We start from the raw sequence: 72,089 nt of genomic DNA, 5'->3' as shown, positions 1-72,089 counted from the left end.
CGGAGGAAGGTAATCCACTTTACCACCAAGAACCCGAGCTTTCGTATCTGGGAAAAACTCAGTTCCAGGCAGTTCGGTCACATTACCTTCACTAGCAACCCCAATGGGGTAACGAAGCAAGTGACCGGGCAGGTCTTGTTCAAGATTCTCACTAGCATAAAGATCCCAGTAACGTTCAGCAATTTGGTTGACTTTTTTCACACACTCGGTGCTTTCCGGGAGTTGGAAAGAGTCGTCTAGCATGCCTAGGTGTTCATACCATAGAGCCATACGGAACCCGTGAACCTGACCCCGTGCAGGCTCGGTTCGGGTTGATAGGTGGTATGGCTGGTATGCACCCATGGCTATTTCAGAGTCACGTGCACCGTCCATGGACCGTTGGTTTATGTTTGCAGATCCGATTATTATGTATTCATCGTCAACTGTGTTTAGTAACTTCTGATTAGTAAGTTATACAAAAAACCATCAAAAAGTAAAAAAAAAATTATGTAATAAATATGTCAAAACGGGTTAGGGTCAAATCAGGTAACTTCTAAGAATCTAAGTATGGATCAAAAAGGGTAGTTGGGACTGAATTGAACTAACACTATTATGAAAGTGTTAATCTAATTCTTTAGATTAAAACGATTCAAGAGGTTGAAAGCATTTAAATACATTTTGGCCCGTTCCAACCATCTGGCATGCTTTTATGGTTGTCGATCTGGTCAGGTTGAAGGGTCGCGGTTGGCGAGTTGAGCTGTTCAACCTGAACACGACTCGTATTTGTCAAAAACATTCAACGATAACCCGAACATGGCCAATTTAACCCACTTATCTAAACGTGTCTTAACGGTTAGCGGGTGATAACCAAGTTGTAAACGTGTTAATCGAGTTTGTGGGTTATAAAAAATGGGTAACAGGTCATAAAGCGGTTTAACCTGTTTAAACAAACGTGTTAAAACAGGTCAATCCAAACCAACCATTTAACCCATTTATCTAAACGTGTCAAACAGGTTGGCACATGATAACCAAAATGTAAACGTGTTAATCGCTTTTTTGAATTGTAATAATTATGTGCTAAACGGGCCATAATCAGGTTACTAGGCAGATATGCCTAACTAAACGGGTTAAGCAAGTCAACCTAAAAACGACCTATTTAATCATCAACAGGAATCAATATGCTTACCAATCATCATTTTGGCATGTACATATATCATGAACCTTCGAGCTTCTTGTGCTTTCAAATAATCAGAATCCGCATCAGGCTGTTCAGACGGTTCATACTCCCCACTCCTCTTCACCTCACGGTTCCCGAGGCAAAAAAACGTTAGATAATCTCTCGGGTCATCTTGAAGCCCCTCGGCTTCAAGAGCCCGAACAATATCTTTATACATCATCTCCATAGTCCGCCTTTGCCAATCCAATATCGCTTGAACTGAAGCACTCTCGGGTATCCCTTCGGGCCACATCGGGACCACAACATAAACCGTGAACTTTTCGTGCGCTTTAATCTTACTAGCAATCTTTAACGAAAGCTCTTTCGGTATAAGATGCAGTGCGCCCACATCTTCGCCTTTAACGTCATCAAACTCCCATGCATACGAGCTTCCAAGAAAATACTGGTTTTCAATATAGATAAAACGTTTCGCTCGTCGTATTGCGTGAATATATGCGTCTTGTATGCTTCGATCGATTATATTATCCTTCCCACTCACTAGACCCGACTTAGCCGCATCCTCAGGCGCATCTGGGAAACCGAACGCGGCCCCACCGTCGATCGATCGGAACACTTGCACGTTCCACGTTTCTTGATCATCCGGAAACATAACGGGAGACGGTGGTAAAACGTCATCAAGTTCTCTCAAATTAACAAGAATATCTTTCCCGCCTTGTTTTCTCCACCGTTGTTCAAAATTAAACAAAACATCCCACGCGACGGGTCCTTCGAGTCGGCTATGAATATCATGCCACGGTTCCCGAGGCCCACCTTTGGTAATCGAGGCACCCGTGAAGTTCGGTTGGTGGAAATCGTCATGGTGGGCAGTATCGAGTGTTCTGAAAACCGAATGAAACTGGGTGTCGTACCGCCCGTCACAGAGATCAATGCCGCCAACAAAACTAACCACGCGGCGGCTTGTAGAGTCGCCGCCTGGCGTTGCAGCATCCACCACCACAATTTTCTGGTGGTGTGTGAACATGGTGGAAATTTGAAGGTCCTGAATGAAACTCCCACCATCATCGGGGTTTCGTGGGCATAAAACACAATGAACCTCAGTATCTTTGAAATAGTTTTCAGTATCTTCATCGTGTGTTGCCATTAACCCGTCTCGCTTAAGTATATCGACAGACGTTCGATCGTCCCACACAAGCATAAGAACGCGAACTCCCTCATTTGCTTTCTTTATCAAAAGCTCACCGAGTGTGGCATCACCTCCCGGTTTTTGTCGCCTCGAATCACGTATCAAAGTTATCTCGGTGTAAACCGACCACCCGGTGATGTAAATGAAATGCTTCGCGTTAGTTATCGCATCAAACACATCCTCCCAACATCGATGTGGCTCGTAATATTCTCCATTAGCGAGGGGTATTTTGGGAATGAAATTATCAGGGACGTGTGCATCTTGATATAAAGAAACTCGACATCCATGTCTCTGAGCGAAGAACGTGTACGGAACACCGGGATATTTAGCACTTCGAACGCCACGGTTCCAGCTACGGTCTTGTGTGACATCAAAATATTGTAGTTTTACATGGATTCTAGAACCAGCTTTTATGGGATTTTTGTCTTCATCTAGAATCTCAACCCATCTGTCTAATTCTTCACCGTCTAAGAGTTCTTCGACGGGGACATAAGCGCGACCGATTAGTGTTGCACCAATGGGATTATCATCTTTGACTGTGAATATGACATTAGAAGCCGAGTGAGCACAGTAAATGTGGAAAGACTCGTTCCACTTCGGGTGTACAGGCTCGTCTCCGATCATTCTTGTTCGCCCAACTCGCGCTTTTTCAAGATCGACAGTTGCATAGATTTTGGGTGTTCCTTTTCCGAATCCAACAGTTTCCTCTATATTAGCCACAATCTGCATAAAAAATGATGATAATGAAAAAACTGGGGTTTAAAAATACTATATATTATTAGAAGAATTAAAAAATAAATTATCTAACTTTTAAAAATTTTCTATCATGGAATCATACTTTAAAAATTTTTATATATTTTACATATAAACGTGTAGATTATGTACATGTAAAACCATCAAACTAGTATGTTCAAAATGTTTTTAAATTTTCTATTGTTTACCTACACAAACAAACAATCAAACTAATTTCTTCATTTTTTTTTCAGGAGATGATAAACATAACCATTTTCTTTTATTTCTAGATTTTAGATTAATTAAACAAATAATTCATTTGTTCAGTCAATATATATAATATATAGTGTTCGACGGTTCGGAATATATCACTCACACAACATGGTTGCAAGTTATTGGCTTTGACATAATCAAGTTAGGATTATTACATGACACTAAATCATCGAAGGCAAAAACGAACAAATCTAACCTTTCAATTCTTTTTATCATTGATTTGTATCTTTTAAATTTTGTAGTATTACATATAAACGCATACGGCGTATTAGTATCTCAATTTGAATTCAAACATGAGTTTGATTCACACTCCACACATCAAACTGCTTTATTCATATGCTTTTTTTTTCTCAATTTTGTATGATTACGCATATACATAACCTACACAAACGAACAATCAAACTAATCTCTTCATATTTTTTTTTTCATTTCAAGAGAGACGAGAGAGAAACAATAAAATAACCAATTCTTTTTGTTTCTATGTTTATTAAAATAAAAAATGAAGTAGTCAATATAAAACGTGTAAATAGCAGATCCGTTTATAATATTATATAGCATGTACAATTATTATTAGGTCAAAATCATGAATCACCAAAACAATGAAATTGAAAGTTAATGTAAGTAAAAAAAACAAATGGTATACCTTGGAGAATATGTTGCCTCCACCTGCAGTCTTAATTTCATCAACTTCATAGATAGTCACATGAAGAGTGCCATGAAGTAGAGTCTCAGCCATTATCTACTCTGCAACATAAGTTAAAAGAACTAATCACATTACTCATTCATCAAATTCATCATAAAAAAACCTAACCGTATTTACACGAATCTCATATCAAATCATGAACTAATTTCCTAATTATTGAATCGAAAACCTCACCATCCGTAACTTCAAAACTACTCATTTGCATGAATTCAAGGCTTTCGGTAACTTAAAAACAACCAAATTGTGTTACAAAACCTACCGTAACTTGAAAATTTTCAGATTTACATATGAAAAACACCAAAATAGAGGAAATCGAAACCTGCTTACTACAATAATACGTTAAACAAAGAAACTGAGCTGAATTAGGTCAAATAACTTAACAACAGCTCTATCCAGATCGAAAACCTGCTCATCAACAACATTTAATAGCAAAGTCAGTACAGAATCACAGATAAAGTAATCACGTGGCTCAAATCTAACATCTATTCACAAATACTTAAACAACTGCGTAAATACTTGCTTAAAGTATCTGATCGAAAACCTCTTCGTTAATCAGCAAAAATCTATAGCAAAATCGGTACAGAATTACTGTGGTAACTCAAATCAAGCAATTAATTCACAAATACTTATACAAATGCGTAAAAATTTGCTTAAAGTATTCAATCAAAAACCTGTTGTTCTATCAACAAAATTTTATAGCAAAATCAGTACAGAAGTACAGATAAAGTGACACAGTAACTCAAATCTAACAATTAATTTACAAACACTTAAACAAATGCATAAAAACTTGCTTAAAGTATCCGATCAAAAACCTATTCGTTCATAAACAAAATTTAATAGCAAAATCGGTACAGAGTTACAGATAAAGTGACACACTAGCTCAAATCTAAAAATTAATTAACGAACACTTAAAAAAATGCTTTAAAACTTGCTTAAAGTAACCGATCGATAAACCTGATGTCCATAAGCAAAAAAACTACAGCAAAATCAGTACAGAAGTACAGATAAAGTGACACAGTAGCTCAAATCTAACAACTACTTAACAAATAGTTACAAAAATACATAAAACTTACTTAAAGTAACGATCCAAAACCTATATATTCATTAATCAACAAATATCTATAGCAGAATCAGTACAGAGTTACAGATAGATAAAGTGATGCGTTGGATGAAATCTAAGAATTAGTTTAGATATTTATGAATAAAAGCATAAAAAACTTGCTGAATGTAGTACGGAAATACAGGAAGGCGTAGGAGATGTGGTCTGAAATGAATGAAGAAATAATGTATGTACCGTGAGAAAGGAGACGGCAATCAGAGGAAAATGAGTGACAGAGTGATGGATAGATAAATTTAAATGGCCCCAACCAAAGCAATAAAGATTATTGCATCAATTATTTATGGTGACGAGGCGTGTTGCCCCATATCCGTCTAAACATACGTTCGTGGATGATTTTTTTATTTTTTTGAACACCACCTTCCTTTTCTTATATATTTAGGCTATCGTACTCTCATCAGACTTTAGCATTCAGAGTTTTATTTGGATGTTTTCCTTGAGAAGCCATATTGACGGCTGTCATTTGACAGTTATTGTGTCACTGTAAAAGCAGAACTCTCTGATGTTACAAACATAGAAACAAAATCCTTGGTGAGCTTGAGGTTCGAACTGACAACCTTTGTGCAAGAATTAGCTCAAATATTTCATTGTCGATATCTACCCAAAGTGACACAAATGATAATCGAATTTGAGTATTCAATGTAGAATCCAAGTCTTTTACCACTAGGCCACATGTAAGAATATAGTGTGAATGATCTAAGTATTATTAATTATTATTATATTATTATATTTTCATTATAATATACATCGAGTGGAATGAATTGACTTTATTCTACTCAAGTGTTGATTGTTTTAATAATGACTCATATATATATGTTTAGATTTAAAACGTGTTTTATTGGGGAATAATTTAAATTTATACTATATATAGAGTATGAGTGAGAGACCTTTTAAATTTTAAGAGGTATCAAACTCAATGATTTATGTACAACACATAATGCATCAAAAATATAAAAGTTAAGGATAGTTAAGTCTTTTCATTTCTTTGAAATATACTATAACTTTGTTCCCTCAACTTTACTACTTTTTTTGTAAATTTAGATAATAGTTACACATATGCCCCCTAATTCAAAACCAACTACCCCTCGACTTTTTAACGGACATATCTTTTCACACGTTAATATTTTTCTTAAAATAACTACATCATAAAAACAAGTATTTTAGTCTCTTTAATTTGAGTATGGTATTGCTATAGTTTTTTAGTTTTAAAAAGTTAACATGTTACGCGATTACCATGTAGAACTGGTAACAGGTCGAGTCGGGTGAGCTTGGGTCATTTGTAAAAGTGGATTAGGGTCAGAACAAGTCGATATAAGAAAAATGGTTAATTTGGTTTGGGTTCGAGTAGACAGGGGCCAGGTCAGACCGATGTCGAGTCGGAATGGGTTTAGGGCCAAAACGGGTTGGTTTACAAAAATGATTTATTTGAAATTAATGTATATTTCGGGTTTGCTTCTTGATTTTCGTCACTGGTTACGGAGATGTCGTTGTTCACATGTACCGGGGCCGATAAACGTGTGTTCAGCACCACGTAACGCACATAACCAAATCTTGGTAAGCGCTCAACATAGCGCCCAGCACCGGTAATCGTTATGAATTACACGCGTGTTGTTGGTTAAGCATGTTTTAATGTCAGTAACGTGCATTCCAGGTCGGTTACGTGTGTTCAATATTCGATTACACGCAACAGGATTTGCACGAGTTACGTGTTAAATTTCGGGCTACGTACACACTGTCATCAGATGACATATGTACTGACACATACTATACGTTCAATGTCGAGTTGCATGCTCACCCCGCTGCATTGCGCGGGCACTCAGCTAGTAATTAAATAAAGATACCTAACATGAACAGTTTAAGGCTATTCATAGTGGGGCGATTTTAAGGGACGAGAAAGATGATTTCTGAAGGAACCACCCCCCCCCCCCACACCACAAAAACAACAACAATAGGGGCGATAAGAGGGGGGATTGAGTTTTTGTCACTGATGTTTATTATTATAATATTTTGTGTGTGTGTGTGTGTTTTTGATATATGGTTCTACAACATCATTACACCCTTAAAACAAAAAACTATCATTTACTGACTTAGCATCACATGACACAAGTCGCCTCATATTATAGACTAGACATAGTCTAATAAACTAGTGGGAGGTGGTTAGCCTACGGTAGCACGATATTAAACATCAAAACGTTGATATAAAAAGATGAAGCGACGATATATCTAAAATTCATGAAAAGTTAAGTTGTTATAATAATGAATGTTAAAAGATATGAAACAAATTATAAAAAAAATGTTAAGCTGGAAGATAAAATTCTAAAACCGCACCTACCAAATTTAGGGTTTAAAAATTAGTTGGTTAAATATTATAGTTAATAAAAATAAAAAAAAAACCGATGCAATAAAATTAAGAGAGAAAAAAGGGGGAAAATGTAAAAGAAAAGCAAAAAAAACACGTAACAGTCACACTTTAAAGTTTGAATTAGGGATGAGCGTGGGACAATACCCGTATTCGTACCCGTATTTTTACCCGTTTGTATTCGTACCAAAAATCAATAAAAACGTGTATCAATATTCGTATCAAATTTTTCGGTATGGTACCAGTACGGGTACAGGTATTTTGGTACAATACCCGTTTTTGTACCACTTTGCTTTTTTATTTCCAAATTTTTGACGATCTTGAAACCGGTACCGGTACAAGTAACAAACAACCTGAAATAGTCCCGAAATCAGTACTTGCATAGGTATGTGGCGGGTACCAAATTAGTACAGGTACCAAATTGGGCATTGATTTAATGATGAGATAGTATTGAAGAACCCTAACTCAGTCGCCGATTTTAAGTGATTTGTTTGTTGGTTCGTGTATAAGATGCTATATTATTTAATTTTGAATAAACGTTTGGTACTTGTTCAATAATAACATGGTTGGAGAATTTATTTTGGGAAAATTCCCAAAATAGCCCTTTTAGGAAAGAGAAAGTGCAAAATAGCCCTAAATTTTAACATATTCCCAAAATAGCCCTTCTAATTTGGACTGAGCAGACGAGATCTGAAAAAATCCTCCGGCCAATAAAATTTAGACAAGTGTCAAAATCCGACGAGATTTTTAAAAATATTCGGGGACAAGTCCATATTTCCTATTAAAAGTTCTTGAAATTAAACAGTCTTGCCAGACGGTCTTTTAATGTTTCCTAACGTGTCCCCACAACTTCCACAAACATAGGAAAATGTGCCTTTAAATTTAGTCTTTCAAGACGCATTTAGGGTGAATTTGTACCAAGAAGACGAGTTTGTAGTTTATTTCTTATGTGTTTAAATTTAGTCTAGACCTTCAAAATTTATTTATATTCCGTCTATACCGACAATATAGTATGAGATTCCGTCTTTTCCGACATGATCATCCAAAGAATATACATGAGTTATCTTCATCATCTTCCACTTCATACCACCCTAAACCATCCTCTCATACCACTCTAAACCTTATCTTCCATGGATTTTGATAATGTTGTTGTTTGTTATGGTGGTAATTAGCAAACCATTAACGGAAGCTATGATTATGTTCCAATAAACTGTAAACGGGGAGGTATTAGTCTTGCTTCAAACATTAATCATTCCAAGCTAATTGATTTACTTGAAGCTCGGTTTAAGGTAACACACATTTCCCGATTATCATACAAGTTCTCATCGTACTCGTATTTTTCAACAATATACTAAATACCCGTCTCCTTCGTACAAATTTCAAAGATTTGTGTCTTAAAAGACAAATTTTTTGATGCACATTTTTCCATGTTTCAAAATATACAGGGTCGAGATAAGAAACTTAAAAATCCCGTCTGGCAAGACAACTTTTTAATATAAAGATTTTGTGAAGAAATGGACGGGTACCACAATATTTTCAAAAATACAATCCCCTTAGTTCAAAATTTTCAAGTAAGTGTCTTGAAAGACAAAGTTGAATTGCACATTTTTCTACGAGTTTAAAATATATAAGGTCGAGATAAGAAACTTATATAACCCATCTGGCCAGAATGATTTGGAATATAAATTTTAGTTCATAAATATGGAGGGATCTCTCAATATTTATAAATTTATGATCTTATTGGTACAAATTCACCATAAATCGTCTTGAAAGACTAAATTTAAAAGCACATTTTCCTATGTTTGTGGAAGTTGTGGGGACATGTTAGAAAACATTAAAAGACCGTCTGGCTAGACTGTATAATTTCAAGAACTTTTAATAGGAAATATGGATTGGTCCCCCAATTTTTTTAAAAATCTCGTCGGATTTTGACACTTGCCTAAATTTTATTGGCCGGAGGATTTTTTCAGATCTCGTCTGCTCAGTCCAAATTATATGGGCTATTTTGGGAATATGTTGAAATTTAAGGCTATTTTGCACTTTCTCTCTCTAAAAAGGGTTATTTTGGGAATTTTCCCATTTATTTTATATATTAAATATATGAAGAACCTCAATTAAACCCTTATATAATCCAAACAGGTACAAAATACCAAATGTACCCGTACCGTACCCGTACCTGTACCCGTATCAAAATTCAAAAAAATGAGTACCAATACCCGTACCGAATAGACTAAATCGGTATGGGTACGGGTACGTATAGGGGTACGGTACGAGTACAAGTACGGGTATTTGGGACAGAATGTTCATCCCTAGTTTGAACAACTAAAAACAAGTTTACAAGTTTTCCTCATGTTTTAACAATATAGACTAAGATTTATGAACATTTATGAAATATTTGCTTCTTAAATCAAAAACAAAACTCAACAAAACAACCCCACAAGTTGGTATTTTTAACTTATAAAAATCCTAACACAAAAGTATGTATTTGTTATAGACCTAAATAAGTATAACTATCTTTAATAATATTATTAATTATTTATTTTTATGGTATTCTAGTAGGTATTCTAAAACTAGAATAAAAAAAACTTGTTTGGTGATGTAATTTTGCTTTTGTATCCTCTTTAGCTACTTGCTAATGTGGGTTTTACATAGTTAACTCTTTCAAAAAAGATAAAAATACAACCAAAACGCGACACAACAAAAAGAAAGAAAACACATCAGGCGTAGAGTGTGTCTGACTGAGCGTAGCCTATCCCCCTTTAGCATAATTTTAACACTTATATCCTATTGATGCTCTTCCCCTGCCGTATGTCGCGGTTCAATACCCCGTTCCACCACTCGTGTACCCTGCCTCGTCCACTTCGCCTTGGCATCTACTTTCCTTTGTTTCAATTGGTAAAGTAAGCCAATTTGATTATCTAATTCTATTTAGTGTAAATTTAACATTTAAAGATATTTCGGTGATTGGACGATCAATTAGATTTTCAAGAAACAACATCCTTATTGTTATGCATTTCATATAAATCTTTTCTTTTTGTTTGCCAATTTCATGGTTATTAGTTGGGATTTGATGGTTATGCCCATCAATTTTATGATTGCCGGTCGTCTCATCTGATTTGGTTTCATATTGAATAGACGGCGAGTGTGTGAATACGTAAGTTTTACAAACACGTTGCCATACACGAGTACTCACAACTAGTTATTAAAAAAGTTATTCATCTAATTTATATAATTATTATTCTTCTAAATCTTTCACTTGTACACGAGAAATTAACCTTTCAATATTTATAATGTTCTTAGTATGAACAAGTTATATACTTCCTATTACATAATTTTGAATTAACATTATTTTAATATTTTACTTTTTATATCAACCTTTAATATTTTATTTGATTAAGGGCATGTTATCATACAATTATACAATTTCGCTAGAATTTCTTTAACATTGTTGCTTGGTAGACCCAAATAATTCCATAAAATGTTGTGTCTAAATCGATCATCGTTAAAGTGTTTTTATTCACTAAGGAAACCTCTAAACCAATCATAGAGCCTTCTATCTGGCAAGATTTATAAACATGTTAAATTCTTAATCGGTGATATGTTCCAAACATTCAATTAAATGATAATATTATTATGACCCAGTTAAATTTACTGTTTACCCTAATTAAAATGGGTGGGGAGACGAGTCCTACTAAATAGATGTTTACCCTAATTAAAATGGGTGGGGAGACGAGTCCTACTAAATAGATAATATGTGTATGGAGTAGATTTTAGGTGTATGTATTGTTGGAAGAAAATAAATCTATTAAATGTATTAAATGGTAATAACTAATAATTGTGTTACACTGAAGATTTTCTTTCAAATCCATCTCTACTTGAAATTTAGTTCAATTTTAATTAAAAGAACATTTACGTAAGGAGTTAACTTCTCTTTAAACTCTTTTAAACAGAATTATAAAAAGTTGTCGGTGTCATATAAGCATCTTAACGTCTTTTTCATTTAATCATTGCTATATTAAAAATTCTGGTGTCTATAATGAAATAATAAACCACTTTGTTTTATATTTTCATTTTAAAGTAAGATAAAATATATCTGGTATTGGCTTTCACAGCGTTCTGATTGTATAATATAACATTATTAAAGTGTTCTAAGTGGACGATAATGATATACATGTGTCTACATATAAAGTGTTACGAGAGAATCAGTTTGGAATAATAACATTTATCACAACAATTCAATCTCTCTCAAGACTGGTAATACATGTCTTAACAGGTTTAACATGTTAAAAATAACGTGCTTAACACAAGTATCAAACTTGAATACGACTCGTTTATATACTTTATGTCATGAGTATAGGACAATTTTAAGTTTCATGTACTAGTAAGGGCCTAAGGGGAACATGATGGAGTCTAACTTACAAATTTCAGTTGTTTAAGAAAATAAACAAATTACATACCGTACTTTTTTATTAACATGTCTTATCGTATCTTAAACAGGCAATTCGGATAACTTTTAGTGATAGCCAATCTCGTCTATAAATAATCGGTGAAGGTGGAAGCCGTCAAAGAGGGTCTGTAGATAACAAGACATGGGGAACGACTTAAGCTAAAAATCATACCGGCCAATTCATTTATGTATCAATGAGATGTAACCAATGACATTTCATAGCGGACAACCGGCAATTTTTCATAATTTATCTATCAGTCGGTAATCAACAATGAATATTAAAATAGTATTTATTTTTCCTTTTTAACATACCACTTTTAGCTTCGTTTGATAATTAATTAACATTAGTTTTAGTTTTCCCCATTTATCATGTAAAAGTTTTTAAATAACTTAGCAAAATAACAACAGTTGTGTGCTTGTATTCGAAAGAAACAAAAATCGAAGAAACGTGTGACACAAAGTAATATTTTAAGATTTCTTCAATATTTAAGGTGGCAACGCATGTGCCCACATCCGTCCAAAAAAACGTGAAACATCATTTTTATAAAAAATTAACTATACAACAGTTGTTTAATGTCTTTTGAGATTTGAGGGGATTTGTCCATTTCTTCTATGTAACGTTATCTTAAAAAATGCACGTGGTTATGGTACATCTTAAATAATATCTATGATTTTGCCTTTCGGGCTTTGGCACCATAATTTTTCACTTGTTCACCTTTTGGCAATCCAGTTTTCACGATTTTGCCTCTTGGCAACTCAATATTGATGGTTTCAGTCGTGTAACGTTGACGTGTGACGTGACGGGTTGAAGTTTTCAACACAAATGCGACCAATATTTTTGTGTGTGTAAAAAACACAACTTTAACCTGCACATATTTAAAATCGTGTAGTCTAAACACGGCCCATTGAACTATTTATCTAAACGCATCAGAGATGTTGATGGCTTGACGGATAATAATTATCAAATTGCGAAAGGTGTTAATCGCTTGATCGGGTTAGTGGATCAACCTATTTATTTGGCTCAATATGTTTATTTAAACTGGTTAAGCATATCAACCTAAACACGATTTGTTTATGAGACAAATTAACTCAAGCATAAGTGAAGAAACACTAAGTGACCCGGTACAGATTATAGATAATCTGGGGGTTAAGTAATGTTTCCCACGGATGAGGTCTAGCTGAGAAGGCTGTTCTTCAGGAGACCTGCAAAACAAACACCGTAAGCTCGTCACTGAGAAGGGGGGAGTTCCTCCTTGTGACCACCCTCCGGCGTGAGAATCAGACTAGGTTGCTCTGAATATAAGTGTATATTAAGAGATTGCTAGATAACTGGATAGCAGATGATCTTACCATTCCAAGATATTGGAGTATTTATAGCCGAAGGTAGGTTTTCAAGAAGGTACAGCCGGCTGAATAGTATTCCTGTTCAACCAACAGTGGACTATGCACAGGCCATACTGGTTGGTGGGTAGGTTACGGCCAACAGTAACAAAGTCGGCTGCACTATTCCACCAACTGTAGATTATGCACGTCCCACTTACTGTGGATTGTACGCAGGCCATGCTGGTTGGTGAATAGGTTACGGCCAACAGTAACACTATTCCACCAACTGTAGGCCGCGCATGCTCCTCAGTAAGGGTTGGTGAGTAGGCAGCGGCTAATAGTGACAAACAGTACTAGAGGGTGCTCCTCCTCGCCCTGTTGTCGATGAGCTGTCACCCTGTGATTGGCTCATGGGCTGTTCTGGTCAGATCGTCTGTCCTATCCATACCTTGGTAGGTATGGTACAAAAGATCTTTCAGAATCAGACTGGCTCATTTAGGCGGGATTGTTCCCGCCTTGCTCATTCCTTCATGTGACTACTGAAGTAGCTAGTGTCTTGTGCGTGTAGCCCTGCTGTCTGCGGGTAGCCTTCCCTGATGGCTTGTATCCGCAACTGCGGGAACAGGCCGGGTACTTCACCATTGGGAGGCTTTCCCTGCGTGTTCAGCTTGTGTACTGCGCGTAAGATCCTATGAGCATGGTGGGTCCTGCGGGAGCAGATGGCCTTTGCGCAGACGTCCCTGTTCAAGGTGAGTCTTGCGGGACCAACTGGTCTCTGCTGGGACCTACCTCTTCAATAAGTCATTTTTTAAACAGTAACCAGTTGGATATAATAACCCAAAACCTTATTATATTTGCATCGTGTCATAAATCGTTAGCTCTAATTTTGAACTATTTCATGTTCAAACGTCACAATTTTCACTATATCAAACGCCACAATTTTCACTATATGCCTTTCAATGTTAATTTTCTTTTTCCACTTTTTTGCGATATATATATATATAGGGTAAAGATCCTAAGAGAACCCTTTGCAAATTGAGAACTTTGAGAACCATTTTGGACCACTAAAAACACCTTTAAAATAATATTTAAAAAAATCATAAAACAAAAAATAATAAAAATTTTAAAAAAGTAAAAAAACCAAAATTCTTATATTTCATTCCGGTTTCATTAAAAAAAATAAATAAATAAAAAATAAAAAAACAAAAAAAAACGTCGTATTGTACACATATGTATAATTTTATTTAATCTTTAGTTACGTAATATACACATATGTACAATATCATTTATCTTAAATTATACACATGTGTACAAAAAAAACATGTAAATGTACATATATGTATATATTATACATATGTGTATATAATTTAGCTAAACCGAGTTTTTTTTTTATGAAACCGGGATGATAAAATAAGAATTTTGGTTTTTTTATTTTTTTTGATTTTTGTGTTTTTTTTTATTTTATGATTTTTTTTATTTTTGGGTTTTTTGCAGTACAAAATGGTTCTCATAGTTCTCAATTTCAAAAAGGTTCTCTCATGATCCTGATCCTATATATATATATATATAGAAAAACGTTCAAATAAGAATAAAGAGTTTCCTATGAATGGTAAGAACCAACAAATTTTTGACACTTGGCATTACAAATGATGGTGAAAGAACAATTTTAGGAAACTATGTCGGTTATAATGATGAAAGAGTAATTCTAGGAAACTATGTCGGTTATTAGTAATTTTAAATCTCAATCATTGATTAACATGATCCAATGGCTATGATTTATTGTTAGTCTTCCTAGAAAGCTACTTATTTTTAGGATAACCCTCTCCTATATATATATATATTTTGCACCCTAATTATTCACAATTAAATGGGTTTCGTACCGAAAAGAATTCATGAAACGATTAAGATTACGTGGCGAGGAAGAGAACCACGTCAGGAGAGAATAATGTTTGGAAATGGTTACATGTGTGGCCACTTTTTTTCTAATAGATGAACAAAGAAATAGATAAATAATTAAATATAATATTTAGCATCGTTGACATAATCACACATTGTGTGGGTGAGAGAGACCGGCCAGAAATTAATGATGCGACGATTTCAACTAAAAGAAGGGAACTATGTCGTTAATAGGGTTGGCTGGTTATCAATATCGAAATGTCAATAAAGAAATAGATGTAAAACTCGTGTCTTAGTTATCTCTATTAGTAAGGGCAAACAAGATGTTCTATCCACATGAATCACAGGAAAATGTTCATTAACAAATACCTAAACTAGACAAATTAATGTAAACTTAATGTTTGATTTATTAAGACAAGAGTGATCATTCTAGGTTTCAATTTCAACAATTCAACTATTAACCTAGTTTTATTTAGTGAGAAGTTATTAAGGGTGACTATGTACATGATTAAATCAAACTATGATTAAGGAACAAGTTGTAAAGATTTCTCCTCGTCTAATCACAAATCCAAATATGCAAAACACGATTCAATATCAAATGCTAATGATGTAAAGAAACCCAAGTCTAATGATAATGTTTACAACACAATCAGATTGTTTAAATGTTCAAACCACAAATTAAATCCACCATAACTTAAGATGTTAACGAATTCAATCCCAAAATCAGAATGAAAACTAGAATTAATACTTCTCTTACACGAACCATTCACACCTGGAGGTGATCACAGTGAAAATTAGCCTTGCTTCATCATAACATCTTCAAATTTGGATCTGGAATGGATAAACATTAATCGGGTGATGACTGGAAAACTTCTTTATTTTTTTATGAACATCACTTGAAACCCGTCCAAAAAAAACTAAGGGAAGAGTATTTTCGAAGTACGGTTGCTTCCATTAAATAGGTGACTGAAAAACAAGCTAGCAACCAAAACGCCCCATACATAAGTCACCCTCGTTGCGCCTTGGGGCTAATCAAAATTTCCAAGTTTGGTCTAGGCTACGCCGTTAGCCAAAATTTTACTATATTTCTTCCTTTTATATTCTATCTTAAATCTAAACTCTCTAAATGCTTCCTACGTCTTGGATACTGCTTATTTCTCACTATAAGTGCTCCAAGAAACTCGTTCAAGCTTTCATTAATTACACGTACACAACTCAACTGCACACAGTCATTAAACCATATCCTACAGGAAATTAAAAACAAGCAAAATAAGCTAATTAATAAAAACATAAATACACGAATGCTATAAAACATTCACATCCGTCAAATAAACAAATGTTTCCTTATTAGACCTAGAAGCCTTCTGGGAATGACCTTCTAGAAGATGATAGCTTTAGTCATTGCATGTACATGCTTTTCTAAATTACACAAAAGAAATAACAGGAAGTTAAAAGATCAATGTAAAAGAATAAAATAACTCTAAAATGATGCAAGTTAAAACAGACTTTGTATAGACATGCTCACATGTATGGTACACAGTTAAAAACACTATTAATTCTAACTAGAAAAATATAAAATGACAGAGATAGTCACGGATGAATACATTTTATATACGTGATTGTTTTGGAAAAATTTTATAGATAAAAAAATGGCACTCATAAATAGAGCTGCCAAAACAAGTTGCAACTCAAAGCTCGTTTTGTATAAATTAATTCGTTAAGAAATCAATATGATTTAGCTCAAGCTCGTTAGCTGGCATAAGGACTAGACGTAGTTCAAGCTGAATGTTGCTTGCTCGTATAAAAGCTCAAGCTATATCGTATTTAAGATTGTTAAAAACCTTCTATAAAAAGAAACTTTGGAAAAAGCTATCAAACTCGAGAAAACAAGGCAACTCAAGGTCAAGCTGATTCGGCTCAAGTAATTCATTCACATTTTGATAGTTTGATGCCGTATTAATTAAAGATAAAAGAAATGTAAGATGTTATTTGAAACTTTTATAAAAAGGAACACACGAAATCAACAATACCAAGAAAAACAAGGCAAATTATCAACCCACAGAGCTGACTCGTGTTAAGAGGCAAGCCGAAAACAAGCTAGGCAAGAAATATTAAGTCAAGTCCGTCTTAAGAGTCTTCAAACAATTAACGAAATAAAAACAACCTCAATGCAACCAAACATCTCAAAACAAACCAAATGCTAACATAACCAACTACAACCTATGTTCAGCTTTGTTCTTCCGCATATCCCGATTCCCTCTCCTCTTGTGCAGCAGCCATTAACTCATCAAAATTTTCTGTCTTTCCCAGTACAATTTCAATCTAAGCAAATAAGAAAAACAAGCAAATTACCAATGATTAATGATGGCAAAATATGCAGATCGCGTAACAAAATTTTGGTAAAAACACGTAACATTATAGATCGGGTCAAAAAGTGTCATGTTGAATTAGCCATAGCCACTTGTTTCTTCATTTCACAAATTTGTTTATAATACAGTAAATATTATTACAGGCAAACTAATAAATTACAATATGTGACAGGGTGAAAGATTATATTTCTATACAAAAATACTTACCTTGGCTTTTTGAACTGGTCTTCCCCTAGATTCACCATTCATTTCAACAGTTGACGTCATTATTTCTGCATATTAACATATCGAGAATATTCAAATATAAATCTAAAATAACACATTTCAGTAATTGATTTACATAACAAGCATAACTTACTCTTTTCAACCGCAAAGCCATTGTTCTTCAAGATTTCAGCCACAGTGACAACAGTTGCAATTGCTGCAATTGATATCAATTTCATATGAGTAATCACAACTACAACTATATCACATATTCATATGTTAACAATCTTAGCAACATATATCCAAATTTTCTTGCATAATCTTCAATTAACTACATAATCTAGAAGGTTTTGAACGCCAAACTATGATCTTTCATAGAATTCTCACAACATTACAGAAAACTCGCACATTGGCATAACATTACATATGACTGTAAACAAACAGAACGTTCAGTGAAGAGTTCGTAAACCGTTTGGCGTGAAGTTAGTTTTGTGCATTTAGTTAAACGAGCGAACATAAACACATGTCTCATTGATGTTCGTTTATGTTCAATCATTTAAAGTCGTTTATTTTCATTCATTGGCGTTCACTTATGTTCATTAGTTTACATTGATTTAAGTTCATTCATTTATTACACTCATTTGTTTATGCTCACTTATGTTCGTTAGATTACATAGGCCTTTAAGCAAACCGAAAGTTGATTGAACAGTTCGTGAACCGTTCAGGGGGAAATTCATCTATGTCCATTTGTTTAGCGAACATGAACAAAACAAATTGCTCATTAAGTTAATCGGATGAACATGAGCATATATCTCGTACGTTCATTTATGTTCGTTCATAACTTCATATAAATTTATTTATGCTCGTTAGTTTACAGTTTGTTCTTTTACGTTCATTAATACATTCATTAGGCCATTACAATTTAACATGTTTTTAATAACATTTTAGGCCCAACACATCGTTCTTCACAAATACTTTTAACTAGTTTTAACTCAATTATGCTCTCGTTCATCCATGTTCAGCTATGTCCATCCGTTTACGTTCGCAAACAGTTCGTTTATATTGTTAACAAGCGAACATAAACAAACACGAACACGCTCAATTTCTTAACGAACAAGAAAACCATGTCCACTTAATTATCCGTGTTCAATCGTTTGTTATATAAATCAGTTCGGTTAAAGTCATACGAATCAGTTCAATTACAAGCCTAACATCACATACAATTATCAAAAGCAAACCCGAAAAAGGTGTAATTAATAAATAAATAAAAGAATAATACCCATTCCAAGAGCTGAAAGCTCAACCTCATTGTGCTGCTGCATATACCTCTGCAAAATCAAACCAAATTATATAAAATACACAAAAAACTGTACAGAAACTGGGTATTTAATTGAGATTACCTTAGCGAGATTGACGTAGAAGAAGAGAGGCTTTTTGGTGTTGGATACTTGAATTCGGTTTTTCCGGTTCGAATCAGAGGAGATGTTTACGTTGTTTACTCCCTCTGTTATCTCTTCCATCTTTTCCGATCGATTCCAACTCTGCAAACCCTAGCCTTCAATCTTATTATTATTATTATTATTATTATTATTATTATTATTATATTGTGTGTCAAGATTGAGGTATAGTTATATCTATTGTATTGCTGACTTGTACTGTATAAATTAAATTCAAGTTATCTTTTCTAAAATGACAATTGGTTTTTATTGGTCCCAAGTATTTCATTTTTGCCGGTGCTGGTCCCAACTATCACTTTAACTGCCAACGGTCTCAACTTTCACACATGTGTCTGCCACCAGTCCACGACTAACCGAGTACTAACTCCGTTATGTTTTAGCTGACGTGTCCATCCTACGTGTTAAAAAACGTTGACGTGGCTGCCTGCGTGTATATTAATAACAAAAAGTCCTTCTCCTCCTTCACAAATCCACAAATCTGCAAATTAAAGTCAAAATCAAACTCATACCCACAAACCCTAGACTCCTCCGTACCATCACCTCAACACCGGACCTCCACAAACCCGAATCCGCAGCCGAACCGGATCTCCCGAAGCGGACACCGATTGCCGGAGCCAGGGTTGTCTCGAATTGGGGAAACTGCAGCCGGAGCCTCCGTGGTGCCTTTCCGACTCGAATTAACCGATCCTAAAGCTACCGAACTTGTTCCTAATCCACCGCCATGGTTTCCGGTAACCGAACCTGAGTTATTAACATTCTGAGCTTCAGTGGCGGTGGCGGTGTGTATCGATGTCTGTGAGGAGTTGTACGGTGGTGGATGATTGTTGGATCCGTCAGGAGATGAGGTATCGGATGATGATTGCATGGTGGTGCCGATGTCTGTGAGGAGTTGTACGGTGGTGGCAATTCGAGATTTGGTTGGATTTGATTTGGTTGAAACTGTGGATTCTCGTTCTCTGTGCGACTTGCCGGGATTCGTAACCGCGGTGGTGAGGCCGACGTTCTGGAGCGGCGGCGACGGCGTGGTTATTAAGGTAGGCCGGAAACTGAAGCGACAGAGGGGGGGGGGGGGCTGCTGTGGTTGCAGGTGGCCGGGGAGTGGGTGGCGGCGGCGGAGTGGTGGTGACGGTGAGTAAGAAACAGGAAGAAAGAAGGAAGGAGAAAGTTAGGTTGAATGGATTTGGTTTGGGGGGTACTTGTATATAATAATAATAATAATAATAATAATAATAATAATAATAATAATAATAATATTGTTTTATTAGAAAAAGCCACGTCAGCAACAAAAATGACACGTCAACGTTTTTTAACATGTAGGATGGACACGTCAGCTAAAACATAACGGAGTTAGTACTCGGTTAGTCGTGGACTGGTGGCAGACACATGTGTGAAAGTTGGGACCGTTGGCAGTTAAAGTGATAGTTGGGACCAGCGCCGGCAAAAATAAAATACTTTGGACCAATAAAAACCAATAGTCCTTTCTAAAATGACAACTTTCTTTATGTTTTAAGTCAACCTGGCTATCCCATTCTGGACGGTTTATGTTGTCGATTAGAAACAGGTGCGTGATGCTGGGAATCAAATAAACGAATTGGAAAGGTTGGAAAAAAAATAGGAAACCAACTTGACTGATAACACCTGGTAAAAGACAATCTTTTATATTGTGTTGTTATATGTTTATAAGTACTTATTAAACTAATTATTAGCGTTTTTGTTGCCTTAGGTAAAGCTCAGGAATGGATTTACAATGTTGAAGATCAAGGGCTCGAGACAGAATACCAACATACTAGTTATCAATGTTTTGTATACGCGTGTACATATTGTTTGTCAATTGTTGTTTTTTTATCTAAAAATATGATGTTTTAAGTTGCAATGTATAGAGTTTTGTTAATTAGCCTTGAATAGGTTTTGGATTTTAAGATAATTTTTATGGAACTGTATTTGTTCTAATTAAATATGTTATAAAGTCGGTCCCAAATTTAGGGCGTTACATATATATATATATATATTATATAGTTTAATTTTTGGATGTTAATAACCATCTTAATACGCATACTAGAGATATAATAATGACTAGAACCAAACTACAAATATTAACAATAAATTTATTAAATCATATTTATAATTGATAATAGAAACGACTGAAAAGTTATCACAATACAAAGTTATATGTTGAAATATATGAATTCATAATAAATGCGCAATTTATACATCAAATATTTTCGAAGAACAAATTCAGAAGAAAATCAGTGAGCCAGCTCAGTGTGAGCGATCATCAGATTATTATTTAATATAAATATATTTAGATATCTTAGATTATTATTGTCATGACTCTTTAGACGTGGTTCGTTATATTATTATTTAATGCCAATATATTTAGATATCTTTGTATACGGCACATGTGTAGTATATTTTGTTAAACGCCATTATATAAAGGGTACTAGCATTTCATTTCACATAAAGTTTATGATAAATACGGGTCGTGGAGAAGAATAAATCATGAGGTGGAATTGTGTGCTAGGTGTTTGAGGGTGTGTTGTAGTCATATGTGGAAAACAATTGGAATTTATGATGCCCTTATGCATTCCGGTTTAAGGATCTCGAAAGACGAAAGTCTAGTTCTTTGGTATGCTAAGAAATGGTCACCCAAACCAACTCATTTGTCCTCCAGTGTTCGTCTAGTTCTTTGGTATGCTAAGAAATGGTCACCCAAACCAACTCATTTGTCCTCCCGTGGGGTGAATAACCATCACTCTCGAAGACATGATGGTTTTAGGTGGCTTTTCTATTTTGCGAGTTCCATCCACCTTTTATGTCGAGCGTCTGAAGAGGTATGTCGCTTTACATAAATTAGACAAAACTTACAGAAAAAAGTTAGATCTTCTTTATAAAAATCTCCTTTTGTGCATGGATAGAAAAATTCATGGCTGGATCATTAAAATGCTCATGAATGCCATGCATTATTAGCTTTATAGTTATCAAAGTATCTTTTCGCGTTTGTAAAATTTACAATTTCATCTCTAACTTTTCAATTGTTTATTATTTTGGCCACATGGTGGAGAATTGTTATGGCGTCTGCTGGCCTATCAACTTTGTGTAGGAGTCTCCACATTTTACAAAATGCTATTTTAGATGTTCAATAAGGCGCTAGAGATACGATTGTGCAGGAAGTATTTTCCCCAATGTATTGATCAACCATGATACATGTCGCACAATCGCATCTCTAATGCCTTGTTGGACATCTAAAATAGCATTTTGTGAAAAGTGAAGGTCCTATACAAAGTTGCTATGACACCATGCGCTAAAGCAATTCTTCACCATGTGGCTAACTGAATAGACTTGTAAAAATTCGTAGGTAAAATTGTGCATTTCACATTTCACATACGAGAAAATATATTTTGATAGTCATAAAGCTAAAAATGCCTCGTGCTCATGAGCGTTTTGTCTACCCATATTTTTTTCATCCAAGCACAAAAAAGGATTTCTTTTTAAAGAAGACCTGACTATTTTTTTTGTACGCATTGTCAAATTTATTAATTGCGGCGTAACCCATCAGACCTCAACATAATAGGTGTCCAGACCTCATAAAATAGAAAAACCACCAAAAACCATAAAATCTTTGAGAGGTGGTTATTTCATCCACGGGAGGACAAATGAGTTGATTTTGGGTGACTAATTCTCACCAAATCAAAGAATTGGGCTCTCGTTTTTTTAGATCTATAAAAGAGAATGCATAATGACATCATAATTTCCAGCAATAGTCGTTCAAAAATAAGGCACTCATATTGAACTTTCTCTCTGACTTTCTTTGGTATATGTTTTATTTGAAAATATTTAATGTATTAATTTTTTTTAAATCAAATGGATTTACTATAAAACGATTACAATAAAGTGGCAGGCAAACGGGCAACAAGCTGCGCCGCAACCCCCTTTTGAACAGCAAAGCCAATCCTGCTAAAAACGAAGCTTTGGGACCTAGAAGCTGAAGAGGTTCCGTGTACGACGCGCTGAACCCTACTCAAAAATTTCACAGCCTCTGGAGCCAGAAAACCAAATGTATCAAAGGCAAATGGTAGAAAGACATGTTGATTATCTAAACAAGCTTTCTCGTGTTTAACAACTTTGCCCGATTCAGCCTTCAACGCAGCCTGACCCACAACAAACCCACGGTCCCTGAGCCCAACAAGAGGAGACACTCCTGTAAGATCCACACAGGCGTGTTTCCCCCCTGCCCACCCGAACACAAGAATATCAGCTGGTCGTAAAGTAGACCTCCCTTCAATAGGATCCGTGAGAAAGTTAACAGGGGCCTCCTTTTTAGCAGAAATCCCTGCCCGTTTAAGAACATCACACAGAACATCCCTAACCAGATCATGTCTGTATTTAAAGCCAGGCAATTCTTTGCAATGCACCGCATGGTCACCAAAAGAATCCAAACAGACCTTACGACAAATTGGGCAAGGTTCATCCGTCGGGAACATAGGGATCATTAACCGGTACTTAAGGATAGCCCGATACTCCAAACCCGACATACGTTGGCCTAATCCTTCAATGGGGATGGCCGTTAGAAAATCCTGAGCCCGAGGAGCCCGAAGGCATTCAAACACCGCCTTTTGGCGAGGGGATAGATCAAACTTCACTTCTAAACTCTTGACGATTCCACTAAATAAGACACTCGCCACAACATGTTGGGCTTTAGGGGGGGCGGTGTCCTTATTAGAGAACCCACAACATGTATTAATTGCACATTTATTTTGAGTTAATATGTTTTCAACATATAACTTTGTGTTCTAATAACTTCTAGATAGAAATTATTATCAAATATAAATATTGTTTGAATTATTGTTAAAATTTTAGTTTGTTTTTATCATTATTATATCTCTAGTTTGAGTATTTGGATAGTTATTGACATTTTATCATATCTCATTATCTTGTAATCTGGTTATACCTCTATATATGGAAAACCGGTTCATGGCTGATCAATAAATAGCTATACGTGAAATTGTAGATTTGTTGCATTCAAATATATTGGTATTAAACAACAATAAGATAAAAAGTTGTGAATAGAGAGTAAATACACCTTTTTAACGTTTTACTTTTTCAAATGTTTAGTTAGTTTACTGATAAATTAATATAAATTAAAATGCATGTTATATAAACTAAATAGAAGGACATGTTTTCAACACTTAATTAGCTTGCAAAACAAATCTGATTCATTCACGCGGAATTGGTTTGTTAATAATCGTTCATTGAAATGTATTAATTACAATTTATTTCGAGATTGTATGTTTTCAAACCAAAGACAAACTGGCCTAGCGGTAGCCCCATGACTATCTTAATTGGAGTTCTTGGCTTCGAGTCTAGCCTTGAGCATTTTGTTCTCAGAGTTTTTCCAATTGTGGGTTTTTCCAAGGTGGGTGGGTCGGGTCACCATGTTCTGTTCTTCAGGTGGAAGGGTGATCTATTTGCTCGTGTGAACCCTTCCTGGCCTTTGCTATTAAAAAAATGCGTTCAACATATAAGTTTGCTTTATTATAACTTTTTGTCCGAGAAATCGACCGATATCTGTGAGTTTCATTAAGGTAACAATATTAAACAGAAAAAATAAGTTAGTAATTGCCAATAATAGTATTAACACTTGTATAGTTTATGGGAAAACAAAAAACATATCCAAATCATTTTTTCGGTTGGTAAAATCCCCTCGTTATGTAAGCTAGTTGTCGCGAATTCGGTATGAGTTGTGTTTTTGGTCAAGGCCTAAATACCAAAAACTTACATATTTAAAAAATAAAATTGTCTTTGGTTGGTAAGTTTTTATGATTAAGAAAAAATAAGCGTACACATACATGAGGATATAGCTTCTTCATGATTTAGAAAAATTAAGTTTTTACCTACAAATGGTATAGTAAAAAATAGTGTTTCTTTATAATTAAGAAACATAAGATTTATATATCAAGGTTATAGACAAATGACGTTTATTCTTGAAGAGTAAACATATCATAGACATTTCTTTTTGAAGAATAACATAACACATGATTAGCAAATAAAGAGAAGGAATTCATGTCCAAAATATTTTATTCAAACAAAAGATCAGTCAAGGTTTAAAGCTCTCAAAACCAGACTAATGGTATGTAGTCGGATTAAGAGACGATCCAGATATTTATATAAAATAACCTAATTTATTATATGCTAATCATCAATCATTTATAAAGGTTTTCAAATGAGATCACCACATCATTCATAACAGACAATCACAGGTGAATACGTTAAACCTTTTCAATTAGTCAAGATAAACAATTTGTTTATCTTAAACTCAGACCGAGTACACGTACATGTGTCTGAATCCAAACATAATTTATCTAGTCTTTCAATCAAGGCTACGTGGCCGCAGACTATAGATCATAATAAAAGTTCTCCAGTGGGCATCAGTTACCGGAGAACCGAATTTGTGTGTATAGCAGTGACAAATCCCAGAAATAAGAGACGTTTCTGTTGAGATTATTCAAGAAAACTATGTTGTCAGTCAAAGAAAAGATTTATAAAATGTTTTTAGAGTAAACGATTCACCAGCATATCGTATACTTTTAATTACTTGAACTATTTTATTTGATATATTATAACATTTTTTTTTCTATTTTATAGTCTCAGTTAACATGTTAAATAAAAAACTTGAAAGTTTCTAATTTATTAAAAACCAATAAAAAGTTTTTAAAACTAAATAAAAAAATTAGTTATAAAAAAACTTAAAAATACTTTCTCTAAAAAGTTAAAAATCATTTTGATTATAGTTCTCTAACTAGTTTTTAACTTTTTTTTATAAAGTTTTCTTAAAGAATAATAGTATAATGTTTTTATAGAGATGCGTAAAAAAAATATTGTATATGTTTTCCTATCACATGCCTCTTCCATCACACTAAAAAATAAAAAAAAATCAAAACAAAACAATTTGAATTTTTTTTCTTTAGTTTCATGTAGTTGAGATTAATAACACCTAAGAAAGGAACCAAACTTGCTGATCAAGTCACATGTTTTTTTTAGATTTGTTAAAAATAAGATGACTTTTAATGTAAATTAACACCATAGTTATTTTTAAAAAATATTTTATAAATAAATTAAAAGACAAAAAACGGTTTAATTTTCTGGTTGTTTTAAAATGATAAAAAATGATTTATAATATGTATAAAAAAAACTTTCTTTAAAAAGGTAGTAAAAAGACCCTTTTTTAAACTAATTATTCTTTCATTCAAGTTTAATGTTTTGTTACTATTGAAAATCTTGCAAAATTATAAGAAACTTTCATATTTATAAATTATCTATGATTTCATTTAATTTTTGATGCAGACACCTGGGTGAACAAGATAAATCAATCGTTTCAAACTTAAAAGTAATCAAAATCAAAAGTAATGTTATTAAAAGCCAAAGTGATAAATACAATAACACCGTTAAATCGTTAATGATAGTTCTAACTTCTAATCTAATCCTATCTATTGTAACAAAAAACTAATCAATTGTTAAGGTCACTTAATTCTTTTTTCCTTGATGATCTTCGGCTAAGGTTTCTCCAAGTGTTTGTGATACGATGCACTTTCCCGATGTGTATAATTTCTCTTGTACGGTAGGACACGTGAGCAAAGCTTGAAGTTTCGAACCGAGTCCCTATACAATTACACACATAACCTCGACTTTTTAGAACATGTCCGAGTCAAATAGCAATGAATATGAACTTTGAAGTACTCATCGTATAAAAATGTATAAATTCCATATTTTACCCTTATTGTTTCTTGATTAACAACTTAAGCCCCTTACTTTTGCTCACATATACCAACACAAAGAAACAAATAATTAAGTGGTGACTTAATAAATTGATTACCGGAGATGAGGGCATTTGTTGCAAAACACCAACTTGAGCTTGCAAGAACTTAATATACTTAAAAGCTGCCTGAAACATCTCTGCCGTGGTCATCCCATGACCACCGGGAAAGAGTTTCCCGAGCTCGGATGTCTTCTCACTTATCTTCCTGCGGCGTATCCTCGCCGCCATGCTCTGTGCTGACACCCGCGCACCGTTCCTCTTCATTTCCACACTCCTGTCCTCGCCATGAACATCATTAAACCCTACTCCACCTCCGTATGACGTCAGCATTGCACCAGAAGAGCCACCACCGTCGTAAATTTCCGGCAACGGCGGTAGTTCTGGGCCTTCTGGCTGCATGATCTCCATGGAGCATGCGTCATTAACAACTGGATATGGCGGATATGAATAATAATCCGGCTGCATTCAACACAATCATAAATTCATATTACATTATGTAATTAAAAGCAAAGAAAAAAAAATCATTTAACATAATTGTAATTATATAAAAAAAATAAAAAAAAATCAAGACGTATTAATTCATTTATTACTATATTACATTGTTGTTTAAACTTGATTATTGGTCTAATTGTATAGAAAAGTTAATATTGCAAAAAGGTCTTCTAGTGCGCCCTGAAAATCACACACTAGCTCAACTGTAACATTATACGGGTCGTATGACATTTTCTGCTCCTATCATATGAGTCGATGTCATACGAGCTTCATGATATAGCAAGAAAAAGACATATGATCCGTATGATTATTAGTAGTCACATTAATCATTTATTTGACAGTCAACAAACCATCCGTGATGTATGATTTGCCTCTCATACGACTCGTTAATTATTATTAAAAACAAAGAAAAATCATGCATGATACATAATTATTATTAACTACAAACGAAGAATAAAAATATGATACATAATGAATAATATTGGCATTACCTGATTAACATGAAAGAATTCTCCACCATCATATGCATCAGGAACGATTGGAACATTCGAATAATATTCGTGATTGAAGGTGAATGATTGAGTAAGGCCTGGTAGAGGTGGTGAATAAGATGATGATAAAGTGGGGTAATTAATAGGGTTATAAAACTCGACATTGTTGAAGCTTGGAGAGTGATGGTTGAAGTAAGTATCGGAAAGGTTAAAGTTGTCATGAAAAGATAAGAGCTGATGATCCGGCGGTGGTGGTACGGCGGAGTTGTGGTGGAATGTTGGCCAGTTGGAGTAGAAGCCTTGAGCCGCCATTGACAATGAAATGAATTGAAACAGCTGTTGTGGAAGAACAGTGGACCTCAGCTTGTGTTATATAAAGATTAAAGACCAGGGGGGGTGGGTTGTGAACGGTTGTAAACGTGTAGGAATCGGTCAATAGGGTTTAACTGACCTCCTAGTCATCAGGAGAATTTTGAGGTTATTTTCATTTAACAACCTCATACTATAATAAAATAATAATAAATGACAATGTGGTTTCTGAACTGTATCAACTAATAATGATATTAAGCGAAGTATTGATAAAGAAAGTAATTGAGAAAATCAACCAACTTCTGAATTGTATTAGATGTATTGTAAGTTGTAACTTTATCTATTAAAAAAAATTAACCATTTTGATATTCTAATTATTAAAAACGAATTTGGACTAGTAAAGTTGTTTGTAAAGTGTGAACTCACTTATGTTATATATAAAAGTAATAAATTAAACAAAGAAAGAGAATTACATGATGTTATATTTCACTTGGTTAATTTGTGTCATTTAATAAGAAAAAAACTTTGTACGTGTTTTTAATGCTTTGACTAAAAACGGGAAGGTGTAAAAGTGAAAATCATGTAATTGGATCACCGTTTTTAATCTTATAATTCCTTCCTAATCTTATCAGGTTTGTTATTTTTTTTATGAATTTTTGCTAAATAAAGTGATTATGCAAGAATTATATTGATCAAAACTTTAGTCTACTTTATTTTAACCGCTAATAATATATAGACATCGGTCCACTTTGTCTTTAGAAATTTGTGCTTAAATTTAGAAACAACCTATTAGAAATTTGTACTTTCTATTTGTGGATTAAGAAAAGAGGAGTTAATTAATATTACAACATGCTTATTATTTATGGTCGCCATGCACTCGTGCAATTATTACCATGCAAATGAATTTGGTTTAGAAATGTTAAATAAGTGAATTGAGTTAAAAGTATCTTATTTTGAGATCTCACCTCCATGAAGTAACTGTGAACGTGTTTTATCCATACAACGTTTCAGTATCATTCATACACAGATACACTACTCAGGACATATATGCTAGAACTGCTATAACAAAATATTAAAAGATAAAAAGTAATTAATTTAATAATCACCCGTCACATGGTAGTAATTAATAAGTAATAAGTGAGAGTTATCTGTGTCGTGTTTTGACCTAGTGTCATCTTACCTTCGATTTCATGCTGACCTTCAACACTTTTTCTTGGTAAATTAACAATTAGTGATGTTTGTGAGGATATATAGATTATATCTTATGAACTTGTATTATAACTTAAATTTAAATCTTTTGTTAAAAATTAAGTTATGTCCATGATAACACAAACATTTATATGTTATTTAATAACAAAATCACAAAAGGGTTGTCATCAACACAAGTGTAAGTAACTCATTAAATAATAATTAAACGAAATGATACCTAAAAATCGAAGAGGTTATTTTGGTGAAATGCCGAATAAGTTGGATCAGTTAAAAACGAGGGAAATGGCTTGGTCAATAACTGTCATCCTTACTTGTAGGAGTTATTTACTTGTAGAACCTCCAGTTATGATCAACTACTCTTGACACTTGTTTATCTCACTTATGGTAAAGTCCTCTTAGTTATGTTGTTTGGTAAAAATAATTATCTAGTTATTAAGAACAGTTTTTTACTCTTTTTTTACTATATTTAGAAAACTTGATTTTCCACAATAAACAATTTGTAAATAGACAACCAAATTTACTAACCCTAACAGTTTGCAGTAATTTTATATCTTTTTACCTATATTATTATAGCTTGTACTTGCAGAGTGGAAATATTTTTCAAGATGATTGATACGAAAGTGATCTAAAAATTATTATGTTAGTATTTGGATAAACTAAATAGAGGCAAATGGGCTAGACAATGGTCCATACTTAAATGGGCCGAAGTTCGTGATAAACGGGTATAATTTTCACAATTAAAACAACCCCATTTTCATAGTTGACAAAATGGTAAAAGACTTCCTTTATATTTGTACGGTTTTTCAATGGACTTCCTTTGACAAACTTAATAACAGAAAACATCATTTATGTACAAAAAACGTTGCACGGTACGTCCTTTTCACTAACGAATGTTAGTTTTTCTCGTTAAATTCAGTCATGTGCACCTCATGTGAGGGCAATTTAGTCGTTTTACCCTTTCAAGGTGATTTGTGTAATTTACTTAAAATTTTGGTCTTTAAATAAATGAAAGTTTTTATAAAATTTTGGAGTAAGCAACACATGGCGTCTAAATATTATGCATGCATTCTTGAATACGGGGCCATGATTGGACAGATTGGTGGTAACTAAACTCGGTCAAAATGTAAGGTTAAACATGTAAAAGGTTGGTTTTGGGTGTGTATGGTGTAATATGATTATTTGGAATTCAAGGTTAACTATCGTTGATACCATTGCATCCAAAACTTGCAAGGTCTCTTTTCAGGTTCGGTTATGCATGTGTTAGACCACAGCTTTAGGAAATTATATATATATATATTAAAAGAGAATTTTCTGAAGCAATGGCTGTTGTACTCTTTGCTGGTTTTGTTGTATAATGCATAATAGTATTGTATCTGTAGCAGTGCATTTTGTACATTTTCTAATAATCTGATTGCGTTCCACCTGTTGCTCTAGCCTTTACACGTATTTCATACATTCATGACATCAATTTTGTATCTCTGTATTCTCACAGCTCTGTCTTTTTTTCCTTCAGAGATCATACACACCACTACGATCTCTTTCTTTCACTATCTCACTGACGGTGTATTGTTTGAGAGAGATCGCCGTCCACCGGTGACATGCGGTTGCGCCGGTGTATGGTGTTGGCGGAAGTATGACGGTCACCGATTACGACTGTTGCGTCTCCAATTCGTCTGTTGTCCGGTTCAATTTTGAAAACCCTAGGCGAGGGCGATGCTTTGACTATTGTTGGCTTTCATTTTTAAACCCTAGGCGACGGCGATGATAGATTCAGATCTGGACGATATTATCACTTAATATTACTTAGGATAAAAAATCTACTTTCTGCAAGTCTATTAAATAATAATAACGCAGACTTTTATTTGATAGCCTTAACATATTCTTTGTTTGGCTAAAAATATATTTTCTTAAAATTTAACATTAATACATTAATGTGTGTACAGTTACAGATGTTTTAATCAAATGAAAAGCCACCAAAACCACCAATTACTCACATGACTATACTATTGTAGGAAAAAAGGTTCAGCTGTTAAGCAACTATCACAAGCTTCAAGGACAAAAGAACTTGGTAGCACAACGCAAAGCTTTCCGATACAGGCAACGATCTGACATGCATACACCATCCAAATGAGATTCAACTGAAACTCCTGTAACTAGCAAAAATGAATAAATTTAAATTGACTGTACATCAAACATTCATTCCAACTTCAAAATATATGTAATATATGATATACGAGCACTAAATCTTATTTACTAAATATCTTGACAGGATAGTACTATGAAGAGACTGCTGGCCACTGATGTATGGTGTTGTCACAAAGCCAGCGCGGCGCACGGCGACACATTTAGGGTTGTCAACGATGACTTATCTGTGTTTAGTCTATTTTGTGTTGTGTAAATGGCCGGGTTTTGGGTTGTTACAATCTTAACCAGTGTTTTCAGACCCAGACTGAACATCGACCCGAACAACTTACTGGGTCACAAGTCCGGACATTCACCCAAATGATGTCATAAATAATATATAATATATAATTAAATTTATATGTATAAATGAACATGATCAAAGTGTTCAAAAAGAGTTGCCCATAAATAATATATAATATATAATTAAATTTATATGTATAAATGAACATGATCAAAGTGTTCAAAAAGAGTTGCCCGTGATGCTACTGTTTTCCATAAATACTTATATCACAAATGCTTCAACGGTTTCCGAAAACACTTTAATTGTACACTATGGCACTAACAAGTTTTCATAAGTTTTTCTGTTAAGCTCCATTGCTGCCACCAATCATGCACACAATGTTTTATGGGCTGACTTTTAACTATTTAAGATTAATGTTTTATCTAAAGAAATATGAATCATGGCTGGTTGGTAGGCATTTCAGGTATCTCTTAAGTTCTCATCTCTCTGTTTGCTTGGGGTTCTAATCTCATCTCTTACTTCATTTTTTATTTAATAAAAATAAGGGTTTTACCGCAGTCGGACCGCCGCCAGACCTGGCCCGTTATTTAGAATATGGGTTGTATGTTGCGAACCGGACCGGTTTTCCTACCGGTCCCGGTTGGGTCCGACTGGCCTGTACGAACCGGGTTTCAAAACATTGATCTTAACCGAATACCCGCTAATAGTATATGTTTATTATGTTTACCAATATATAGGGGTGTCATTTTGGGTTGAAGTTTCAAAAGGGTACTACGACTATAATGACTGGTGCTAAGTTTTTGTTCTTCTAGAACAGGTAATGTTACCTTACACACTAAATGAATTCTTTTAGGACACAATAGACCTAATTAGCTCATGTAAATATTTCTATATTTTCTTTTATTTATGTTTTTCTTGCAGGTTGATTTTCATAAGGGTAAAGATACCATTGGGCTGATGAGGAAGGCTATTTAGAGATAGCTCTTTGTCTAATCGTTTTAAGTGTACTATTTGTCTAATATACTATACAACATACCATTTGTCTAATATACTATACAATGACGTTGCGCGGGTTCTATATACTAGTTATCAATATAAAACTAAACTATTGTAGTTTAGGGCATCCATAGTATCGGGGAAACATTATGAGTCATATCATCTTAATGCTCGCACACAATTACGAGTGGGTGTTTATAAGACGTTTTGTGCACACCTGTCTAGGAAAAACTGGTGGATGTAGATCATTCTTTTTAATTTTTAGCCGTTCAAACTATTATACATATCATTTTTCTTTTTGATATATATGTATTTCTTTATAAATTTTCTATGTGAAAGCGTTACACACTTAGTGGTTCGAAACATTTTGAAAATTAAAACCTAGTATACAATAATGTGACGAAAAACATTACACTTGCTTAATATATTAATATCACAAAACGAAATTAGAGAAACAAAGATGTTACATTTCTCATACAAAGAAATGCAAGATAAGATTCTTCCAAGATCGCAAATAAGATAAGATACCGACTCACCGACGTACGTACGTGTCATAAAGTGAAAAACACCTTGATCAAGGCACGTAACCATGACACGCGTCGACCTACTAACACGTGTTACCATGACTACCCATCTCACATTCCACTCCATATATTCTACACACCTCCATGCACCTCTCCACCAAAGCAAATCAACTGTTCACACAAAGAAAAAAAAAACACTTCTAACTAAGCTTCCAGTCACTTCAACAATGTCGTCACAAGACCAGCAGTTCAAAGCCGGCGAGTTCAAAGGTCGAGCCGAGGAAAAGACCGGTCAGATGGTGGGAAACATTAAAGACAAGACACAACAAGGAAGAGACACCACTTCCAACGTGACCGGGTCGGCATGGGACAAGACGAAAGAGTCGGCTGAAGCGGCAAGAGAGAAAGCGGGGCAGATGGGTCAAGCTACAAAGGACAGGGCGTCGGGTATGGCTCAGTCGACTAAAGAAACGGCTCAAACGGGTAAGGAAAAGACCGGTGGGGTGATGCAGAGGACGGGCGAGAAAGTCAAGGATATGGCGCAAGGAGCCGCGGATGCGGTTAAGGGTACGTTTGGAATGGGGGGAAATGATGATGATGAGGAAGATATTGGTGGTGTCGGTACTGGTAGGAACACTACCACCACCACCACTGCCACCAAGAGGACTATTCTTTAGATGTTTTGTAACATCTAAGTGGTGTGGTGAATGTGTGGTTTGGTTATCGTTTGTTTTGTGTATGTTTGTATGTGTGTTTTTAGTTGTCGATTATGTGTTTTAGAACGAACATGATCGGCTAGTTGTGTTGTCACCTTTGTTTCAGTTCTATGTACACTGCTAATAAATTGGTATATCTATTTCCTATACATCTTCTTTACATAATATGGTGTACGTGGCGTATGTTGTTGTGAACTATACATTAGGCACTATGAATCGACAAAGGGGGGTTGACTACAAGTATATATTGTTAATATTTTTTTTAGTTTTATATTTTATTTTCAAAAAAAGTTAAATAATAAAAATTTATAAATTTAAATAAATTAATACAGTTGTTTGGATTCATGTGCTAGATTTTTAGAAGAATTTTTGCTGGAGTTTATTTAGATGTATTTTTGGAGAATTTAGAAGAATTTGGATTTTTTTTGAAAATTTTAGAATAATTTTGGGCTAGAGTGTTTGTAGAAGAACTTTGGGCTAGAGTATTTTACTATTTTTAGAAGAATTTTTGCTAAAGTATATTTGAAGAAAATATTTAGAATTTTTTGAGAATTTGTGTAGTAGAAGAGTTTTTTTTTTTTGAGTAAACTTGAAAATTTTAAGTGGACATATATAGTAAACAAATTAGTATTTTATTGAATAGTAAACAAATTAGTATTTTATTGAATGAGTTTGGATTAAATACAAATGAAATTAACGTGCTAAACGTGAGAATCAAGTAGAGTAATTATATATACAAGAAGAGTAATTATGTAATTACTTTATGATTTAATTACATAATTATTTTATGATTTAATCACATAATTACTCTACTTTAATATCATACTTGTATATATAATTATTTTGTTTGATTCTCACGTTTATCACTTTATGATTTAATTACATAATTACTCCACTTGTATATATAATCACTCTGTTTGATTATCACGTTAATATCATACTTGTATATATAATTACTCTGTTTGATTCTCACGTTTATCACGTTAATATCATTTGTACGTTAACTTTCCTCTTTATTGAATAAACTTTTTTAATAATGGTAAGCATCTTTAATTTAATTGCAAAAGTTCGGTATTTTTATTTTAGTTAAAGACATGCACCTTCAATTTAGTTTGCAACGGTTCAAAATATACAAATTAATTTACTGCTATTAATATACAAATTTTGAATACCAAAATCTTGAATCCCGAGTTATAGTTATGTAATGTTGAATCCAGACACTCTATAGTTAATTATAGTTATGTGATCACAGTCACCTGTTTTCCTCATGTCTTGATCATTTGGTTTGTGCCATTGTGGAAGGGCTTCATGATGGCATGACCAAATATCATCGGGGATGATCACATGTAACTTGTAAGCCCCGTTACACAACATTATAAAATAAAGTTATTTAGCGTGTACTACTGGACTAACATTGGCTTGATTCACACCTACAAAAGGAAGGTAGGTTAGATATTTTTCTATCTTTTTGTCCGTTGTGTTGAACGGTACGCGGATATTCATTATCACATAAACTTAGTACAAAGAGGCACATTTATAATGTTATTTAGCAAGGACACAATGAGTGAATATTTATGATCATCGAAATTAATAAAAAAGTGTATTTATAAATACTATTAGTTGGGATAATGAGCATGTAGGTATTATAAAAAAATACATAAAACAAAAAAGAAAGATAATTTTATGGCGCTATACATCTATGTTCATAATGGTGGCGACAACTTATAAGAGCTACATTGGTGCAACATAAAAACATCATAAATAGAGGTGATTCTTTGGATGAAGAATATATCCAATGTAACACATGACTCATAACTTCCCTCTCTTTTCTCTCTCCTCACGTGACCCATTATTCTCCTCACATGAATGTTTTTAATACATTCTTGATGAAGAATTTTAGTCACCCTCTCTCTTCGAAATCACCATCTTTTTCTTTTAACTCATCTTCTCTCTTTTAAGAATCTTCAAAAATATCTTATTGAAGATGGTCAGCTATAGTCACATGTATATGACATCGGGTATAGCCTACAAGAGCTAAAACCGGCATGACATTAGGGCCATGTACAATGGTACATGTATATGACGTCGGATATAATCTACAAGAGCTACAACTTAGGTAACATATGTACAATTTATGAGACCAACTTGTTATTCAATCAATCTTATTTAAACATATTGCGCATATATTTGCTGTCTTGCAGTCACGTAGTACTGTATTTTGATTTTTCCGCCCATGATAACCATTGTCAAGTCATTCAAAAACCCAGTAACTCAGATAAGTAGGGTAGCATATATACAAGAGGCATGCGGTTAGTATTACACGTTTAGTTTGATTGTGAAAAGTATAACAATAAGATTGATTGATTGTGAATTAATCATCATTAAACTAAAAAAGAAAATGCCGATCCTTGCCAAACTGCCATCTCGTTTCTTTGGGCCATTAAGAATTTCTTTGTGGGCCACATCAAAAAATATATTTAATTATCTTCTAAAACCATGAGCTCCACCCCATGCATTATGCGTCACGTGGCGGCAGTCAGATTTATGGTATTTTACAAAAACAGGGTGTAGTCATAACTCTACACCCCCAGACGTTATGCGTCATGTGGCGCTCAATCACTATTAATTTTTTTTGTTTTTTATTAAAATAAACAAATAATAATAATATTTATTAAATAAATATAACTTTAAATAAAAAAAAAACAATCCATCCATACCATCCAACAAAATCAATCCAACCACAACACCACCACCAACCACAATAAACCGGAAAATCAATCCATCGCCGGAAAAGTCGCCGGAAAACATCAACTCGCCGCCAACATCCAACCACAACACCACCACCACCCAACAAAACCCTTACCGTTCACCACCACCACTGTCAAATCATCTCTGGCTACTGTCAAACCATCTCACGCCATCGTCAATGGCTACACCACCACCTCCTCCTCCTCCATAAACCCTTCCAACAGTTACAACTTTGAAATTGGTGCCATTTATCGCGTTATATAGAAGACGCTGGAAAAAAAATTACCCAAAACGCCAGGGGCGGTGTGCCCCCGGCGTTATACCCCAAAATGCGGCCGGAAACGCTGGACTACGGATGGTCTCATAGTGATGTAATAATAAAACCACATCAAAATATATATCTTTTATGATTTATGATAATAATGATGCAATTTTGAAACCACATCAAAATATATCTTTTATGCAAAAGAGACCCATCAGTCCATTACTTGTAACGAGCATGTATCTGTTCCAAACCCCTCAATACTTCTTCACTTGAAGGTCTATCCTTGGGTTTGTTTGCAACACATCTTAATGCCAACGCAATACACTCGAAAGCACCTTGTAGGGGGTAGTTGTGTTCAAGACGCGGATCCATTATTTTCCATAAATTTCTTCTATTTGATTGGATTGAACTTGCCCAATCCACCAAGCTCTGCTGCCCTTCAGGCCGACTACCATCCATTGCCCTTCGGCCTGTTATACTTACCAACAACACAACTCCAAAACCATAGATATCACTCTTTGTAGTCAAATGTCCTGTAAAATTGAAAGGTACTTAGGAATACAAATTTATGATATTCTAAGCTTATAATCATTCTTTTGTTCTTTGTCCTTGGTTCCAAAATGAGGAATTGACTTTTGCATCAGTGAAATTGAAATTGGGTTTTCTATTGAAAACAAATCATAGTTCATGTAAAATTACAGAATTTTAGACAACACAATGATTGATTTTAATTTTTCTTAATAAAAATCACTTTCTTATCATTTGGTTCATTCTCAGTATCACTACATAAATATAGTAACATACCGGTCAATATATACTCTGGGGCTGCATAACCATATGTTCCCATAACCCTTGTACTAACATGTGTTTCCCCGGGTTCAGGGCCATATTTCACCAATCCAAAATCCCCTAGTTTTGCATTAAAATCCTAGAAAAGAAAGAGTCACATAATTGGTTAACTTGGCATAAAAGAAAAATCTCAAAGTGGTTAAATAGCTTAGGAGTACTTCATCCAGTAATATATCACCGCTTTTTAAACCACGACACATGAGTATTTTTGAATGCAAATATGTCAGTCCACGAGCAACTCCTATCAAGATCAAAAGTCGTGTTCCCCATGAAAGTCGCTTGGCAATATCTGGTTCAGGTGCAAAATTATTCATCTTACATAGCTACTTTATTGCTGTAACTCAAACCAGGTGAAAGATGATATACGATTAATAATGGTTTCAGAGAGATCCTAATATAGTTTACCTGTGAATAAAAAGCGATCAAAACTTCTGTTCGGCATGTATTCATAGACAAGCAAGTGCTCAGATTCATCTTTGCAGTGCCCCAATAGTCTAATGATATTAGGATGATCCATATGTCCTAAGAAATTCACTTCTGCCTAAATTCACATATTTTCAAGTTACATTTTGCAAATAGAAATGAACATATTCCTATGTAGAATACCATACTCTAAATAAGTCACATATCTTTTCCATTTAGTTTTACATTAAGATATATATTAAGGAGAATATTTTCTTTGAAGTTTTCCATGAAGCTTCACAAATAAACTGCTTACAGAATGGTGCTTGAGGTACTCACTAGTACTAGAGTATTTATGTACATTGGTGGTACTTACTTGCCATTCAGCAGGTCCTTGAGAGCTTATTTGTTTGAGCCTTTTTACAGCAACAGGAGTTCCTACACCTTTTTTTGAAGGGGCTAATGTGTTTTGATCAACCCAGCCTAAGAACACCTTTCCAAAACCTCCCTCGCCCAAGAGCAAATCTGGGCTAAACTTTTTTGTAGCCTTTTCTAAATCACCGAACTTAAATACTTTCAAATTTGGGCTTGGATTTTGAAAATGAGTAATTCCATTGTTGCCATTGCTATTACTCGATAACTTTGAATCACCATGGACTGAAATAAATGAATATAAACAAATAATATACACGTAAGTTTAAGTTTTCCAACATGCATAACTATGTAAAGAAAAGACCAACAACAATATGGTGCATGTTTCAATTTGGTTGAGATACTTATGCTACAATATGCATTTGGAAATTATGAGCATAAACATAAATGTTTTAGGTAATATGATATCTCTATTCTAGCATACATCCTCCTATATGTGCTCTAAGCAAGCCCTGTCACATATGCTAGTATAGGCGGTTTGTAACATCCCAAAATTTCAATAAATAATATTTTATATATTATCTCTTTTGATGGACAAGTTTACTTAAGATGGTAAATAAAATAATAATAAAGGATAGTAAGATAAGTAAGCTAATTAGAGGGATTAATCATGGACTAAAAAAGAAAGATGAGCCTTAGGTCCATGGGCTTAAGGGAGTATAAATACCTCTTAACCCCTAAATCTTTCCATTTACATCCATCTTATCCATCTTATTCTCCCTACACCTCCATAACACACACAAACCCTTTCCATTTTCGGCCGCAAGCAAGAACAAGGATCCCGGATCAAAATCAAGCCTTTTATTGATAGATCTTTGGTGTGCAAGCTATATACAGGCTAAATAGAGGATCAAATCTCATAACTAAGCTAGCCGTAACCTAGAACGTCAAAAAGGTATGTTCTTTAAGTTTAAAGGTTACATTTTTATGAACGTTTTGCCATGATACTTAACCCTAGAGTAGATCGGGTCTAGATGTTTCATAAAGTTGCAAACTTGATGATAAAAGTGGACTTAATCTATTCATTAGCTAAGGATCTAGCTAAATGGGTTCAAAATTGATAAAGCTTTAAAATTTAGACCTAAAAACGGGATAAAGGTTTAAACTTTATACCTAAAAAGGATAGATCTTGATGAGGTAATGATAATAGGTGTATAACGGTTATGGAAAATAGAAAAGGTGGTTAAAAGTTATAAAATGGACCGGTTAATAGTTATCTGAACCTGGAAATGAGAAGAAAAGATAGAAAGATTTGACCTGAGGGTTCTCGGTCAAAAACCTGAGTTCTCGGTCAACAGTCAGTCAACAAGGGATCTCGGTCCACGAGGGTTCTCGGTCACCGAGGAGAATTCTCGGCCAACGAGAATTCTCGGTGACCTGAGTTCTCGGTGACCAAGGGTTCTCGGTCAAGGCAAGGTTCTCGGTCCCAAGAGTTTTCGGTCATGGGTTTTCTATTGAGTTCTCAGTCAAGAGTTCTCGGCTGATCTGTTATGTTCTGGGCAATGGGCCTGGTCTCAACTGGGCCAGATACCATTTAAAACAGATAGGCTTGATCTAACTAAGCCCATTTATATTTAGTTAGCCCATTCGTATAAGTTAAACAAATAAGCCCAACTTAGAAAATGATTTAAAATGTTAATAGAAAATGCGTTAAGACGGTTAATGAAAATAAAATTTAAAATGTTAACCCCAGCCAGGGGCTCTGCCCCTTGGACCCCGCTAGGGGCTGCCGCCCCTAGAACCCAGCTGCCAGGGGCGCTGCCCCCGGACCCCCGTTCGTTGTGGGTTATATAAAGATAGAAATACGAAACGAGTAGCAATAGTTAATTGATACATGTAAATATTGTACAGCTAGCCGTGCACAGCTTATGAAGGGAATAACTATTAACGGTGAACGTAACCGCATCCAGGTGAGTTTCTAACCCCGTTTCCTTGTTATGTTTTCGGGGCTGTGTGCATACTCGATGTGATAGTTAATACACTTACCTTAAATGGTAAGTGTATTCCATGTATGATTTATGTGATAGATATTATGTTATGTATGTGAACGAAAGCTTGTCGGTACGTGAACGATCTTCGGATATTGCACGTATTGACAAGGGAGGTGTGAATATGAAAAATGAATGTGTATGATATATATATAAATATATGTACAACATATGAGTATGTAATAATAATTAAAGAAAGTATATGTATGTTATGGGTATGAAAAGTCAGTATGTACGAAGATGAAGAAGTAAGAGATCAAACCCTAATAATATCTGAGATAGAGAAGAAAGGGATCGGACCCTAATAATATCTGTGATAGAGAAGTAAAAAGGGATCAGACCCTAATAATATCTGAGATAGACAAGAAATGGATCAGACCCTAATAATATCTGAGATAGACAAAGGAAAGAGGGATCAGACCCTAATAATATTTGAGATAGAAAAGGAAGGGATCCGACCCTAATAATATTTGAGATAGAATGGATAGTAAATATAAAGTATGCAAGTAATAAAGTATGTACGCATGTATGAAAGTATGAAATGAAAGTAAATTAGTGAAATAATTATTGTGTATCTTCGGATGCATGTTTGAAGGTAAGTGTATGTATTGTATGATGAATAATCAACTAGAACTCACTCAGCGTAGCTGACTTTTAGTATGCACGCATGTGAGTAGGATGCGACAGCTGGCGTGAGCGAGACACATGGCAGAAGAATAAAAGCCTGACATCTGAAGACCTGTTATGTTTTATAAGTTATGTTTTGATTTTGAAAGACAAGAAAAATGTTTTAAGATATGTTTATGATTTGATATTTAATGCTTTATGAAAGTTTTTATATTCCGCGTATGTTTTAATTAACTCTGATTAGTAGAACTGTGTTTATGAGTAAATCCAACACTAAAGTAGGGTACCGGTAACGGGGCCTTACACGGTTAGACAACCCGGATATACATAGCTTCAACATAAGATAATATATACACACACTAAGTTCTGTAAAACAATTATGCATTGCTTAATACACTAAGAGAAAACTATGGCCTTTAAAACTTCTCAACCAAGGATCTCATTGTGAATGAACACAAGAATTCCAATCATTAGTACATGCAAGTGTTTATAAAACCTAAAATAACCTTAAAGGCCAATGATAGAAGTATTCAAATAATCTTTTGCTTTTGAAGTAGGAAATGCCATTCCCATGATTTCATTGATATGCAAATAGGGGTACACATAAATATAAAGAATATGTAAACACAATTCAAGTGGAGTTAGAAATACCATAATTTTGTCCATTTGAGGTAAATGGAAGCATATTAACCATTCTATTCAAGAATGTTTTGCTTGCAGCTTGTAGTGAATTATTGAATTTCTCTTGTAAGACCAGTACAGACTCAAGACCGACCACAACCTCAGCCATTGTCGGTCGTTGTTTTGGACTATTGTGCAAACACCTCTCAGCAGTTCTAACAAATTCCTTCAAAGATTTTGGCGATATTTCACTCCTTATATCTGGATCTATTACACGCTTTAAATTTCCTTCTTTGATACAATCTTGGACCCATGCCACCAAACCCCATTCATCCTCATCTAGACTTTTGTCCACCGCATGCTTTCTACACAACACTTCCAACAATACCACACCAAAGGCATACACATCAGACTTCCTTGTCAACTTTCCAGTTGTGAAATAATTGGGATCCAAGTACCCAAAAGTGCCTTTAATAAGTGTGTTGACATAAGTAGATGGTTGATTAGTTGGAGCTATTTTTGACAACCCGAAGTCCGAAATCTTAGCTGCCCAACTTTCATGTAACAAAATATTAGAACTCTTCACATCGCGATGTATAACACCAGATTGAATTCCTGTACCGGTATGCAGGTAGTGTAGTCCACGACTAGCACCTATGCAAATGTTGAGTCGCTGAAGCCAAGAAAGTGGGGTACCAAGTTTATGTAGATGAATATCAAGTGTTCCATTGGGCATATATTCATAAACAAGTATCAACTCTTTCTCATAATTACAATAACCAATCAAAGACACAAGATTACAGTGGCGTAACAAGGAAAGCATTTCAACTTCAGCCCAAAACTCCGTTGCCCCTTGATTGGACATGGAATCCAAACGTTTAATAGCAGCAACAACAAGACTTGAACCATAGATTATGTTACCTTTGTAAACTTTCCCAAAACCCCCACTCCCGATTATTAACGAGTCCGCAAAATTTTCTGTTGCTAACAAAATTTCTTGAAATTCGAAATGACGACATGATTGTGACGGTTGTATGGAGGATGTGGAGAGTTCAGACTCTCTGCCATTCCCAGTACATATCATACTTATGAATGAAATAATGAAATCAAAGTAAAAATAGAAATTGAATGGATTAACACAAATGGATGATGATATAAAGGGATTTTATTCAAATTACAAAAGGTCAAAATGAGAGGTTTCTTCCTAGAAACAGAGCTGGTGGACCCGGGCATGTACTAAAATCAACATTTCTATTGAATTTGTTTCCCCTAATAACTTGATTCGTTCGTTTTACTCCGTGTTGAATTATCAATGATTACCGGTATAAAAAATTATAGGAGTTGACATTACTCATTCAAAAAGATAAGAAAATTTTATTTCACATGCTTTGAAAAACTTTATAAGTTAAACTACATAGCTTAATGCCTTAATTTAAAACAACAAACTACGACTAGGGTGGGTCGGTGGGATGCCAACGGCTATGCAGATCTCACGGAGGTCTTTGGCGGTAAGTGGGATGGTTTCTGATTGTTTTACCTATAAATTTTAAAACTAAATTTTATTCTAAAGTTGATTTAATATTAGTTTTTTTTCTTTTTCAAAACGTAAAATCATTTTATATTTTTACTTAAATATATAAAATAAAGAGGTTAAATTGTGTCTAGTCACTTGCTAGACTCAACCTTTTAATATAGTCTGGTCGTTAAAGGAATTGGTAATAAACTTACCATAGGCAAGACCTTACGACCAATCAACTCTCATAATAGTCGCAAGAAGTAGGTAGTGTTAATTTTAATTTTTTTTATATATGTTAAAGTTTTAAAACGTAGTTATTTTTTGAATTTTAAAAATTAATTTATTTTAAAAATATTAAACTTAATTCTTTTTTCTTAATATCATTTTAGATCTCGTGTTTTTTTACCTTTTTAGAAACTAAAAATAAGTTTTATTTTTCAATCAACACTAACTAATTAATAATGTCTGACCTACAACACTTTGGTGTGAGTTTTTTTAATGTAGACCCAAATTTATAACTTACATACTTTGGGGGACATATGGGTGGCGCAATAAATGAAGACTGAGATTTTTGTGATCTCTAGTTCGATCCTGAGGGTATCCGAGTTTTACCACTAGTGGGCTTTCGAGCGGGTGGGTTTTTCCCGGAACCGGAGATAACTTGGAGGCGCTTAAGGACTCTGTACGGCTGGGTTGGGCCAGCTAACGATGACATTTCGCCATTGGGTCACCACATACAGAGTACCTAAATTCTATGTTTGTTGGCCGTTTAAATAATAATAATAATAATAATAATAGAAAAATAATGTCCAACCTACCAATGACGGTGAACATTTCTCCTATACTTTTAGTACCCACCAACCAATGGGTTATCTTTTATAAATAATTACAAGAGGTACGAAAAACTCTGTTTAGTTTTTCTTTAATTACAACATGTATGTGAACATAGTAGCTAGTTTGTAGCGATGGAAAAGATGACGTTGTTGAGTACGTTCCTTTTGATTTTACAAGACAAATATACACTTATTAGGAGACATGCTTCACATGCATAGAAACCATTATAATTAATCATCAATACGATGATGTTGTTCCGGCTTTAGAATTTTTCTTTCTATGGCATCTTAGGAATATAATTTCCAGAAGCATTATTACTTTGGTGATTATGAAGAGTTACAATTACAAGCCATCATGTCATGTCTAGATCGGTATGATATGAGATCGCAAACCACAAGCCATTTTCAGTATAAAGTTTCAATTTCACTACAAAATTAAAAGTTGTAAATCAACCTCATCTTCAAGTGTTGAAGGAAAATGTTTTAAAGATAAAAACAGTTAAAACTAGGGCTAAGTACGTACAAGTATTAAAGAATGTTTAGATACAACGTTGATAAATCTTTAAAGACAAGATTTTAAGCTTAATATATGTCGTTTATTGTTGTGAATGGCGTATACGGGCATATAACTATAGGCATACAACTATACAAGTATATGTTTCAGACCTTTCTGGTCAAATATTCCAGAGACCACTTATACATGTTTGAAACCAGGTCACTTAGCAAGTACAAAGGTATTGGGTAATATAATTAGAGCATCTATAACAACACACGTTTACAAACTGTCACATCAACGTTACATCATATTCTAAACTTTTCTCAAAAACCTCACTTTTTTACCCAATAATCCTACAAAAACGCAATTAAAATTATATATAGTATTATGTGTATGTGTATATATATGTGTATATATGTGTGTGTGATGTGATAGTGGGAGCCATAAAATTTGTCCTTTGCCGGTTTGTATACACAAACTTCACCAACTGTAAACTTGCTTCACAATGGTAGAGTCCATGCCACCTTGGTTTGCCTCTTTGACATATCATTCAAACTTTGGGTTTTGAAGCACACATATATCAAGGAAAGAAGTCATACAAGACGTTTAATTAATGAGAGGTTTAAGGCAAGTAAACCTTACAATCAAGCTTGTAGAGCAAAATCTTACGCCCTTGAGCTTTTGAGTGGATTCCCAATGAATCATTTTCTCAACAACCTGTGTGTTACTACAATTTGAAAACGAAAGAGTTACCCTTACCTTAAGAGAGGAGTTGAATGTTGAAATATACTATAAACTAAATAAGTATGGGTCAATTATGCCCTTATTAGAAAGTCATATTTAGAGTGTTATTCGTATTTATAGGAAGTCAAGGTGTATGTATGTAATGTTTAAAATTGTCAATAGCCAGGCTTCGATTCGTAAACGTTGCGTTCTTTAGTGGTGCCAGTTCTAGGGTAGAACCCACCAAAATCGAGTCGGCAAACACGATTCTTTTTAACTATTAGCATCAGATTCTAGCAGTCTTAATCTTTATCAAATAGCCTAGTCTTTGCCATGTATTCAATCTGTCCTTGCTACAAGAGGCTAGCTACGTACATACTTTCCCGAGTATGCTAAACGAGTACTAAATTAGACTTCATAAAATATTCATTCTTTCGTAACATTTATTAAAACACATTCTAATTAAAATACATTCTATTTCCGTAGAGGTCCTACCACGTCTACTTCAAAGTAAACGAACTACATTGATTGGCACTAAATTATTCATTTTAATATAAGTTTATTACTAAAATTATTATTTAACTTAAAGCTTAATATTTATTTAATTATATTCTTAATATAAATTTAACATTCATAAGTTTAACTTCTAAACAAAAATAATAATAATAATAATAATAATAATAATAAAAATAATAATAAATATAACATTACTAATAGTTAAGCAGTGTATAAAAATTTCCCTATTTCATACTAAACATGCAATAAATTATCCTTGTAAAGGGTATATTTGTTCCAAGGTCTGCAAAACTTCTTCACTTGAAGGCCTGTCCTTGGGTTTCTTTTCAAGACATCTAAATGCAAGTGCAACGTATTCGGAAGCACCTTGTAAGGGGTGTTTATGTTGAAGACGTGGATCCATTATTTTCTTTATATTTCTTCTGTTTGATTTGGCCCAATTTACCAACTTCTTCTCTCCATTTCGCCTATTGGCATCTATTGCCTTTCGGCATGTTAAACATTCCAGCAACACCATTCCAAAATCATAGATGTCGCTCTTTCTAGTCAAATGACCTGTAGAATTGTATGGTGCTCAGGATCACAAGATTATGATGAGCAAACCATTGTTCTTGAAATGACATTCTAGATAAAAGGTGCAAGCAATGTTTGTTTTTATATCTAAAATTTTAAATCAGTAACGCACCAGTAGAGAGATGTCCGGGGGCTACGATACCATAGGTTCCCATAACTCTTGTAGTAACATGTGATTCCCCGGTGTCAGGGCCATATTTCACGAATCCAAAATCCTCCAGTTTTGCATTAAAATCCTGGAAGTAGAAAGAGTGAAATAAGTGGTTAGCTAATTGGATGTCACAAAAGCAAAATCTTAAATGGTTTGAACACCAACATCAATCTTAAATAGCTTAAGAGTACATACTTCATCCAGAATTATATTAGAGGATTTTAAGTCACAATGTATGACATTTGCTGAATGCAAATACGCTAGTCCACGGGCAATTCCTATCATTATCAAAAGTCATGTTCCCCATGAAAGTCGTTCGAAATTATCTGGGGCGCGCATGTGCAAAACTATTAAATATCAATTAAAATACTACTGAATAATGCTTTTATAGAGATCATAACAGGATTTACCTATGAATAAAAAGTAATCCAAACTTCTCTTGGGCATGTACTCGTAAACAAGCAAGTGTTCGGGTTCATCTCTGCAGTATCCCAAGAGTCTAATTATATTAGGATAAGCCAAATATCCTAAGAAGTTCACCTCTGCCTGAATTTACAAATTTTGAAGTTAGAATATAACAAATTTTACAAGTATTTGCTTCTCACTCATCTAGTAGCCACAATATAAATAGTACGTGTCGGTGATTTTAGTGTCATTAAGGCTACTTTAGTGTAGTTGAATTGACAATTAAGATCAAGGATAAATGAGTATAATTAATATTGCTACTAATTAGGGGAATGGAGTAGACACTTGTACATGACTATGCTCGTTTCTAGCACTTCTAGCATGGTTGTTCAAGAGGCCGAAGTGCCCTAGTGACCAAAGGGTTCCATGGGGCATCACCCAGTTGACGAGATCCGAGGTGCAACACTCCAATATGAATGAAAAATGGTGGTCTGTGGCAAATGATCATCAATTGCAACTTAGCCCTCAATAGCAAGTGTGCATCAATATCCACCACTTGTGGCCTAATGATGAGAAGGCTTGGGTTCTTTAGTGGAGACCCAAGTTTGATCTTCATTTGTGTCACTTTTAATGGATTATGAAAATGAAGGATTTGAGCTAGGCCTTGAGAGGCTGTCAGTTCAAATCCCTAGCCCACCTAGATTTTCGTTGGTCACCGTGTGTTAGTATTGTGTTACGCCAGGGAGTTCTGCTTTGTGGCAGCACAACGATCGTGAGGTGACAGTCGGCGGTATGGTTTCCCAGGGTAACGTCTAAGCCAAACCCTAAAGCCTGCGTAGACCCATTTAAGACAACACAATTTGGCCATAATAAGGCAACATAACTCTCCAATTTAAGGAGTACGGGGCCTAACACAAAAAAAGAAAGTCGTTGTTCTTAAAAAAAACAAATGTGCATCCTTGGCAACTTGGGGTAGTGAGTTCTCACGCACTATATACTCTTTCATTGTGTCTTTTCCCAACCTATATAATTAAGTTAGATCTTTATTTAACTAATGGTGACTATCATAACAGAACTTTCATACTCGTTCTTGTTTTCTTTTGAATTATCCGATGAAAAATTAAAGATTTGGGGATATTGTCAAATTACTTTATTATGGAAGTGGTTGGTACACATGTCAAAAGGATTATTCAGGAGATTCAAATCTACCAAACCTACATATAATTCTATGTTGTTTCTTTAATACTTGTTTTGATGGTGGCTCTTAGCTTTAATTGGAAAAAGTAGCCAACAAATTGAAGAAACTTGCAATAATATGATTTTTTAAAGACATTGATCATTACTTAAGACTGGATTAGATTGAATTATGTGACAGAAAAGATTGGTTTGTAGCTCGAGCATTTTATGTGGCTGTAAACGCACATCCATTTCCTAGTATAAGTATGAATGTAAATTGATGTACATTTGGTAATACTTACTAGCCATTCAGCTTGTCCTTCAAAGCCTTTGGGGGTGAGTCTTTTAACAGCAACGGGAATTCCAGCGCTTTGTACGGAAGGAGCTAATGTGTTCTGATCAACCCAACCTAAAAACACCAGTCCAAAATCTCCCTGACCCAACAGCAATTCTAGACCAAAGTTTCTTGTAGCTTTTTTTAAATCATCAAGTCTAAATTCTTTCAGACTTGGGCTTGGACTTTGGAAATGAGCAGGAACTCCTTTCATGTCTGGAAACCTAGTGTTGCCCTTGCTATTATTTAAATCACCTTGGACTGAAATAGTGAAATAGATGAATACAAACAGATAAATATAAATGTAAGTTCAAGTTTTCCAACAGAAAGTTTTCCGGCACGGTGAGCCCTACAGTTTGAACATAAGTTATATCCTCTAATTAGTAACAGGAAACTAAACACATTATCAAAATTCCATTAATTACTACACTTTCACGCTCTTGTAAGAGAACTATATATGCACAGGTAAAAACACTAAAATAAACAGCGGCCTTTAAAACCTATCAATCAAGGACCTCATTGCCAAAAAAACACAACTCCCCTCAAGTCCCGTATCGGTAATCAACACACGAATTAAACGAATAACCCTCGTTTATATTAATCAGAAAATATTACTCAAAAACTGATTACAACTCTATCAAACCCTAACTCGGTTTGACTCTTGATGAACCCTAACTCGGTTACATCTAGATGAACCCTAACTCGGTTACATCTAGATGAACCCTAACTCGGCTACATCTCGTGTGTGTCTCTAGATGAACCCTAACTCGGTTACACCTCACACCACACCACATCTATAATGTCTAACCATGACATGTTTATATAAGACTAACTAACTTGCTATCAAAGACATTACTTATTATAATTACAATACAATTAGGAAACACAACCAATTATGACCAGTTTGTCAATATTAGTCCCTCAAGTTCACCGACTTGTGACATAGAGTCCGAAATTACTTCCAACAATCACCCCCTAATTTCTGACTCGAAATAGTTTGCTCTTCAACTTTGAGCATGTCTCTTTCACCCTGTTTGATTTGACTCATAATCTTGACCTTCTCGGTTTTCACAACCATCATGGTCTTGATCTCTCCGGAACTTTTCTTGATTCATAGATGTGTTCTTCGGCTCCCCCGAACTCGACTACCTCTGTGACCCTGTCCCCGACCATTCCCTCGGCCGTGTGAAAACGCATAACCACTCCTTTGGCTGCGATTCCAATCATCTAATCGAGCGAACAACAATCTTCCTTGATCTTCTTTTGTTCCCGAATCAAAACATGAGCATATCCTTCAAATCAAAACCTTGGCCAAAACAGAACTCGTTTAACCCGAATAAAAACCAACTCTGAATTGAACCGTCTTATTCAACCCAAATAAAAAACCCAACAATAACAATCAACTATGACTTGATGAACTCTTTTTTTCTTTTCTTTCTTTACTCTTGCTATGGAAATAATAATAATAATAATAATAATAATAATAATAATAATAATTCGAGAATACCCCCTGAATCCTCCTTATACTTCAATTATTTTTCCTTTTGTTGACTTTTGTGAACAGAATATACTTATTTAATCACAAAATCAAATAAAACCACACACTGATCAAAACTAAGACGACCCAACGTACGCAACCGGGATTATTCCAATAGCCACAAACGACTTGTTCACCGTCGCCAAAACCCAGCCGCGCCTTGACGGAAACCAACTTGTTTCCGAATTGTCGCCGCACGAACAACCTCCTTGCTGCCTAACGCCGTCCGATTATCGATTTCTTGAACTTGGCTCTGATACCAATTCAAGTCCCGGATCAATAATCAACACACGAATTAAACGACTAACTCTCGTTTATATTAATCAGAAAATATAATTCAAAAAACTGATTACAACCCTCAAATCCTAACTCGGTTTGACTCTTGATGAACCCTAACTCGGTTGCATCTAGATGAACCCTAACTCGGTTACATCTCATGTGTATCCCTAGATGAACCCTAACTCGGTTGCATCTCACACCACACCACTCTATATTGTCAAACCAAATATTGGTTTATATAGACTAACCTAACTTGTTATCAAAGACATTACCTATTATAATTACAATACAATTAGGAAACATAACGTAATTAGGAAACACAACCAATTATGACCAGTTTGTCAATATTAGTCCCCCAAGTTTACCGACTTGTGACATAGAGTCCGAAATTACTTCCAACATCCCCTTCATTACTCCGTGTAATACACTAATGAGCGACCGCCAAGCAGTTAGAGTTTAGAAAAACATAAAACAGAAACAAAGGCTGATGATCAGGGGCGAAACTTCCTTAGGGCCAGGGGTGGCCCCGCCCCCCTGTTTTTGCGCGGTGGTGTAAATCGACCATTTTTCTGTCCGAAAATTTGTATACGTAGTGTAAATTTACCCGTTTTATACCGAAAATTTGAGCCCTCCTAGTTTATGATTTTTATAATACATTTTGAGTCCCCCCCGACGAACTCGCCCAAGCTTCGTCACTGCTGATGATGAAGGTATTCAGATAAATCTACTGAAGCAGGTATAGGGTTAGAGGATGTGCATAGTTTAGCTAGAATAAGATAAAGAAAGCTGTAAAATAATGAAATTACATACACATGGCCACTCAAAAGACCGTGAACTATAAAGAATGTATGGATATAAGATATATCTATGAATGTAATACCTCCATCATGGATATATGAATGGATGTAAAAGAAGGAAAAAGACATGATATTGGTGTGAATTATTTTTTTAGGATATTCAAGTTATAAAATGTTCTGTCCTAACAACCTGGGTAAAGATTTGAAAACCAAATATATAAGCATTTCTGTATTTTCACCGATTTTCTGCTAATATATGCAAAGAGAGGTATGTCAACACAAATGAAAGGAGTAAGAACTACCGGAGCTTTCTCCGTTGGAGGGGAAGGGAATCAGATTAACCATTCGACCAAATATGCTTGCAGGTTGCAAAGAATTATTGAATTTCTCTTGTAAGGCCAATGCATATTCAAGATTAACCACAACCTCAGCCATTGTTGGTCGTTGTTTTGGACTGTTGTGCAAACACCTCTCTGCAATTCTAACAAATTCCTTCAAACATTTAGGCGATATTTCACTCCTTATATCGGAATCGATTATACGCTTTAAATTCCCTTCTTTAATAGAATCTTGAGCCCATGTCACCAAACCCCATTGCTCCTCATCAAGGTTTCTATCCACTGCGTGCTTCCTACACAGCACTTCCAACAACACCACCCCAAAAGCATACACATCAGATTTCCTTGTGAGCCTTCCAGTTGTGAAATAATATGGATCCAAATACCCAAAAGTGCCTTTAATAAGTGTGTTCACATAAGTAGATGGCTTATTCGTGGGGCTTATTTTCGACAACCCAAAGTCTGATATTTTAGCCACCCAACATTCATGTAATAATATATTAGAGCTTTTAACATCGCGGTGTATAATACCAGAGTCAATTCCGGTGCCGGTGTGCAAGTAGTGTAACCCACGACCGGCACCTATGCATATGCTGAGTCGTTGAAGCCAAGAAAGAGGAGAATTGAGTTTATGGAGATGATCATAAAGTGTTCCATTAGGCATGTACTCGTACACAAGTATCATCTCATTCTCATAATTACAATACCCGATCAAAGAAACAAGATTACAATGGCGCAACATAGAAAGCATTTCGACCTCTGCCCAGAATTCGGTTGCCCCTTGATCAGACATTGAATCTAAACGTTTAATAGCAGCAAGGACGATACTTGCTCCAATGATAACGTTACCTTTGTAAACTTTTCCGAAACCACCGCTCCCGATTACTAATGATTCATCAAAGTTTTTTGTTGCTGTTAAAATCTTGGAAAATTCAAAGTGAGGGCATGGTTGTGACCATTGACGTGTGGACGAGGAGGTGGAGGGTTCAGACTCCTTGCCATTGCTGGTAGCAAAGTACATAATTATTGATGAAGAGACCTAGTAACTGAAACTGAAATGGATGACCACATATCATGCGGATAAGGATTATAGATGACACCCTCGTTAACTAAAATCAACCCTTCGGTTGACTTTGTTTCCACTAAAAAGTAAACGCAGAAAACCCCACCCTCTTTAACCTTAAACAACCCACCCCATAACTATTAAATTGTTTTAACTGTTTTCTTTTCTTTGTTTTATATTGGATGCTCCACCCCATAAAAAATTGTTTTAACTGTTTTCTTTTCTTTGTTTTATATTGGATGCTGCTAGCTGTGATATTAATCATATCACAATAATGTTGAGAAAAAAATGAATTTAGATACGTAACAACAAAAAACACCTTTCATCATTTTTTATCGTTTTAAACATACAATATGTCATTTTTCATCACTATTTTGAGTTATATGTTGAATTAGGTGTACATACGATCCTGTGAAATTGAGAAATTAGCTACGCATTTTAAAAGTAATAAATTTGGGGTTTGATCTTTCAATTTTATAACAAGTTTGGGCCTTGGGGTCTAATGCTAACTTCCATCAGTTAAAAACAGCAAAAGATAAATAAAAACAAATGGGATATTATTGTAAGGCCCGAGAGTAACGCCAAAAACGTTAAAGTTGAGTTGGCGGGGGTTAACAAGTGACACGCCACTCCCTTCATGGGTTAAGGGGTATTAAATGCAAGGCGTGTTAATATGTTAACGGGCTTTAAAATCCTTTATACACACAATAATTTGATAATCAATTTCACATTAAATAAAGAGAGAAAGAGGGTTAAAGAATTTCCTTAACGCGAGGTGGAGTGATATGGCGTAAAGTAGGTGACGTGGTGTTTACATGGAGTTAAGGAGTGTGAATGTATACGCCATGATCTAAGAGTTAGTTGCATAGAAGGTCCACGTGGTAAGTTTCAATAATTGCCCCGTACAACCGAAGATATGATACACGTTGGATGCGTCCACATCTGGTATCCTTGCAATAGATCGAACATACTTGATGTAAATGTGTTTCCTTACAAAGTACTAACTTTCGCAAGTGGCCTGCATGGACTAAAGAGAACTAATGAAAGCTGGATCGCAAGAACTTAAAGATCACTTCACGGTGAAGATTTTAATAAACAAAGTTTCTTGTTTCTATCATTGAGATGATACTTTTGTTGTTTGGAACACTTTATTTCCAGTTTTTCCTTCTCGAACAAATGTCATTTGGTTCCAATAATATATGCTATTATGGTTTTGTTGATCAGTTTCTATAATCGATGATATAATGGAAACAAGGAAATATGTAATACCTGATAATCCAGTGATGTTTGAGATTGACATCTTCTTAATCTGATCGAGTTCCCCTTTAGGGTGTATGGTTAGGATGGAGATTAGGTGTTCTTGATGAACACGATTTGAGAGAGAGAGGTAGGGGATGATTCTTATGGTGTTATTATTCATCATTAGTTATTAACCTCTCTAATAAGCTCTCTATATATACACCCAAGGGGAAACCCTATTAATGTTAGTAAGGGTAATTCCGTCCATCAAGGATTTACCAGTTATAAACATAAGGTTATTTAGGTCAATGATCAATAATAAGATAAATAATTATAAGAGCCATATATAAATATATATAAAATATATTTATTCTAACATTCTCCCACTTGGCCTAGTAATTATTTATTATGAGCATTAGATTAGTCTGATCAGAGGTTAATACTCATTTTAGTTCTAAACCCAAATTGCAGCAGAGAAATACAGTCGTTGAATCAATATTCGACTCAGGACCCCCATTAATCATACTACAACTCAAATTTAAAACCTAACTTTAGGATCAAATTGACAAATAAGCCCTTACCGTTGATTTGTATAATTAGTGTCTATACGTCTTTAGGCATGCATGAACGTATTTAGAGACAAAACAAATTTTCAACGTATGAGGAAAAATTAATAATTAATCATTCATAGTACGATACGCAGTTGCGCTTGGTCATTGGTAAAACTCGTCTCTATTATTGGCCATTTAGGAGACTTATGGGTGACAGACCTTTAATTAGTGGATCCATAAGCATATCATGAATGCATTCGATACAAAAGTTTAGTTTCCTCTATTTGTTCTTAAGTCATAAGCGAACAATAATTTAGACTTGTATCGAATTCTAATGCAGCTCCGCTTGAACTGTTACTGTTCAAGAAATAAGGGTAGCTGACTTTATCACAATAAGTCTTCAATATTGGATTTATATGAAGTTAATAAATTATGAGTCAACTGATAAAGTTTTCCAACAACATTTAGTGACACGTTGCGTTATGATCAGCAACATATTATGTCATTATAACTTAGGTCGTTGTTATCAGTTAGTTAGGACTCCTTCATGAGATAGTAATGTCTGCTGACATAAGGATATACCCAGAAGTTGACAAAGTTAGAATATTAGTAGTCAACCGTTTTTTAGTTCTCACTTCTTCTTCTTTAAATTATGGTGTCTCGTTTCTTAGAGATATTGTGATATTTTATCAGATGCTTCACAATAGAAATAATTAGTCTAGTGTTTAGCAATGTGACCAATATCTAAACGAGTATAGATTTGAACCTTCTTAAGGCATCTAATTAATGATGCATAAGGAAATAATCTCATTTATCCTATTAGCCTCTAAAGGAGAGCAATATTGTATGTTACAAGTGTAAGGACCCGTTTCATGTAAAACATATAAAACTAATGAGTCTATCTCGGTGTATTTTGATAACTATTAAATAAGAGGTATCTCCGAGATTGATTAGGTCAAGATATGCGTTAACAAAACTTTGACTCATGTAACATATACTTGTCAAAAGAATGTCATCTATATAAGGACAAGTTTACATTAGTTGCTCCCACTCATCTTGAGGTAGGTAAATCAATCCACTTAGTTCTTGATGAAGAGAGTTGCATTATGATTTCATTATTGATTCTTGCATCAACCCATACATGGATTTTATTGACTTACAAACTAAGTGTTCTTAACCTTCAGTTTAGAACTTACAGGTTATTTTACGAACATGTAGGCCAGTGTTAGGGAAAGTTGTTTTAATGTTCATGTAATGTAGCTCTAAATTATTATAAGCTACTAGAACAGTGATGATCCTCAAAGTAACCTTTTGTAAGACAAGGAACTAGGTTCTTTGATAATTTATTCCCTCTTGAGTATACCTTTATCAATCAATCATACCTTTAGTGTATTAACGTTATTCATTCAGATTTAGTTTAGTAATGACTACCTTTTAGGTAATTCAACCAAATCCCAAACGTTATACTATTTTAGAAGATTGATTGATACTAATGGTTTAATTAGAAGAGGTAGGATCATTAAACCTTCCAAAATCCATTTAATCTTTAGTCAGGTAGGGTACATAATCATCAAAGTTAGTAGGCCTTTGAGACCTAGATGACCTCCTGAGTTGATTATTGGGTTTATAAGGAGTTTCATATTTTCAGGTATATTAGGAGCAATATTAGTTTCTAAGTATGTAAGAGTTGGTGCAGTATGGTGTACAAGAGGTGTAATCGGAGTTAAAGTAAGCGACAATCTCTCCCCCCGCGTCTTGTACTTAGCCAAGTTATGATAAGGACTTTTACTGCTCCTACTGACCTTAGAAATATGTAAGAATTCAGCATGCTTAGGGTCAACATCAGAAGACCAATAAATTCTAATTGAGGATTATATTAATTAGTCTTGGTAAGAAATCTAAGTTTTCCCATATTTAGGTATCCAACAAAATTTGTTAGGAGTAGCATTAAATGTTAAGGAGACAAGATATAATGGAGCAGTGTCTTATACAAGGGATGTTTTATGAGGTAGATTAAGTTGTTTCTCCCCCATCTCTTGCATATAAGGACACTCAGTGCTCCCACTGATCTTTTAGGCCTCTAAAACTCCATACAAGTTTTGGTGATTCATGTCATAGGAAACTTTCATACAGTTTAGACTTGATTTCCTTATTGTCCATATTTCATAAGAAATTTTAAGGACATATTTAGAAGGAATACTGATAAGTATATATGAATTGATTTCTTTAAAGAACTTGTCCAGTAGGAAACAGATTAGATACAAGTTGATATTCTTCTAAGCTCCACTAATAGCAGTGAATTTTAACTTATGGTGGACCTCACTTACTCCCTTTATCCAGTTTATATTTAGGGCATTTAACACATGCTTTCAAATCACTAAGAATGAGATTTAATGGCAATTCATCCTTTGTCAACCGAGTCATGATTTCTCATGAAAATTTTGGTCTTAATGGATGAAGTACGTAAGTCTCATTTATCTTTTGTTAAATTCTCATTTCTATGATAACAAAAGGTTGTGAAATTTGTAGCATCGCTTAGTTTTATCTTATAAGGTTTCTATTCAGATAATAACGACCGATAATATGATAGTTTTAGTTAGTAGTGACTTTGTTTTGGTCATTTAAAACCTTATAACTGTCAAAATGTAGCTTTAGTATTGATACTAAATTCTGAGTAAACTCTAGAATGTTTAAGGTATCATAAAGCTTAATACAAAACAGCTTTTATGGTTCTTACAACCTTAACATTAAATGAGTCACTGACTCTCATCTTAATTATTATCGATTTCTGATAAGGAAACGTATAAAACTAAACTCAACTAACATGTGTTAATAGGGATATTAATATTAGTGGAGTTAAATATCATTAATTGGTAACTACCTTTCTTAGCCAACTGTTCCCTTGAGGTATGGATAGTCTCTTTGCTCGTGCCTAGTCTAATGGAATGATTTTGCAGTGAGACTTTCCCTTTGAGAACTTAGAGCTGGAAGCAGTACTTGTATTTTGTTTCAAGACTTTAAAACTATCCTCTTTTAAGGTTTAGTGGTAATAAGGTGAATAACATTTGATTTTCAATTTTAGGCATTCCTTTTCCTGTACATATATTGCTAGCAACACACTCAGTTTCCTTTAGTACTTCTGAGTGTTATAGTTGATTCTTAAGGCATCTAATTGTACTGGTGGAAAAGTAATACACTGAAAAGACTTCATTAAGTTCCATGTATAAGCTCTCAGTTTATGGGTCATGGAATTAAATATTAGGATGTATTCACAAATGCCAATTAACCTTTTTATTTAGAATTAGAGTGTTTTGCATGCATCTTAGGAATTGTTTTGATTCTATTATTTCCATAGAAAAAAAAAAAAACGTTAGTCTTAGGAATTTTAGAATCCGTAATTGCTCACCTGATAGGAATCATGTAAGGAGTTCTTGATTATCATAAGAGACATATTTATTTATCCCACTGATTATGCTCAAGTGTTTTTCTGTAATACTTTTATCAGAATGAGCAGTAAGAATTTCAAGTCTTTAAGGATAATCAAGACTCAAAAGGGCAAATTTTATAAGACCCTTTTAGAAGCAAAACTCTTCTTAGGTTTTGTAATAAGAGTGGATGATTTAGGTTTGAGATTCAAACTTTATAGAAGAATTTTAGAGTGATTTATGTTATGGGTAATCTAATAAGGCAGACTGAAATTAGGATCATTAATGAAGGATCATTAATGTAAGGATCATTATGAAGATGTGATAATTTTAAGTATAACACCAAAATTAATTTTATTATACTTAAATAAAATAGATCACCGTTGGGCAGAAAATGTATTATTTAAGTATAAAATTCTTGTGCGAAAATAATTGTAACAAATCACCGTTGGGCAGAATTGGAACAATCAAGTTGTTATGCACAAGGTAAGTTTGCAATACATAAATGTAACAAATCACCGTTGGGCAGAATTGAGACATTTAAGGTATTTAAGGCAAAGTTAATGTCATTTGAGTATCTAGCAATTTTAGGATACTCATCTTTTAGATGACTATGCTTAGTTAGACTAAAACAACTTTGTTAAGCTACCACATCACCATTGGGCAGAAGTAAACTCATGAAGTGTTGTTTAAGTTAAGCAAAACTAAAGTCATGCGAATGTCTGATAATGTTAGGACATACACTTTTAAGTGACATACTTAATTAGACTTAAATAACAATATTAGGTTACACATCACCGTTGGGCAGAAGTGAACTATAAGTGTTATTTAAGTTAAGTAATTTAACGGAGCAGGGCCCCTTAATCAGTTAGGTTATATATAAGGGTTTCTGATCATTTCGCAACATGTAAGATATAAGTAAAGTTGCGATTTCTTCGAAGTGATGTTGCGAATTTGGTTAGGGGATTTTAGATGTTGCGAACAGTGCAGTCATAAGTAATGTTGCGATTGATGTTTTATAAGAGATGTTGCGAATGATGTTGTTATGAGAGATGTTGCGAATGGAGTTGTTGTGATGTAATCAGCATTGTTGCGATTTAAAGCACTCGCAACATAATTGTTGCGATTAAGAGTACTCGCAACATCCTGTGATTTTATGGGCTGATCGCAACATCAATAGGTAATACTCGCAACATCTTAAGTAATACTCGCAACATCTTAAGGTTCGCAACATTAGTGACTTTTCGCAACATATGTCCCTTCGCAACATTCTGTGATGCTAGGTTCTGATCGCAACATAATTAGTGGACATTCGCAACATGTTACTCGCAAGATAATATGTAATTCTCGCAACATCATGCGATTTCGCAACATTTCATTTGTTGCGATTAGAGTCCAGTTGTTGTGAATAGATGCCTTGATTCGCAACATTAGCAGAATTCGAAAAGAATAATCAACCTGATAACCTTTTCCTAATTTTAAGGGATTTGGGAGATTCTGTTATAAAGTTTTAGATTATCTCAAAATTTAATAAGATTTCAAAATTATATCTTTTATCTTATTTAAAAGATTTTGAAATTAAACTTAGAGATAATATTATCTCTTTAAAGTTTTAGATTATCTCTAATTTTAATAAGATTTCAAAATTATATCTTTTATTTTATATTAAAGATTTTGAAATTAAACTTAGAGATAATATTATTTCTTTAAAGTTTTAGATTATCTCTAATTTTAATAAGATTTCAAAATTATATCTTTTATTTTATTTAAAAGATTTTGAAATTAAACTTAGAGATAATATTATCTCTTTAACAGATTTCATTTTCCCAAGTTAATCCTAATTAAGGTTAGTTTTCGAAAATTATGATGTTCTTCAAGAACATCTTCGAAAAAAACAAGAACAGTTTCAAGAATTTTACGAAACTGTTTTCGATTATATTATCAGATTTAATACTGGAATCGAAATCTGAAAGTTTTGTAAAACAGATTTCGAAAATAATCAGGTTTTTATAATGAACAGGTTTTAATCAGACCTAACAATTCGTTAGAAGTAATACGAACATCAGATCCAATCAGTTTTATGATGATGATCAAAACCGTAAACATAAGGGTTTTAATCAAAAACTCGTTTCCTATTTTAATTCCAGTTTTTATGGACATCGAAGAAACTGATTAATCAACATCATGCTCTGATACCACATGTTGATCAGTTTCTATAATCGATGATATAATGGAAACAAGGAAATATGTAATACCTGATAATCCAGTGATGTTTGAGATTGACATCTTCTTAATCTGATCGAGTTCCCCTTTAGGGTGTATGGTTAGGATGGAGATTAGGTGTTCTTGATGAACACGATTTGAGAGAGAGAGGTAGGGGATGATTCTTATGGTGTTATTATTCATCATTAGTTATTAACCTCTCTAATAAGCTCTCTATATATACACCCAAGGGGAAACCCTATTAATGTTAGTAAGGGTAATTCCGTCCATCAAGGATTTACCAGTTATAAACATAAGGTTATTTAGGTCAATGATCAATAATAAGATAAATAATTATAAGGGCCATATATAAATATATATAAAATATATTTATTCTAACAGGTTTTATATAAGTAATTCATGTAATGTTTCTACCGTAAAAATCGAACTCGATCAGATTTCGATATCATATGTGATACTGTCATCCAGGCATGGTAGCAAGAAAAATATATTCATGACACGTTGTCATATAAGGTGGTCTAATAGTGACAAAAGCCATTGCAATGACCTTTTTAATTTATAATGACAAGCAATTGGCGACGACAACTATAGCGAGGTCACTCAGTCTTCGATTATTAATGTAGTGATTTTATAAAAATAAAAATAAAAAACCATTCACACTTCTCTATGTTTTTTGTAACAATTTGTTAAATCAAAAAAAATATAACTCTTTATTGAGTTTACATTGAATTTAGTATTTAATTGAGTTTTTCTTTAAGAACCCGTTCATTATAATTGGTTTATCAGTTAACCTGTTTGATTATTAACCAAACCGGCTTCATAGGTTTGGTTATTGTATAAGTTAAAGGCTTAAAGCCAATTACTAACTAACCAGTAACTGGCTTTGACCAAGTTGGCCACTAACCTGTTATGTTGGTAACCGGTAGACAAGAAATCGGTTTACCGGTATTTGCGTCTTCGTTAACACTTTAAGTATATGTACGTATATTTGGGCTTTACTGGGCTAACCGTAAAAGACCAGACAGACTACTGGACCAAAATTCTTGGCCAAACACCAATTAGAAGCAAAAAGGAGGAAGCCAAGATTGGTGAATTATGATGTTTTTCAACATAGAGAAGTTATCTTCCCGACCCCGGTTACTACATCTACGGCTTCAAGCTCCCGGATGATTTCCATTGATGACTGATAACATTTAAAATTTGAAGATGCCGTTTCCCCATTGATCATGACTAACAAGTTCACTATGGAGATTTTGGATCATTGGTTCTTAAGTTCACTATGGAGATTTTGGATCATTGGTTCTTAAATTAAGAACCAATGATCCAAAATCTCCATAGTGAACTTGTTAGTCATGATCAATGGGGAAATGACTGCATTATGGTAGTGTGAGTTTAATTAATCATCAAAGAAGTTGTTTTCTTTCCATACCTCAACATTAGAGTGGTCAGTGGGGCTACCCAATTGGTAAAGCACTTGTCTTATACATGGGAGGTTTCAGATTCAAACCTGGGGGAGTTTGTTTATGAAGAATATGTATAATGATTTGGTAAATCAACCTCAATACTTTTGCTCGAGGATTGAGAATAATATATATAATGATGTTTACAAAGGAGTTGACTAAGTAGTCTATGGAAAGAATCAATTACATTTAAAACACAAATATTCTATTATTATACAAGTATCTATTATTATTGTCTAACACCCCCTTCAATCGGAAAGGTGGCGGTCCAAGACACAACATATTGCGAAATAATTCAAACGACGCCCGGGGAAGATTTTTAGTGAAAATGTCAGCCACCTGAAGATTGGTAGGAACAAACCGGGTGTATAGTTTTCCCGAAGTGACAAGTTCCCGTATAAAATGATAGTCAAGATCAATGTGTTTTGAACGTTTACGCGATACCGGATTTTGAGTCATAAACAAGGCACTTTTATAGTCACAAAGAAGAGTGGGCCGATCCGGTGGTAAAGCATTTAACTCCTATAGTAAATGCGTGATCCAAACAATTTCTGCAGCTGTGTTTGCCATAGCCCGATATTCAGACTCACAACTAGATCGAGAGACAGCAGGTTGTTTCTTTGCACTCCATGACACAAGATTCCCTCCCAAGAAAATAGAATAACCGTAAGTGGAAAGTCGTGTCTCTAAACATCTCGCCCAATCAGCATCAGAATATCTAACCAATGAGTTTTTAGTAGGGAGAGTAAATGAAAGACCGAAGGAGACCGTGCCCTTCACGTAATGAAGAATTCGTTTGACTGACTGAAAATGATCAATAGTGGGAGAATGCAAGAACTGACACACCTGGTTAACGGCATAAGAGATGTCTGGACGAGTAATCGTCAAATACTGCAAAGCACCGACCAAAGAACGATATAAAGTAGGATCCGCATACGGTTTACCTGTTGTTACAAAGCTTTCATTTGGCGCCAAAGGAGTGCTCATTGGTTTTGAGTCAAAAAGATTTGCACGCTTTAGAATATCAGAAGCACACTTTGACTGAGTCAAAAATAACCCTGCATCTGTGTAGACCACCTCGAGACCAAGAAAATAATTCAGATCTCCAAGATCCTTAATTGCGAACTCAGCGTTGAGTCGTGAAATAAACGAGCGAATAACCATTTCATTATTACCCGTAAGGATGAGGTCGTCTACATAGGCCAACAAGTACATTGTGCAAGAAGCCTCATGAAAGACAAACAGAGACGTGTCAGCGCGGCTACAAATAAAACCATAAGAAATAAGGAATGCGCTTAGTCGTTGAAACCAAGCACGAGGAGCCTGTTTTAACCTATATAGAGCCTTTGAAAGCTTACACACGTGATCTGGTAACTTTGAATTGACAAAGCCGGGTGGTTGTTCCATAAACACAGTTTCATTTAGATTTCCATGCAAAAATGCATTTTTGACATCGAGTTGATGTAATTTCCACTTATTAAGAACTGCTAGAGAGAGCACTATGCGAACAGTGGATGCTTTTACGACCGGACTAAATGTATAAAAATAATCTAGTCCCGGTATTTGAGTAAAGCCTTGAGCCACAAGACGAGCTTTGTAACGTTCAATAGATCCATCCAAATGATATTTGATACGGTAAACCCATTTAGACCCGACAACATTTGAATCGGTCGGTCGCGGAAGCAAAGTCCACGTTTGATTATGGTGTAGAGCATCTAATTCATCATGCATGGCGGCTAACCATTTGGATCTTTAGCCGCAGATTTGAAACCCCGAGGTTCAATTATGGAAGACAAGGCTACATGTAGAGAGTAATGTGTAAGAGAGGCGAAGTCGGCCAGGTGTTTGGGTTTGAAAATACCCGCCTTAGATCTAGTGATCATGGGGTGAGCCGAGGTGGTTGGTATAGGAGAGGGTGAGGATTGGTTGTTTGCTTCTATTTGATGAGTGTGAGAAACCATGGGTTGAGATGTGTTGGAAGGTGATGGAGGTTGATCATTTTGTGAGGTGATCGTGTTTATGGTATGGGTATGGTGTGGGGTTTCATGTGAAGGTTGGTTGGAATGGGCCATGGTAGGAATAATAGGTGGTTGATTGGGTTGGTTATTTGGTGAGGTGGGGATTGGTTCAGTATGGTGATTATTATTTGTGAGATCATCATTGCAAAGGTTGCATGGAGGCAGTATGGATGTAGTAATAGGTGAGGAGGTTATAGGTTTATTGGATGAGGAATTTATATTTGTGTGGGGTAAAGTAGGTGAAGTCAAGCCTTTGAAATCATCCAAAATAGTTGTAATTTCAATATCCGACAAATAATTTCCATTGGTGGCATCAATGAACGGGAAGATCGTTTCAATGAATCTAGCATGCCTAGTGACATAGATGCGAGATGTAGTCGGATCGAGACACCGATAACCTTTGTATTGCGAGCTATACCCAATAAATACACAAGGAATACTCCTTGGTTCAAGTTTGTGCTTAGAGTAATCTTTAAGATAAGGAAAAACTTGACAACCAAAGGTACGAAAATTAGCATATTGTGGGTCTTGAGTAAATAATGCCTGCAATGGAGATTTATTTTCCAAGATTGGAGTAGGCAACCGATTTATAATATACGTAGCGGATGAAAAGGCATCTACCCAATATGAAGCAGGAATATGAGCGTTAAATAGCATGGCAAGACCGGTCTCAACAATGCGCCTATGTTTACGTTCCGCACGACCATTTTGTTGTGGTGTATACGGACACGAATGACGATGAAAAGTTCCATTGTCTTCGAAAAATTTTCTAACTGTATGATTCACAAATTCCGTACCTCCATCACTTTGAAAAACTTTTATTTTTCGTTCACATTGAGTTTGAACGAGATTAATAAAAGCTGGTAGAACCGTATAAAAACCCGTTTTGGTTTTAAGAGGATAAAACCATGTAAACCTGGAATGGTCATCAATGAAAACAACATAATAGCGATAACCATCGTTAGAAATAATAGGTGAAGGCCCCCATAAATCACAATGCACAAGATCCAAAGGTTTTAAAGACCGTTTAAAATTAACATCAAAAGATAACCGATGTCCTTTTGCAATTTGACAAGAGTTGCAAATGTTTGGTTTCGGCAAAACAGAAGTAACACATAACACCCCCAATTTATTCAAATTAGAAATAATATCAAAAGCAACATGTCCTAAACGATCATGCCATAACTCAAACGACGCTTTACTTGAAATAGTAGCAACAAATGCTTGAGAATCTTCCTTTAGCACATAAAGACCATTCTCACATCTTCCTTTAGCAAGTACCCTTTTTGTTTGCCGATCCTGAATTTGAAAGAACGAGACAAAAGTACATCAACCGGATAATCGGATGTTAACTTGCTCACGGATAATAATTTCTTTGTAAGAGTAGAAATAACAAGCACATCTTTCAATTTAATATTGTCGGAAATAATGGAAGTAACAGTGTGGGTAATAGGAAGTGTTTTACCATTACCAAAAATAACACGAGTATTACCTTGATAAGGGGCGGATTGATTCAAACCGTCCAAATTAGGAGCCATATGAGCCGTTGCACCGGAATCAACATTCCAATCCGGGGTATTAGTATTAATATGGCATTGAGCATGAAACGCCCTTGCCAAAGATTCATCAGAGGTACTAGTGGTGTTGCTCTGCCTTGCAAATTTTGACAACTCAGGACAAGAAGTGGCCGAATGACCATATGTTTTGCAAAGTTGACATCTTGGGGTATATTTCTCATGTGAACGGCCCCGACTGTTGTTAAAATTCCCACGAGAATTTTGGCCCTTATAATAAGAGAACCAACCACCACGGGCACCACGGTAATTCGAAGAAGAGTGTTGGGCATGAAACGCGGCCTGTGGTGTGTGATTACCATGGAGAGATTGCATGAATAACTCATGACTCTCCGCCTGAGTCACGATGTCGCGGAAAGACGGTGGGGGCTTAGTTGTACGAATAGAAATAGAAAAATTTTCAAATGACACACCAAGCCCATAAAGGAACCAATGCAATTTGTCCATTTCCAAGACCGGTTGTCCGATAGCCGCCAACTTGTCACATATTGCTTTAAACTTACGGCTATAGTCTGAAACAGTAGAGTTACCTTTGGATAGTTGTCGTAGACTGTCACGAAGAGAATATACCCGCTCAACTGAGGAATTGCTATAAGCGGATTCAAGGGCTAGCCATTTGTTACGGGCGCCGGAGATCCCGAGGATCTCGGCAGCAGCCTCTTCCGTGAGGGAAGAATTAAGAAGAATGGCTGCTCGTTGGTCATCCTCCTGCCATGAGATGAGCAGAGGATTAGGGACTAGTTTTTCGCCCTCTGTGATAGTTTCGGCCGGCGGCGGAGAAGTGCCGTCTATGTGGCCAAGCAATTTTTGAAGAGAGAAAATGGGGATCATGTGGTTACTCCATAGAAGGTAATTAGTTGAGGTTAATTTAATAGTGATTTGGTGAAGTATGGAGCTCGATAATTTGTCAGCCATGGTGAAAGAATAGCCAAGAAAGAAAAAAAGAGGAAGGGAATTAGGGTTTGTTTGAGTGAATGATCGATCTGGCTGATACCATATAATGATTTGGTAAATCAACCTCAATACTTTTGCTTGAGGATTGAGAATAATATATATAATGATGTTTACAAAGGAGTTGACTAACTAGTCTATGGAAAGAATCAATTACATTTAAAACACAAATATTCTATTATTATACAAATATCTATTATTATTATTATTATTATTGTCTAACAATATGCTTCTTAATTATAAAAATGATATCTCGATGGTGAAGAATGCGTTCAAAAGTTTTCGCGAGTGATATTTCACTTGTCGGGGCCTAAATTCAAAATAACTTCAAATTAAAAGTTTAAGATATATGGCCAAATGTGTATTGTAATATAGTTTATTATGGATAAGTGGCGGAGCTAGGTTTGTACGACCGGGTTCGCCCGAACCCAGTCTATTTCTGGTTTTATATATACGTATAGTACCGTATTGATGAACGAACCCGATCTTTTCCAGAAACCGTACCCGCTATCGATTAAAAAAAATCTTTGGCGGGATAGCTTGTCCATCCCAAACGATTGCTGGTAAAGTATCTTAGATGAAAAAAGAAGAGTAAAAATGAGATAATTGATTTTTATGTCAAATTCATTTGAGTGACTCTGTTTAAAAATCTTTTAAGTTAAAGAAAAGTGAAGATGACTGATTATACTAGGCCTTCTGCCCATGCTAAATAAAAGTTAGTTTTCAGGTGTAGTGTCTGATTATTAAAAAAGAAAAGGAAAAAAAACAAAATGGGAGTCATTATTTATTATTTTATTATTCTCTTATAACACTTTTTTTGTTTATCATTCTTAATAATTGACCCGCCTGTTGTGAACCATCGACACTTTTTGTGTATGACACATTTTCAATTTTGTCAAACCAATAAGTGAGGATTGTCTCCTCAAATAGCGAATTTGGTGTAATATATATACTGCATATATGTACGAGTAATATTATCTCAAAACAATATCTATTATCATCATCTCCAAGCTTCTTTTCTGTCATTGTTATTAAAATTATAACACCACCTTTATTATTTCGTGATTGTTTTACTGTTCCAACATTTTTTTTATTGTACTTAGTAATAAACAGAACACTTACCATTTTTATTTTATTCTATTTCTAGTTTATTTGCTTTTTAAAAAGATGACCGGCCCAATTTATCCCGACCAAAAATTTTGATGTCAGATAATAATAATTCTGAACATTGAAAAATACCGAACTCATATGAAAAAATTCTTGGCTCTTGGTATTACATTATTTTTACAAACATGTTAAATCGTGACATGTTCAACAAGAGTAACAGGTTTGTTTTATTTGATTTCACTTTTCAAGTGAAAACAAATGCAAAAGAAATGTTGATTTAGTCATCCGGGGATGGCCCACTTATATTTCTAGGAAGAAGGCCTCCATTTATTGTAGGTTGACTATAATCCTATAACCTTATCATTATATGTTGTTCACTTATCTATTTCAATTTCCACTTCCATTTCATCAATAATAATGTCCAGGAGTATGAACCCTCCACCACCACCTCCTCCTCCTCCTCCACACAACGCTCACAACTATGCTATCACTTCGAATTTTTTGAAATTTTGATAGCGACCGAAAACTTTGATGATTCATTAATAATTGGGAGTGGAGGTTTTGGGAAAGTTTACAAAGGCAATGTGATCCACGGATCAAGTCTTGTCATTGTTGCTATTAAACGTTTGGATACCATGTCCAATCAAGGGGAAAGAGAGTTCTGGGTGGAAATTGAAATGCTTTTGATGTTACGCCATTGTAATCTTGTGTCTTTGATCGGTTATTGTAATTATATAAAGGAGAAGATACTTGTGTATGAATACATGCCCAATGGAACACTAGATGATCATCTCCATAAACTATGTTCCCCTCTTTCATGGCTTAAGCGACTCAATATTTGCATAGGGGCTGGTCGTGGTTTACACTACCTGCACACGGGTACTGGAATTGAGTCGGGTGTTATACATCGTGATTTCAAAAGCTCTAATATTTTATTACATGAAAGTTGGGCAGCTAAAATTTCAGACTTTGGGTTGTCAAAAATAGGCCCAACGAATCAGCCATCTACTTATATCAATACACATGTTAAAGGCTCTTTTGGGTACTTTGATCCCAATTATTTCTCAACTGGAAAGCTGACAAGAAAATCTGATGTTTATGCATTTGGCGTCGTGATGTTGGAATTGTTGTGCCGGAAGCGCGCAGTGGATAGAAGTCTCGAAGAAGGCTTAGTGACATGGGTTCAAGATTCTATGAAAGAAGGGAATTTGAAGCATATAATTGATTCAGATATAAGGGGTGAAATATCCCCAAAATGTTTGAAAGAATTTGTTAGAATTGCCGAGATGTGTTTGCACAGCAGTTCAAAACACCGACCTACCATGGCTGAGGTTATGTTTAGTCTTGAATCTGTACTAGCCTTACAAGTGAAATTCAATAATTCGTTGCAATCTGCGGGCAAAACAATATTTGGTAGAATGGTTAATCTGTTTCCCTTCTCCTCCAATAGAGAAATCTCTGGTATTTCTAACTTCTTATAGTTGTGTTGATATCAGTCACCGCATATATTAGCATAATTTCAGTGAATATATGGACTTACCATCTCTTACAAGAATATCTACTTGATTCATCTGTATACTTCCATCATGGGCCTCTGATTATTTTTAATGTTTTATAAACTCTGTAACATCTTGGTAATCACTCGTTAGTGTCTTACATGCAATTCTGGGTTGTTTTGATATGAGGTACTTGATTGCAAGTTTTAGAGCCCATAGATTCATTTAGTGTTATAAAATGTGCTTAACAACATAAGATTTTTTATATAAATATTACCGAAAACTTTTATATAAATATGTAGTTGGATAGTGATATTTCATACTGATTCATAACAGCATAAGATGTTCGTGATAATTCATACATGTAACAGATCCTGTTGCTTGCCTTTTCTTTGGAAAACTTAAACTTACACTTAAATTATCTGTTTGTGTTCATCTATTTCAATCCAAGGTGATTCAAAGTTATCAAGTAACAGCAAAGGCAACAATATATTTTCAGAGACAAAAGAAGTTCCTGCTGATTTCCAAAGTTCAATCCCAAGTGTGAAAGAATTTGGGTTTGATGATTTAAAAATATCTACAAGAGATTTTAGTCCAGATTTGCTGTTGGGTGAGGGGGGATTTGGAAAGGTGTACTTAGGTTGGGTTGACAAGAACACATTGGCCCCTTCAAAAGAAGGTGTTGGAATTGCTGTTGCTATTAAAAGGCTCAACCAACAAAGCGTACACGGACATAAAGAATGGCTAGTAAGTATCACCAAATGTACATCAATTTATAGCTGTTAGGCATCATTTTCATTTTGACGAAAGAACATAAATAATACTCTAAATACTCTAGTTATAGTGGTTGCGTTGAGAATGTAGGTATACGGCTCGTGTAAGTAAGTACATTAGTACCGAACAGTTCTAGTTTGATAGGCTTATACCAGAAAATGACGAGTGTTTTCTTCCACATAAATGCTCGAACTACAAAACCAATCTTTTTTCTGTTAGTTTGAAGTCCAATGTACTCCATTATTGGAGTGATTCATTTCCCCATAAAATCAAAAGGTTGCAAGTTTTATCAATTTCTTGGCTACATTTCCAATTATTGCTAAACTCTACTACGTACCAAGCAAGTATTCATTAAATTTAATAGAAAACCATCTCCATAATATATGTCCTCATGTAAAACTAAATGAAAAAGTATTTAATGTTTGATAGGAATCTATTTCGATTGTGGCTATTAGATTGGCGAGAGACAAACACATGCAATAAAATATTATGCTTAATTGGTACTCTATAAAGGAATATCGAATATGTTTATTTCTTAATTAGGATTTGATTTTGAGAATGCAACTTAAAAGTCTCTTTCTAACTAGAACAAACTATAATATTTTTGTTTTATGAATCCTTTTGCTAAATTTAACTTTAAAATTTGTGAGTTCAGGCGGAGGTGGACTTCTTAGGACATCTGGCTCATCCTAATATCATTAGACTCCTGGGATATTGCAGAGATGAACCTGCAGAGCACTTGCTTGTTTACGAGTACATGCCACACAAAACTTTGGATCGCTTTCTATTCACAGGTAATGCATCTCATTCATCTATCTTATTTTTCTTGATAGTTGAGTTATTGCAATATAGCGGCTCTCTAAGATGAATGGTTTTGCAGATGGTCCTTATATTGGTGGGGAGCTCTCTTGGGGAACACGAGTTTTGATAATGATAGGAGCTGCCCGTGGACTGACAAGTTTGCAGTCGGCAAATGTCATATATCGTGATTTTAAAGCTTCTAATATATATCTGGATGAAGTATGTACTCTTAAACTCTTAAGCTATTAAGATTAATGTTGGTGATCAAACCACTTTGAGACGTGGCTTTTTATGCATCAAATTAGTTAGCCACTTATTTTACTCTTTCTAATTCCAGGATTTTAATGCAAAACTTGGGGATTTTGGGTTGGCGAGATATGGTCCTGAAACCGGGAAAACTCACGTTAGTACAGGGGTGATGGGAACGTACGGTTATGCAGCCCCAGAGTATATCACGACTGGTGTGTTATTATATAGTGAAGTGAATTAATCAAAAAGAATGTTCTTGTTCAAATATAAAAGCAAACATGGTGCTTGTGATCGTTTTTTTTCCTAACTATTTTACTTTTACCTGAACAATCATTTGTTTTTCATAGACAAAATGTTTTATAAACTTTGAACGTTATAAGTTTTGAATAGTCAACACCCTTTTAAAATACAGGTCATTTAACTACGAAGGCCGATGTCTATGGTTTCGGTGTGGTGTTGTTGGAAAGTATAACAGGCCGAAGGGCAATAGATACCAATCGGACTAAAGGGCAGCATAACTTGGTCGAGTGGGCGACTCAAGTCAATTCAAACGGAAAAAAGCTAAAGAAAATCATTGATCCACGTCTTGAACATAAGTACCCCCTAAAAGGTGTTTCCAAATGCTTTGCACTTGCGTTAAGATGCCTTACAAGCAACCCCAAGAGTAGGCCTTCAAGTGAAGATGTTTTGCAGAGTCTGGAACAAATATATGCTCTTAAGTTTTAACAACTAGTACCATGACCATATTGTTTAAGGTGGGGTGAGAATTGTAAAATAAATTTTCTGTATCTTTGTTAATTTGAAATATATTTTTAGTTAATTACTTAATTATTATTGAATGCAGCAGCATATATTAGATTTTTATAGTGCTTATATTTATAGGTAAACTAAAAATGCAATATCATAAAGTTCACATTTCTGGGAAAAAATATCATCATCATCATTTATGCATCAGCCGCTAGCTTGGTATTGTGACAAATGTGTATGTCTTACAACAAAATGGTTGTGAGTTTCAGTCTCACTTGACACATGTGGTGAAATAGGTGGAAAAGAAATAGCTGTTATACAGATCGTCATCGTCATCATTTAGGTATAAAATACAATTTTACATACTTAATTATGTTATACTATTTTCTTTTATCCTTCGAATCAACTTTGTTTTAAACCATGTTATATAAGTATGATTTTTAATATATAATAGGTCATGATTCTTCTTACATAATGGCTATAACTGTTATAATCATTTTCAAAATTATCTTTTCTATTGCTAATATAGTTAATATTATGCCTTTGTTATTTAAAATCTTGTTTATCGAATAATCAAGAAAAAGGAGAAGCCATGATCATGCACCCATATC

General features: G+C 34.7%; 7 protein-coding genes across 13 annotated transcripts in view; 2 read left to right on the top strand and 5 right to left on the bottom strand.

Annotated features, from left to right (window-relative positions):
• LOC143583227 (phospholipase D alpha 1-like) overlaps window positions 1–5,400 on the bottom strand; it is a 5,615-nt gene extending 215 nt beyond the window's left edge. Inside the window, exons 1-5 of one of the 4 annotated variants that reach the window (XM_077065598.1) lie at window positions 5,342–5,400; window positions 4,375–4,452; window positions 3,988–4,088; window positions 1,166–3,062; window positions 1–422 (exon numbers count right to left, since the gene is read on the bottom strand). The exon at window positions 1–422 is cut by the window's left edge and continues 215 nt beyond it. In XM_077065598.1, the coding sequence (XP_076921713.1) occupies window positions 1–422; window positions 1,166–3,062; window positions 3,988–4,080 (2,412 nt within the window). In that variant the 5' untranslated portion in view covers window positions 4,081–4,088; window positions 4,375–4,452; window positions 5,342–5,400. The remainder of the gene's footprint in view (window positions 423–1,165; window positions 3,063–3,987; window positions 4,089–4,374; window positions 4,453–5,341) is intronic. The other 3 variants (XM_077065600.1, XM_077065595.1, XM_077065605.1) reach the window with 3 other exon arrangements.
• An 11,865-nt stretch (window positions 5,401–17,265) lies between these two features.
• Window positions 17,266–19,339, bottom strand: LOC143581112 (uncharacterized protein At2g34160-like). The gene is made up of 5 exons (XM_077063974.1): window positions 19,163–19,339; window positions 19,042–19,090; window positions 17,917–17,979; window positions 17,766–17,830; window positions 17,266–17,511 (listed from the first exon to the last, which is right to left on the bottom strand). Exons 1-5 carry the CDS (start codon window positions 19,280–19,282, stop codon window positions 17,416–17,418), a joined length of 393 nt encoding a protein of 130 aa, XP_076920089.1. The 5' UTR covers window positions 19,283–19,339; the 3' UTR covers window positions 17,266–17,415.
• Window positions 19,340–26,740: 7,401 nt separating this feature from the next.
• LOC143581924 (transcription factor LRL1-like) lies at window positions 26,741–28,327 on the bottom strand. Its single transcript, XM_077064608.1, has 3 exons — window positions 28,016–28,327; window positions 27,090–27,491; window positions 26,741–26,875 (listed from the first exon to the last, which is right to left on the bottom strand). Exons 1-3 carry the CDS (start codon window positions 28,325–28,327, stop codon window positions 26,741–26,743), a joined length of 849 nt encoding a protein of 282 aa, XP_076920723.1.
• A 5,342-nt stretch (window positions 28,328–33,669) lies between these two features.
• LOC143581104 (uncharacterized) lies at window positions 33,670–34,343 on the top strand. The gene has a single exon (XM_077063968.1). It carries the CDS (start codon window positions 33,706–33,708, stop codon window positions 34,153–34,155), a length of 450 nt encoding a protein of 149 aa, XP_076920083.1. The 5' UTR covers window positions 33,670–33,705; the 3' UTR covers window positions 34,156–34,343.
• Window positions 34,344–37,426: 3,083 nt separating this feature from the next.
• Window positions 37,427–43,210, bottom strand: LOC143581919 (uncharacterized). Its single transcript, XM_077064596.1, has 6 exons — window positions 42,157–43,210; window positions 38,835–39,115; window positions 38,462–38,597; window positions 38,215–38,345; window positions 38,012–38,135; window positions 37,427–37,740 (listed from the first exon to the last, which is right to left on the bottom strand). The coding sequence occupies exons 1-6, from the start codon at window positions 43,208–43,210 to the stop codon at window positions 37,427–37,429; spliced, it is 2,040 nt and encodes a 679-aa protein (XP_076920711.1).
• A 3,210-nt stretch (window positions 43,211–46,420) lies between these two features.
• On the bottom strand, window positions 46,421–53,025 carry LOC143583202 (putative serine/threonine-protein kinase PBL22). Of its 4 annotated transcripts, XM_077065588.1 has the most exons (6): window positions 51,765–53,025; window positions 48,818–49,110; window positions 47,345–47,480; window positions 47,130–47,260; window positions 46,926–47,019; window positions 46,421–46,765 (listed from the first exon to the last, which is right to left on the bottom strand). In XM_077065588.1, exons 1-4 carry the CDS (start codon window positions 52,819–52,821, stop codon window positions 47,229–47,231), a joined length of 1,518 nt encoding a protein of 505 aa, XP_076921703.1. In that variant the 5' UTR covers window positions 52,822–53,025; the 3' UTR covers window positions 46,421–46,765; window positions 46,926–47,019; window positions 47,130–47,228. The 4 variants fall into 4 exon arrangements, with proteins under 4 accessions (XP_076921703.1, XP_076921698.1, XP_076921692.1 ...); XM_077065583.1 differs by having other exon boundaries at window positions 46,926–47,260; XM_077065577.1 differs by having other exon boundaries at window positions 46,926–47,480.
• Window positions 53,026–67,865: 14,840 nt separating this feature from the next.
• The window catches only part of LOC143583190 (putative serine/threonine-protein kinase PBL11), a 15,714-nt gene continuing 11,490 nt past the window's right edge, over window positions 67,866–72,089 (top strand). Inside the window, exons 1-6 of the mRNA XM_077065571.1 lie at window positions 67,866–68,308; window positions 68,399–68,872; window positions 69,359–69,654; window positions 70,337–70,475; window positions 70,562–70,701; window positions 70,820–70,943. Coding sequence (XP_076921686.1) covers window positions 68,047–68,308; window positions 68,399–68,872; window positions 69,359–69,654; window positions 70,337–70,475; window positions 70,562–70,701; window positions 70,820–70,943 — 1,435 coding nt within the window. The 5' untranslated portion in view covers window positions 67,866–68,046. The remainder of the gene's footprint in view (window positions 68,309–68,398; window positions 68,873–69,358; window positions 69,655–70,336; window positions 70,476–70,561; window positions 70,702–70,819; window positions 70,944–72,089) is intronic.

Source organism: Bidens hawaiensis, unplaced genomic scaffold (genome assembly GCF_021521415.1).
Source record: "Bidens hawaiensis isolate Kalapana, Puna unplaced genomic scaffold, B.hawaiensis_p1.1 tig00001511_1, whole genome shotgun sequence".
In the NCBI taxonomy this organism is placed as follows: Eukaryota; Viridiplantae; Streptophyta; class Magnoliopsida; order Asterales; family Asteraceae; genus Bidens; species Bidens hawaiensis.
Note: the sequence above shows the minus strand (reverse complement) of the source record. Positions and strands in the feature narration are given on the sequence as shown.

Coding starts and splice junctions, on each gene's coding strand:
- LOC143581919 (XM_077064596.1), bottom strand. CDS start 43,210: ATGATATGTACTGGGAATGGCAGAGAGTCTGAACTCTCCACATCCTCC. Junction 38,598..38,834: donor AAGGACCTGCTGAATGGCAA/GTAAGTACCACC, acceptor ATGTGAATTTAG/GCAGAAGTGAATTTCTTAGG. Junction 38,136..38,214: donor GTGATATATTACTGGATGAA/GTACTCCTAAGC, acceptor TTTCTTTTCTAG/GATTTTAATGCAAAACTAGG.
- LOC143583202 (XM_077065577.1), bottom strand. CDS start 52,821: ATGTACTTTGCTACCAGCAATGGCAAGGAGTCTGAACCCTCCACCTCC. Junction 49,111..51,764: donor CTCCAACGGAGAAAGCTCCG/GTAGTTCTTACT, acceptor TCACTATTTCAG/TCCAAGGTGATTTAAATAAT. Junction 47,481..48,817: donor AAGGACAAGCTGAATGGCTA/GTAAGTATTACC, acceptor TTGTAAATTCAG/GCAGAGGTGAACTTCTTAGG.
- LOC143581112 (XM_077063974.1), bottom strand. CDS start 19,282: ATGGAAGAGATAACAGAGGGAGTAAACAACGTAAACATCTCCTCTGAT. Junction 19,091..19,162: donor TCTACGTCAATCTCGCTAAG/GTAATCTCAATT, acceptor TTGATTTTGCAG/AGGTATATGCAGCAGCACAA. Junction 17,980..19,041: donor GCTTTCAGCTCTTGGAATGG/GTATTATTCTTT, acceptor TATCAATTGCAG/CAATTGCAACTGTTGTCACT.
- LOC143581104 (XM_077063968.1), top strand. CDS start 33,706: ATGTCGTCACAAGACCAGCAGTTCAAAGCCGGCGAGTTCAAAGGTCGA.
- LOC143581924 (XM_077064608.1), bottom strand. CDS start 28,327: ATGGCGGCTCAAGGCTTCTACTCCAACTGGCCAACATTCCACCACAAC. Junction 27,492..28,015: donor AATTCTTTCATGTTAATCAG/GTAATGCCAATA, acceptor TGTTGAATGCAG/CCGGATTATTATTCATATCC. Junction 26,876..27,089: donor AACAAATGCCCTCATCTCCG/GTAATCAATTTA, acceptor GTAATTGTATAG/GGACTCGGTTCGAAACTTCA.